The sequence below is a fragment of the Salmo trutta genome, chromosome 40 (assembly GCF_901001165.1).
Source record: "Salmo trutta chromosome 40, fSalTru1.1, whole genome shotgun sequence".
In the NCBI taxonomy this organism is placed as follows: Eukaryota; Metazoa; Chordata; class Actinopteri; order Salmoniformes; family Salmonidae; genus Salmo; species Salmo trutta.
Window position 1 is genome coordinate 6,644,112 of NC_042996.1, and position 72,089 is coordinate 6,716,200.

The 72,089-nt window shown below is 43.5% G+C and overlaps 1 protein-coding gene across 1 annotated transcript; it reads left to right on the forward strand.

Annotated features, from left to right (window-relative positions):
- The first annotated feature begins 45,738 nt into the window (after positions 1-45,738).
- LOC115180039 (protein BTG1) lies at positions 45,739-54,106 on the forward strand. The gene is made up of 2 exons (XM_029741929.1): positions 45,739-46,193; positions 50,107-54,106. Exons 1-2 carry the CDS (start codon positions 46,049-46,051, stop codon positions 50,484-50,486), a joined length of 525 nt encoding a protein of 174 aa, XP_029597789.1. The 5' UTR covers positions 45,739-46,048; the 3' UTR covers positions 50,487-54,106.
- The last annotated feature ends 17,983 nt before the right edge of the window (positions 54,107-72,089 follow it).

Here is a 72,089-nt window from a genome sequence, read left to right on the forward strand (position 1 = left end):
TACAGGTAACTGACCCATCCACATACAGGTAACTGCCACATCCACATACAGGTAACTGACCCATCCACATACAGGTAACTGACCCATCCACATACAGGTAACTGACACATCCACATACAGGTAACTGACACATCCACATACAGGTAACTGACACATCCACATACAGGTAACTGACCCATCCACATACAGGTAACTGCCACATCCACATACAGGCAACTGCCACATCCACATACAGGCAACTGCCACATCCACATACAGGTAACTGACCCATCCACATACAGGTAACTGACACATCCACATACAGGTAACTGCCACATCCACATACAGGTAACTGCCACATCCCCATACAGGTAACTGACCCATCCACATACAGGTAACTGACCCATCCACATACAGGTAACTGACACATCCACATACAGGTAACTGACACATCCACATACAGGTAACTGACACATCCCCATACAGGTAACTGACCCATCCACATACAGGTAACTGACCCATCCACATACAGGTAACTGACCCATCCACATACAGGTAACTGACCCATCCACATACAGGTAACTGACCCATCCCCATACAGGTAACTGACACATCCACATACAGGTAACTGAGACATCCACATACAGGTAACTGACACATCCACATACAGGTAACTGACCCATCCACATACAGGTAACTGACACATCCACATACAGGTAACTGACACATCCACATACAGGTAACTGACCCATCCACATACAGGTAACTGCCACATCCACATACAGGTAACTGCCACATCCACATACAGGTAACTGCCACATCCACATACAGGTAACTGCCACATCCACATACAGGTAACTGCCACATCCCCATACAGGTAACTGACCCATCCACATACAGGTAACTGACCCATCCACATACAGGTAACTGACACATCCACATACAGGTAACTGACACATCCACATACAGGTAACTGACACATCCCCATACAGGTAACTGACCCATCCACATACAGGTAACTGACCCATCCACATACAGGTAACTGACACATCCACATACAGGTAACTGACCCATCCACATACAGGTAACTGACACATCCACATACAGGTAACTGACACATCCACATAAATATAACTGCCACAACAAAGGAAACATAAAGTGTCTTAACAGGGCTTTGGGCCTCATATCTCGACATTCTTACGTCTGGTCCCAGATCTGTAGCAGCACAAACAGGACTGGGACAAGGCTTTGTATATTTGCATGGGCAGAACAGTGTTTGTTAACAGCAGAGCAAAAGAGGAAGTTAGAGCTAGGCTTTACTCATGCCAGTTCATCTCCAGTGTTTATGTATCACATGCCTCTCTTGGGTTGGTTAATCAGCGGTCGTGTTGTATTTGCTCTGTTCGGAATACGAGCTGGGCAAGACTGATTCGTTATTCGTTTGGTTTGGATAGGGAGATCAGTATAGACAAATGGTTCTCTCAGAGGAGACTGTTTATGCCAATCAACAGAGTGCAACACACACGTATGTTGTGTGGAGCGAAGGAAGGAGCGAACACATTCTCTTTCGCACGCACGCACGCACGCACACACACACACACACATTATTGGCCTTGAGTGGTGTTACTTCAGGGACCAACAGATAAGACTAAGGGCATGTTTTGGTACCATGAATGGTTTTAAGGATAAACAGTTGAATGCTGTCCATCCCAGGGGAGCGTCAGCCTCAGTCATGCGCCGGCCCGGTTTGTTGTTTTTAAAACATCTCTGAGGTCATCTGAGACATCTGGCTTGTTTTTCCAGCAAACTGCTTAGTCCTGGGGCTGTTTTTCCCATGGTTCCCTTTCCAGGACATGCAAACACAACAGATAGTGTCTCCCATTGAGGCAGTCTCACTGGACCTGCATGGGAGACAGTGATTTGCATGCATGGAGAAAAACTGTCACTTTGCAAGGCGGCCATTTTTTGTCAGTGGCCCAGGGTTCATGCAAAGGTAGGCTTTTTCTTAGCACACCGTTTTTGTGTTACCTGAGTAGCAGAGGTGTATAAAGATGGCTGCCCCATGCACTTAACACAAATTCCTTGTTTTGCGAAGTTAGACGTACTGTACGCTGCTCTCCGTTATTTTTGTAAGGCCATTAGCACAGTATACATGATCCCAAGACCCCGGGCAATTCAAGACCCCGGCAATTTGATAAACCGATTGTGCTGATTTAGTGGCACATTGAACCATATCGCACACCGTAGTTTAAAAACTCATTGGATAGTGCTAAAATAATGAGGTCATATCTGAATTCTGTCATCTTTATGCACGTTCTCCATTGATGTCCCCCTTTGAATGTAAGCAGTTTTGATTGTGTTCTATTTTGGTAAAATGCTCGGTTCTGTTTTGCTCTGAAACTTAATTTAAAGATCTATAAAGGAACTGAGAGCCCTGTGTCGAGTTTCTATGCAAATGTCAGGAATGTTGATATAGACTAGTTCTTGGTACCGCATTTCTTTTTTGAATCTGTTCCCCAATACAAGTGTTTTGTATTTGGTCTCGTGATGATCTGCAGGCACCCACCCGTGTCTTTCTCACGTGCCCACTCTCGCCCCTCTCTGGGCCAGCCCGCCCAGCTCTTCTCTGGTTCAGCCCGGTCTGTTGACTACAGTAGCTGGTACCATCATCACAGGCCCATTGAACTCGTGGAAGCTCAGCAGACAGTTTGGTGGGGGCCGAGGGCGACGCCGAGCCACAGGCCTTCTATTGTGAAGACAGATGTGAGGGGTGAAGAGCTGGAGAGGTTAGTAGTAGTAGTACTACTAGTGGTGGCTGAAGGGGGTGGTTGTTATGGCGTCACATAGAAAGGCCATTGTTGATGATGTCTGCAACATGGGTCAATCGAGTCCTCCGGCCGCCCCTGCATGTTGGACTTTGTGACTCCGTCTTTTGTGAGGGGCCCTTCAGTGCTCGTGACTTGGTGGTTGGGATGTCCTTGTTGATCTGCTGAAGGTTTGAATGATGTCACACTGCTGCCCCAGTGGCACAAGCACCCCCCGTTAACGTCTCGCGCCAGACAGAGGAGAAAGGCCGCATTCATTGTCTCGCTATGCTAAAATGTTATTGACAACAGCCGATGCCATCCACTGCTGCCATACAGACAGCAGTGGATGGCATCTGGGCGGCAGGTGGCCTAGCGCTTAGAGCGTTGGGCCAATAACAGAAATGTTGCCAGTTTGAATCCAAGAGTCGACAGGGTGAAAAATCTGTCAACCTGCCCTTGAGCAAGGCAGGTAACCCCCCCTCAACAACAGCTCCCCGGGCGCCCCAAATGTCACAGCCCACCACACTTCTCCGAGTCAGAGGGGTTAAAAGCGGAAGTCATGTTTTAGTTGGACCATGTGTGCTGTTGATAATGTGGAGGAGGATGTAAGGATGTTTCCACACGTAGTTTTGAGCTGTACTTTGAATCAGAGTTCAACTATTATTTTAGTTTCACATTGCCAAATGTCAAACCAACAAAAATTCCTAAACCAAACATTTATATTTTTTACATTTTAGTAATTTAGCAGATGCTTTTATCCAGAGCAGCTTACAGTTAGTGCCTTCATCTTAAGATAGCTAGGTGGGACAACCACATGTCTCAGTCATAGTAAGTACATTTTTCCTAACAGCAAAGTCATTTGTTTATTGGACAAAAATGTCAAGTTAAATCCATTTATGATTATCATGAAGCATCACTTGTGTGTCCCAATCTTCCAACAATATGCAGGAGGAAAAGACTATTTAACTGCCACGTGGATAGTCTATAGTCAATAGCATGTATCCCAGTATAGCCCCTGTCTCCTTCATCTGCATCGATGTGCTCGTGGATGCCTTGCTACTCACAGAAGGTTTCAGAGCTCTCAAGTCATCAGTCAAACAACCTATAATAATGCTGTGTTTCTTTTCCTGTGTTTGGTCCAGACTGCGTACTCACATACAGTGAACCACACCAGATAATAATTGAATCGGACCGAGACTACCCTTTTAATTAGCCAACCACGGTGCGTTGTTTAGTGCGCCCTGAGTGCGGATAGTGTTCACACCAGTCCAAACAAACCCAACTAAGAGAGTAAAAGCGTCAGAGTTCGGGAAAAAAACTCACCAAACCATTTTGGTGTTAATGCCCCCTAAGTGCCCCTTCAAGGCCAGCTTTCCTTTCCATTCCTCATAACCATTAGGATAACACATAACTGATCTATGAAGCAGACCATATGAGTCCCTTACACCAGCATACACATCAAGTCTTGTGTTTGTGTCTCTGTTTCACACGTGGTTGGTATGGTCATGCCATGTTATTCACCGTGAAGGTGAACAGGCTCCCCCACATGTAATTAACCGTGATCCTATGATCCCCAGAAAGGTCCCCTAAACCCATTCAGAAAACAACACCAACACTCATATGTCATGAATATGTGTTTGTCCTTTTATTCTCACTGGGTTTACAAGCACACACACACACACACACACACACACACACACACACACAATATGTTTTACTATCCTAGTGGGGACCTAAAATTGATTTACATTCCAAATCCTCTTTTCTCTAACCCTAAATCTAACCTTTAACTTTACCCTAACCTTAAACCCTAACTCCTAGCCCTAAAACGAACCCCTAACCCTAATCCTAACCTAAAATAGCCTTTGTCCTTGTGGGGGCCTGGGAAATGTCCCCATGAGGGAGAATTTTCTGTGTTTTACTATCCTTGTGGGAACTTTTGGGGATTTCCAGTACCCAGGGGGTTGTTATTAAAAGCCCCCCCATCACACACACAGTTTTGCCATTTCCAAAAGGATGAATTTGGGTGCTTTTGGATGAGGAAGTGATTTTCTGTTTGGGGTAAGTTTCTATAAAACGTGAAATCACAAAGGTGTATGGACCCTCCTAGAACATGCCATTTACATCAAAAATAAAGATTTGGTTGTCAAAAAACAACAACTTCTCCTTTAAGCCCCTTTTAAGCCCACAAATCTCACACTGTAATCTCTGTGCATATTTTCCCCTTTGCTCTGTCCTAGCTTTACCCTTTTAGTTTCTCCCTACAGATTAACCCCCCCACACATCCCTCAGAAACGGCCAGCGCTCTCTGGCTGTCGTTGGACCCCTCTCTCTCCATTTTGGCAGGCCAGGGTCTTTTACGATTCAGTGTAACCATCATCATAAAATCTCTTATCTTGCTCTCTCTCTCTTTTGCACTTTCTCTCAAGGCCCTTGCCAGTCCATGAAGTATTTATTAAGGTATTTTATTCCGCCAATACAACTGTCTGTGTGTCTGTGTGCTTGTGTTTCTGGAATGCCCTCCCGGACCACCTGAAGGCACCACAGACGCTGGGTTCCTTTTAAACGGGCCTAAAGACTTTTCTCTTTAGGAAGGCCTTCTGTTGACAGCTGTGCTCCTTGGTGTCCTTGTCCCTTGTAGTGTCAGCTGTCTTCTTTGTGTCCGTTGCCTGTCTAGGTGTCTATTTTTGTCAATTTGGTTCTTCAATTTGATTTTATGCACTTTGAGATTAGATTATTCTCTATATTGAAAGCATTTTACACATTTTATAAATGAATATTATTATGATTGTGTGGGTGTTAGGGTAGCTTTGAGTGTGAGTATGCAAGCGATAAATAATGACTCCATGTGAGGGAGAGAGAGTGAGAGAAAGGGAGGGAGAGAGAGTGAGTGAAAGGGAGGGAGTGAGAGAAAGGGAGGGAGAGAGAGTGAGAGAAAGGGAGAGAGGAAGAGTGAGAGAAAGGGAGAGAGTGAGAGAAAGGGAGGGAGAGAGAGTGAGAGAAAGGGAGGGAGAGAGAGTGAGAAAAACAGAGGGAGGGAATGAGAGCATGTTTTCATATGTGCCAAAGGCAATTTTTAATTCTCTAGCACTGTGTGTTTCAAAAACATACACACACAAACCCCTACACACTCCTACACACTGTCACACTGACATATAATACACACAGAACTCACATGCACTAGGTATGTGACAAATATAAAACATTTCTTAACGTTAAACTGCCATTTCTTTAAAAGTTGAAGAAAAAAGAAATCATAAAATGACATGAATTCAACATTCTGTTATGTGACCTCTAGGGGGCGATGCAGTTCAATGTCCCACAGTCCTGGATACCTCCCAGCTAGACTGCTTCTCTGTGCCTCTCCTCCATGTTCTCAGTTGTCAGTACATGGAACTTCATGTCCCATCAATGTGATGGCTCGTTGCAGTGATGTATGACAGCGTGTTCATGGACATCCAACAATCTGTTGTTAACGCCACGTATGGGGTTTGAGAGCTCGCGCTTTGTATTTGCAGAGCAATCATTGTACAATTTCTCCATCGACATGGCATCTGGTAGTCTGGTTGTAGATATGCCATTAGGGTATTGAAGCCGACATCCTCTACCATTGACTATGGCTGCATATCAACTGGAATCATTTTCTGACTCCGTCCCTTATCGCACTGCTGCCAGCAACAGGTTGGGTCTCACGGTGCCTCTTTTTCAGCACCTGTACTGCCACTGGAGCTCAGTTCCACCTTGCAAAGTCAGCATTTCATCACAATACAGGACTTCGCTGCTGTCGCTTCCCTGTCTCACTCTCTGACATTTTCCCAACTGTTAATGGCAAATAATTAGAAAGATTCATATATCCTACTTACAGCATTGTTGTGTTAGGTATTTGTTAAATGTTTATTTTAGCCTTGATGACGATAATCTGGAGTTGTTAGTGGTAGTTTTGTGGTCACTGTACTGTAATTTAAAGAATTTGGTTAGGGATCCCAAATTGGTTTAAACGACACAACCCTAACATGCACGCTGTCAAACATGGTTTAGTATAAAGATGTAGAAACTACATCTCCAATAGAAATCCCCAATAACGCTTGTAGGTGATGTCATGGCGATGGCGGCTAGCTAAGCTCATGCACAGAAACATGCCACCGGGTCTAACAGTCGTCTCGCGCTGAACTGCACATGTGCAGGCAGGGGCGTTGCCAGACTTTTGGGCCCCATGGAGAAAAAAAACCTACCGGGCCCCTAACATAGAAATCAGAATGTTGCAGATTAAAATAACGTATTGAACAATATGTGTTATTAAATGTACTAACTATAAGCTTCTGCTGCTTTATACTACAATTGTGCAGATTCTAGTTTCCACCTTCATCCTTTGACAAATATAAACAATATTGCAAAATGTCTTGGTCCCTAACGTTAACAAAAGCTGTCTGTCTCATGAGATTTTTATGACGCTTTATTATAAATAACTACACAATTGGTGACTTATTTTTTTATATATGGTATTGTAGTCAGTTTTAATGAAGAAATTACCAATGATCCATGTTTCAGATTAAATAATTTATTACCCATTCTTATAAACAAGGCTAACCCTCTTCTGCCCTATGCATGATTCCTAAATATATGCCTAAATAACATACCCCAAATGTTAAATGTTCCTGAACTATGTGGACTGCAGGCATAAATGTGGTACCTACAGAGAACAAGCATCTGTGAAACTGCAACTGTAGTGTCAAGTCATTATGTGGGCATTCCTGAGTAAGTTCAACAGGAGATAAACCATAGCAGGAAATACTCTGAAACAGTATTTTGCCCATCCCCGGGCAGGCTTGGCTAGAACAGGTTGAGGCAGTTGTCTTTGAGTTTGTTCCCTGTAAACAAAACTCAGAGGTTACACTGCACCAAGAACCCAGCATCGAGCCTTCTTGTGAGCAAACTCATTTATAATGTCTTTAAAGTTACATTTTCTAGCTAACTGGTTTTCAACGGAAAGGATGGCAAGGCTGTTGAACCTGTCTTGGCACATTGTAGATCTTAGATAGTTCTTCATAAGTTTCAGCTTACTGAAGGCATATTCACCTCCAGTAACTGTTACAGGCATTGTACAGAAGATTCGCAGTGCAACGCACACCTCTCCAAAAATGTTCTGTAGCTGCATCTTGTGGATGGCATTTAGGATCTCTACAGGAGAAAGACCATCTGAAAAAGTGCCACTATATATCGTCTTTAGATGTCTCATCCAACTGTGAGATCTTTTGTGTACTTACTTCTCAATTTGTGGCAAGATACACAAATGAGGTTTTCAGTGATTTTCCTAAATGTAGGTATTGGTGAAAACTCCTCGCATATTGCTGCAACCGTGTGGAACCGCATGTCCAAATGACTGATTATTCTATCCAGAGCCATGTAAAACACCGTGTTGAACCCCACGTCCAAATGACTGATTATTCTATCCAGAGCCATGTAAAACACCGTGTTGAACCCCACGTCCAAATTACTGATTATTCTATCCAGAGCCATGTAAAACACCGTGTTGAACCGCATGTCCAAATGACTGATTATTCTATCCAGAGCCATGGAAAACACCGTGTTGAACCCCACGTCCAAATGACTGATTATACTATCCAGAGCCATGTAAAACACCGTGTTGAACCCCACGTCCAAATGACTGATTATTCTATCCAGAGCCATGTAAAACACCGTGTTGAACCCCACGTCCAAATGACTGATTATTCTATCCAGAGCCATGTAAAACACCGTGTTGAACCCCACGTCCAAATGACTGATTATTCTATCCAGAGCCATGTAAAACACCGTGTTGAACCCCACGTCCAAATGACTGATTATTCTATCCAGAGCCATGTAAAACACCGTGTTGAACCCCACGTCCAAATGACTGATTATTCTATCCAGAGCCATGTAAAACACCGTGTTGAACCCCACGTCCAAATTACTGATTATTCTATCCAGAGCCATGTAAAACACCGTGTTGAACCGCATGTCCAAATGACTGATTATTCTATCCAGAGCCATGGAAAACACCGTGTTGAACCCCACGTCCAAATGACTGATTATACTATCCAGAGCCATGTAAAACACCGTGTTGAACCCCACGTCCAAATGACTGATTATTCTATCCAGAGCCATGTAAAACACCGTGTTGAACCCCACGTCCAAATGACTGATTATTCTATCCAGAGCCATGTAAAACACCGTGTTGAACCCCACGTCCAAATGACTGATTATTCTATCCAGAGCCATGTAAAACACCGTGTTGAACCCCACGTCCAAATGACTGATTATTCTATCCAGAGCCATGTAAAACACCGTGTTGAACCCCACGTCCAAATGACTGATTATTCTATCCAGAGCCATGTAAAACACTGTGTTGAACCCCACGTCCAAATGACTGAAGAATTCTTTCTCTGGACACTGACAATTAGGCTTCTATTCTCAATACACTGCAAAACTTTTACCCAGAAAGTGAGCAGGAAGATTGACATGAAAGACATGAAGTAGCTTTTCAGACCTTTTGCTCAGATTTTGCTTCGTTTGTCAGGCTGCAGGTAGAAAGAAGCATGTCTAGGGCATTGATGATAGACGGTAAATGAGTTGCCACTGGTCGGACCGCAGAAATGGAAAAAAACGTGAGTAATTATTTTCCTGAATTTTGCTGTATCTGTCTCTGTTTCCTTTCTTTCCTTTTCTGGAAACCCAATTTCGTTTTTGAGGGGGGCATAGTGGTTATCTCTCGTGAATGCTTATGCTACATGCCGGTGGGGGTACAAACGGGATGGTTAGCTAGAGATGCCTGATCTGATTATGGTTATACGTTTTCATTTTCATCACAGATGTTTTTGTCTAACATTTTTTAAATGATAAACAAATAATTTTCTTAACATTTAGGGGCCCCTACCAGGCTAGGGCCCCATGAATCATTCATGTTTTCCCACCCTTAACGACGCCCTTGTGTGCAGGCTGTCAAATCAAAGGCGCTTCTTCGATATAACGTTTTTTGTTTTTGACAAAAATGAAAAGTTGTCAATTTGTCACTTTCACGAGGTTGGAGTAATAACATGTTCAGCTACTTAAAACATTGTCTCCAATTGAGTTTGTGCCTTTAGAGTTCGAGAAAATAATCAACTAAGGAAGAATTTTTCACTTCTCTCTTTGACTTCTCGTTCTCCAAACACTGGTCTGGTCTGCCTAGTCTGTGTCACAAGCATTCCTGGAAGTCGAGGCGATGTTGGGCCTTTGGGTTATGCTGTTCTCTCACACAGGTCCTTGGTGGTGTTGATAGCTGCCCCTGCTGCTGCCTGCTCTAAAGTGTCTGCTGGATTGATCTCTTATGTATTCGACTGGAGGTCAAACAAAGGGAAGGGGACTGGCTGCAGCCACAAAGAGCATTGCACAATCCCTTTCACATTTCCACTGTGAGAGAAAGAAGAGAAATTGAGAGAAAGTAATAAAGAAGAGGGAAATCACACACATGTTTTCACAGGTTATATATTTTGCAATACCCTCATCTTGTTGCTATCTATCCTCACGCTCTCCTCATTTGAATGCGTTTCAAGTGCATGTGCACAGCACAGCTCTATCCCCACCCACTCTGACCGCTGTACCTCTTCTCATAGTGGTCCCCTGAGGACCCAGAGGGCTTATGATGATTCCAACAGAAATCACATTAACCGTTCTCATCCTATCGATCCTGACGATGACATCACCCACTCTCAGCTCTCCATTTCCCGTGAAGGGGAGCGAAGGAGAGAGGGAGGGAGAGAAATCTTTAACCAAGAGAGATTCTCTTTCAGTCTGGGAGAGTTGCGCCATCGATTTGGGTTTTGCCCTCGGCCCGCCTTTGCCCCTGCGAGAGGCTCGGTGTCCGTTCCTGAATGGAAGTTTCCACATTAGGCTCTCCGGAGGCAGACCCAATCTATGAGGGAATTGCATTAGGCGGAGTACAGCTGGTCAGGGCCCTAACACTGAAGATGAGCTAATGAATGGCTGGGAAGAAACATGCGCCCGTGTTTATTTTAACATGTAAAGAATGTTCCCGTCCTAGATGGGAGTTTTATAACTTTATGGAGATGTGTGGGAAATGTGTGTGTGGGTGGGTGTATGTGTGTGGGTGTATGTGTGTGGGGGTGGGTGTGGGTGTATGTGGGTGTATGTGTGTGGGTATGTGTGTGTGTGTGTGGGTGGGGTATGTGAGTGGGTATGTGGGTGTGTGTGGTGGGTGGGTGTGTATGTGTGTGTGTATGTGTGTGTCTGTGGGTGTGTGTGTGTGGGGGGGGTATGTGAGTGGGTATGTGGGTGTGTGTGGTGGGTGGGTGTGTATGTGTGTGGGTATGTGTGTGTCTGTGGGTGTGGGTGTGTGTGTGTGTGTGGGGGGGGTATGTGAGTGGGTATGTGGGTGTGTGTGGTGGGTGGGTGTGTATGTGTGTGGGTATGTGTATGTCTGTGTGTGTGTGTGGGGGGGGGGGGTATGTGAGTGAAGGATGAGTCATTTTGAATGCGAACACAGTGTTCTATCCTGTCCAACCCTCAATCTATCCTCTCCAGCTCTCATGGGACCCTGAATTCTGCCCAAGCAGAATGGAAGCCTGCATTCAAATGAAAAATATTCACACAATGAATTTAACACACATTCTCCATTTTAGCAGGAGGGAGTGTGTACTGCACACGTGTGTCTGTCTGTCTCTGTCGGTTTGTTTAAGCATGGAGTGTGTGCATTTGAATGGAATGGAATGGTGTGTATAGGGAAGTTTTGGGATGGATGGAATGGTGTGTATAGGGCGGTTTTGGGATGGATGGAATGGTGTGTATAGGGCGGTTTTGGGTTGGATGGAATGGCATGTATAGGGCAGTTTTGGGTTGGATGGAATGGCGTGTATAGGGCAATTTTGGGTTGGATTGAATGGTGTGTATAGGGCGGCTTTGGGATGGATGGAATGGTGTGTATAGGGTGGTTTTGGGTTGGATGGAATGGTGTGTATAGGGCGGTTTTGTGTTGGATGGAATGGCGTGTACAGGGCGGTTTTGGGATGGATGGAATGGTGTGTATAGGGTGGTTTTGGGATGGATGGAATGGCGTGTATAGGGCGGTTTTGGGTTGGATTGAATGGTGTGTATAGGGTGGTTTTGGGTTGGATGGAATGGTGTGTATAGGGTGGTTTTGGGTTGAATGGCTACTGGCATTATCTGTGTGCTTCTAGTTTCACATTTTCAAGTTTTATTTATCACATGCACAAGTAGAGTGAAATGCTTAACTTGTGAGCCCTTCCCAAAAATGCAGTACATTGGTGCATGCAGGGTTGTGTGTACCTGTGCGGTTAGGCTATATTTCTCAGTGTGCATCATAGTTGAATGCATTACTGTGCCTAGTGTGGCGGAGGTGAGTCAGACTCACGCTCACCTGTTCAGCTAGTCTTCCCCCAGTTACACCAGTCTGTGTCTATAATTGACATGCCCTGTTTTGTCATTTCTTAAAGGGAAAACCAAAGCGAGACAAGCGAGCCAGTTGCCGATGTTTGTCCCTCAGGTCAATATTTGTTTCACCGTGTCTTTGTGGCTCATTAATCTCCCGTCCCTTGAAATATGACATTTAATTACACCACTATTAGAAAAATGCATGTTTTGACAGTGTGGTCCAGGAAAGAGAGATTGAACATCCCGTCCAATAGGTTCACTGCCACCGCAGATGAATTACTTTTGTATATAGAGGGTCCATTATGGTGGGAATGCAAACAAATTGGAGGGAAAGATTGAATAGCTGTGCCTGAATTGCCGTCATCTGAAATGTTAGAGCCTTTAATAGAAGCGATTTCTACCAAAGATGAAGGGATTTGAAAAAAGGGCCTAAAGGAATCCCCCAGAATCCTCAATTTACGTTCATATTGAGCCCCTTTATTAAAAATGCGTTAAAAGAACACAGCTGGTTGGAAAACTACTTATATCTTCTCGGCTTTCATATTTCCTCTGAGCTCCGACACTGAATTAGAATTCCCATTAAAAGTAGGTCATCCTCTGTCATGCACGCTTCCCCCTCTAATCCCTACTCAAAACGCCTCTCGGAAAAGACAGAACGACTCCTCAATTCCCTTCTATGCAGACATTGTTATCTATGTGGCTTGCTTGGGAGTTCTGCAAGGCTATGGCTACCGAGAATGCTGAATATACAGGCTACAGAGTTTCAACCCCACCTCACCTGGCAAGCCTCACACAGAGGGTGACCTGGCAACTGACCTGGCAACCCTATAAGCACATCTGGCAGTGATCACCTCATAATGATGACCTTTTTTACAATACTACATTTTGGGGACGTTTAGTGGGTCAAAATGTTGCAGATGGGAATTAAATGCTTAGAATCAGATTGTCATATAGCAGGGTTTCCCAAACCCGGTCCTGGGGCCTTCCATGGGGGCACGTTTTAGTTTTTGTCCTCATCATCAAGTCTTTACACCTAACAATGATATCCCCCCTGGCAACATTCTATCATCTCACCTGACCATTCACCTGGCAGCACTTTTTACACCTAACAATGTTATTCCACCCCCTCCGGCAACATTCAATCATCTCATCTAACAACCCACTTACCTGATGACCTCATTCCAAAACGCTCAGCTCCCGGTGGGGACCCTTGGCTCACCTGACTCACAGAACACTCACCTCGCCTCACTGGTCCTTGTCATTACCTGGCAACCCACTGCACTTGACAATAGTATGTTCATTATTTATCAATGTTTGACATTTTTTTCAAATACCTCTAGCTGGCAATTCAATGTTACACAATGACTTATTATGTCTCTGTTCTCTGATAGTAAATGACTCGGTAAAGCAAGGGGGGGATTTCAAACTCTTGAGGGGTAGTCCTTTACTGTACATAATCCCTCCGGTCTCTCTCAGTTCCCTTACTTGGTTCTGATCAAAGCCCACTGACAGGCACTATCAAAAGAAAACAAGAGAGTGGGCATAATTGCGTCGCCGGAGAAAAACAGATAATCCCCTTTTAATTACTGAGAACAAAAGGTAAACTGCAGCGTACTTCAAGGCAACGACGTCCCCCTTGATGGGTTGTCACCATGGCAATAGATCTGTCAGGTCCAGTCCTGGCACGTCTCTGTGTGTGTGTGTGTGTGTGTGTGTGTGTGTGTTTGCCGTACATAGTTCTGTTCCATGCCTGTCTCAGGAATACTTAGCTGGCCCAAGGACGCCATCAAACGGAGCTTCCATAGAGAAGGCCACATTAAGACGGCAGCATTCCTGTGTCTTTTATCTTCAGCAAACAGATGGCTTGTTGTTTCTTCAGGTCCTACAGGCTGTGTGGGTTGATGTCTTGCCTGCTATCATGGTGGATTGGATGATGTCATGGAAGTCTGTCGGGATGTGTGTGTGTGGTGTAGATGTATAGGCCTACATGGTGTGAGACAGATTTCAATACAGTATATAGGCTTGTTGAATGTATACAACCAAGGGATTTTGTTTGTGTTGTGGCATCTTTGTGATGTTTTTGGCGTTTTCGTCCAACCATAAGGTCTCTTAATAACCACAGTAGCACTTTAAAGCTGCAATATGTAACGTTTTGGGCGACCTAACCAAATTCACATAGAAGTGTTAGTTATAAATCTGTCATTCTCATTGAAAGCAGGTCTAAGAAGCGGTAAATCTGTTCTATGTGCGCTATTTCTATGCTTCCCATTCTTAAGTTTAGTTTTTGCCTCTTTTACTTTTGGTTTTGTACACCAGCTTCCAACAGCTGAAAATACAATGTTTTTGGTTGTGGAAAATATATTTCACAGTGTTTTAGATGGTACAATGATTCTCTACACTATACTTGCTTGTTTTGTCGCGTAAACTGAAATTAGGCAAACTATTAGAATTTTAGCAACCAGGAAATGGCGGAGCGATTTCTGCATAATTCATCTTTAACAGTGGTAGTCTCCCTTATGTCTCATCACATTAGAATGGAACATTTAACACATTTGTCCGACATCAAGATTTATCAGATGCCTCCTTTAGTAATTAATGGTTTATAGTTGACCCTAAAGCTCCATGGAAGACCTGGCAATAATCCAGATAAATCCTGCGTAGGTGCGAACCCACAGACCTTTTCTCAAAAAGCCACTCATCTTGTAATGCTCCATCTTATCTGTGACTTCAGGCTACTATGTCTCTCAACGCCCAGTCGTATAGTCTAACCTAAGTTTGCAACATTATACAATTCACTGCACAACTCAGTTTATGTATTATTGAGTTTCAATCGTATTAGTGGTGTGTGTGTGTGTGGGGGGGGGGGGGGGGGGGGGAATGATTAGCCTAGTTGTTGAATAACATATTGTGTAATGGCGCTTAAGTTCAGAATCATTGTTAGGAAATACTTGATTTCCACAGCATATTTTTTCTTCAGTAAACTAGCACGGAACTGGAAACAAACCTTTCAGCGATAGACTTAGGCTAGGTTCTGTTTTTTAAATATTTTAATATTTTAACACAGTTGATTTCACACAAAGGGCTTCCCTTGAGTAATGGAACCAGAATGCTAATGCCTGAACCAATTAGAATAATTTTATTACAGCCAGACTACCCTGCCCCTCCCTACACACACACACACACACACACACACACGCTGTCACGACTTCCGCCGAAGTCGGTTCCTCTCCTTGTTCGGGCGATGTTCGGCGGTCGACGTCACCGGTCTTCTAGCCATCGCCGATCCACCTTTCATTTTCCATTTGTCTTGTTTCCCCACACACCTGGTTTACATTCCCTCATCACTTGACATGTATTTAACCCTCTGTTCCCCCCATGTCTGTGTGTGGAATTGTTTGTTGTAAGTGTATGTGCACTTCAGACTGGTTGGCGACGGGTGATTTCAACCCGTATTTTGCTGTTCTGGGTGCAGTTTGTTTTTGCATCATTAAAGTGCTCCGGCTGTTACCCATTTCTGCTCTCCTGCGCCTGACTTCCCTGCAGCCAGTTACGCACCGCTTACACACACACACACACACACACACACACGTCAACAATGACAAATACCAAAGCAGAATCCAACAGTAAACACTTTTTCAAATCTTCAAAGTCCAGCACTGTTACATTTAAAGAGAACATTTTCATAGCCCACTAACCAAAGGCTTCTGTTTTGCCTACGCTAATCATGTGGTGCCAGGCCAGCCTCAGAAGTGACCTCATAAAATACAGAAAACTGAAGTCTGGCCAGACGAGACAGATAAGGAGCCTTGTTCTGCTGTGTGCTGGGTACACTGGGAGATTTGGCCTAGAGCTGTGTGTCTGTCTAGCCCTCCTGGGGGGTGTGGCTTGTATCTGGCCCTCGTGGTTTGTGTGCGTGCAGCCATGCACGTATGCTTGAACTTAGAGATGAAGAGTCCTGGAAAGCTAGCATTTGAAGGAGCACTTTTAAACAATCACACTATCAGTCTTAGCGTTGTCTAAGCCACACATCACGGCATCACTGACAGCCCCCGCCACCCCCCCTCCCAGGCATGTCCATGAACACTCTGTGTGTGAACACACACTATCTCTCATTATCTATAACAGAGACTTGCACAGGAGGCTGGTGAGTGGAGGACGGCTCATAAAAATGTCTGGAATGGAATCAATGGAATGGTATTAAAACACACGAACACCATTTGTTTGACATCATTCAATGAATTCCGTTCCAGCTGTTACTATGAGCCTGTCCTTCCCAATTAAGGTGCCACCAGCCACCTGTGGTAGAGAGGCATGCTCTCTCACAACACTTGTTCCGAGGAGAAGTGTCATTGAAGAAGTTGTGGAATGCGTCACACCAACGTGCTCTTTGCAGAGTAAGGCGGATGTGTGTGTGTGACATGCATGGTAGAGTGTGGGGTTATGGAGGTTAGTGTTGATAAACATGCTGAGTAGGAGCAGGGTGGTGGTGTGTGGGATAGACATGGATTATGTGACGGGATGAGTGTGTTTTGGGGTGTAGACAGTATGAGACTGTTTGAATGGTATACAGGAAAAGGGTGTTTGCGCGTGTGTGTGCATGTGCGTGTGCGTGTGCGTGTGTGTGTGTGTGTGTGTGTGTGTGTGTGTGTGTGTGTGTGTGTGTGTGTGTGTGGACCAGAAGTCCCCACAAGAATAGTAAACAAACAAAAATTTGACCAACTGTGAACAGTTGACCTACGAGGTCAAATGCTATTTCTAGGGGTTTAGGGTTAAGGTTAGAAATAGTGTTAGAATTATGCTAAGGGTTAGGGTTAGGAGCTGGGGTTAGTTTTAGGATTAGGAGCTGGGGTTAGTTTTAGAATTAGGAGCTGGGGTTAGTTTTAGGATTAGGAGCTAGGGTTAGTTTTAGGGTTAGAAGCTAGGGTTAGTTTTAGGGTTAGAAGCTAGGGTTAGTTTTAGGGTTAGGAGCTGGGGTTAGTTTTAGGATTAGGAGCTGGGGTTAGTTTTAGGGTTAGGAGCTGGGGTTAGTTTTAGGATTAGGAGCTGGGGTTAGTTTTAGGATTAGGAGCTGGGGTTAGTTTTAGGATTAGGAGCTGGGGTTAGTTTTAGGGTTAGGAGCTGGGGTTAGTTTTAGGATTAGGAGCTGGGGTTAGTTTTAGGGTTAGGACCTGGGGTTAGTTTTAGGATTAGGAGCTGGGGTTAGTTTTAGGATTAGGAGCTGGGGTTAGTTTTAGGGTTAGGACCTGGGGTTAATTTTAGGATTAGGAGCTGGGGTTAGTTTTAGGGTTAGGAGCTGGGGTTAGTTTTAGGATTAGGAGCTGGGGTTAATTTTAGGATTACGAGCTGGGGTTAGTTTTAGGGTTAGGAGCTGGGGTTAGTTTTAGGATTAGGAGCTGGGGTTAGTTTTAGGGTTAGGACCTGGGGTTAGTTTTAGGGTTAGGAGCTGGGGTTAGTTTTAGGATTAGGAGCTGGGGTTAATTTTAGGATTACGAGCTGGGGTTAGTTTTAGGATTAGGAGCTGGGGTTAGTTTTAGGATTTGGAGCTGGGGTTAGTTTTAGGATTAGGAGCTGGGGTTAGTTTTAGGGTTAGGAGCTGGGGTTAGTTTTAGGGTTAGGAGCTGGGGTTAGTTTTAGGATTAGGAGCTAGGGTTAGTTTTAGGGTTAGGAGCTAGGGTTAGTTTTAGGATTAGGAGCTGGGGTTAGTTTTAGGATTAGGAGCTGGGGTTAGTTTTAGGGTTAGGAGCTGGGGTTAGTTTTAGGGTTAGGAGCTAGGGTTAGTTTTAGGATTAGGAGCTAGGGTTAGTTTTAGGGTTAGGAGCTAGGGTTAGTTTTAGGGTTAGGAGCTAGGGTTAGTTTTAGGGTTAGGAGCTAGGGTTAGTTTTAGGGTTATGGTTAAGGTTAAGGTTAGGTTTTTGGGTTAGGGTTAAGGTTAGGGTTAGGGTAAGGGGTTAGGGAAAATAGGATTTTGAATGGGACTGAATTATGTGTCCCAACAAGGTTAGTTATACAAGACTGTGTGTGTGTGTGTGTGTGACATTTCCTCAGGCCCTTACCTCACAGGGGTGGGCAACTCCAGTCCTCAAAGGCCTGATTGGTGTCACACCTTTTTTACATCCCTAGCAAACACAGGAGATTATTCAAATTGCATTTTAAACTGAAGATCATGATTAGGTGATTATTGGAGTCAGGTGTGTTAGCTGGGGCAAAACTGTGACACCAATCAGGCCCTCAAGGACTGGAACCCCATTCGCTTTGCAGCAATGCTGTGTTGAGCTTAAGGACTTTGTGCTTGGTCGTCAATGAGAGGCTTTGCCTATATGTGTCTGTCTGGCACAACTTATTTTTGTGGGCAATGTTTGTCTAGATTGTCTGTCTGTCTGTCTGTCTGTCTGTCTGTCTGTCTGTCTGTCTGTCTGTCTGTCTGTCTGTCTGTCTGTCTGTCTAGGTTGTGTTTCTGTCTAGGTTGTGTTTCTGTCTAGGTTGTGTTTCTGTCTAGGTTGTGTTTCTGTCTAGGTTGTATGTGTAAGTGTGTGTGTCTCTAGGACTAGGTTGTGCGTCAGTCTAGTGTGTCTGTTTGGCTTCCCCTGGTTTCCCCTGATCAAGGCTGGCCTGATTCTCCTGACAGCCCCTGCAGGTAAATCCCCCCAACAGCCTGCTCAGAGTCTGGGCCCAAGGCTGCCCCACACACACACACACACACACACACACACACACACACACACTCACACACACACACACTCACACTCACACTTAGACACACACACAGACACACACATACACATTCACATACTCACACAGGCCAGACCAAAACACCTGGGGGGAGACCTAGCCTTGACACCACACATCCAGAGACCAGACAGACCAAGCCAGACACACCTCCATAAAGAAACACCTGGGGGCAGACCTAGCCTTGACATCACACATCCAGAGGTCAGACAGACCAAGCCAGACACACACCACACTACTCACTATTCAGAACTGGTCCAAAGCAGAGTCAAATAAGCTCTCAAACACATTCTATCTATTTCTCTATTTATCTGTGTGTGCGCACGTGCTTGCGTGCGTGTGTGTGACATTTCCTCAGTCCCTTACCTCCCCGTAACAGCTGTGCTGTGTTGAGCTTAAGGGCTTTCTGCTTGGTCGTCAATGATAGGCTTTGCCTATCTGCGTCTGTCTGGCAAGACTGTTTTTTTGCGGCAATGTGTGTCTAGGTTGTGTGTGTGTCTGTCTGTCTATCTAGGTTGTTTCTGTCTAGGTTGTGTGTGTCAAATCAAATCACATTGTATTTGTCACATGCGGCGAATACAACAGGTGTAGACCTTACCGTGAAATGCTTACTTACAAGCCCTTAACCAACAATTAAGATTTTTTTTTTAAGTAAGAAAAATATTTGCTAAAAATAACGCAAAAAAAAATATATAACACAATAAAATAACAATAGCGAGGCTATAAACAGGGTGCCGAGTCAATGTACAGGGTTACAGGTTAGTCAAGGTAATTGAGGTAATATGTACATATAGTTAGGGGTAAAGTGACTATGCATAGATAATAAACAACGAGTAACTGCAGCTTAAAAAGGGGGTCAATGTAAATAGTCCGGGTGGCCATTTTATTAACTGTTCAGCAGTCTTATAGTTTGGGGGGTAGAAGCTGTTAAGGAGCCTTTTGGACCTAGACTTGGCGCTCCGGTACCGCTTGCCGTGCGGTAGCAGAGAATGTGTGTTTCAGTGGAAGCTCTTCAGAGGAAGAAAGGGAGGACCATCCTCCTCAGTGAATTTCATAAAAATAAAAATGATAAAACTATCCTAAACATAATCACATCACCAAATAATTTATTAAAACACACTATTTTGCAAAGAATGTCTACAATAGCCTCAACAGCACTCTGTAGGGTAGCACCACGGTGTAGCTGGAGGACAGTTAGCTTCCGTCCTCCTCTGGGTACAAAACCTAGGAGGCTTATGGTTCTCACCCCCTTCCATAGACTAATTATGACAACTTCCGGAGGATGTCCTCCAACCTATCAGAGTTCTTGCAGCATGAACTGACATGTTGTCCACCCAATCAAAGGAACAGATAATTAATCTATTATTGAAAGCATAAGCTACAGCTAGCTAGCACTGCAGTGCATAACATGTGTTGTGTAGTTGACTCAAAAGAAAGAGAAAGACAATAGTTCAACAGTTTTGAACAAATTCATTTCTTCCAAAATGAAGGAGAAGAAATAGAAAAATGTGTATAGAGAGAGTGTCATTTTTTCCCCCCAGTTTTACTTACTTAGCAAACACAGATAGTTAGTTTAGTCTACTGAAACACCGAGCTCAAACAGGGGGATGCTATGTTAGCTAGCTGGTTATGGCTATCCAACACTGGAACTCTTCCAAGTCAAGGTAAGCTTTTGGTTTGATTAATTTATTGCCACCGGGGCCCGCCGGTGTAACTGCTTACTGATTTTACTTTAGCTAATATAGTGACAATGATGTAGGCTGTATGTAGCGGTTATGATATGGTTTGGCTTGGAAAAGGTTTTTCCCTGGTCACATACAGCTGAAGTGTTGTGCATTGAAGTCCACAAGCGAAGGGAAGAGGTGAGAGGAGGAGAGCGCTTGGATGCGAGAAGGAATGCAACGTGGCTACTATGGACTGTGTTTACACATGATCAGGGGTGTATTCTGTTGAAAAACGCTTCTTAAACGGAAGCAAACGGAACAAAACGGGGATAAACTTACTTGAATTTGTCCAATAGAAACTCCCATTTGCAACTGTTGGACTAATGATTACATCAGCTAGACACAGGCAAGAGTGTGCAAGGCGATATTGAATGTCACTGTCTGTGTGCACCTACTTTGTAAACTTTCATTCATAGGCTAGGTTGTAGCAACCTCATGATGGGTAAAGGGAAAATTAGAGTATAATTTAGTAGCCTAAACTTATCGCTGTTACATTGAACTGGGTGAATGGAATATGAATGACAGTCATCCAATATGCTGTAATAGAAATAAGGCCAATCTCATGAAAAAAAATCATCCTCCCTCATCTTAAACTGCACTGACCACCGCTCATGCGTTTGTCTAGCTGCCCCTGGTTTCCCCTGATCAAGGCTGGCCTGATTCTCCTGATGACCCCTGCAGGTAAATCCCCCCCAACAGCCTGCTCAGAGTCTGGGCCCACTGCTGTCAGTGACACACACAGACACATATACCGCACCGCCACTGCTAAGTCGTGGCCGCCACTGCAAATAAATATATATATGTACAGTAAATGTTTTTGGAGAAAATGTCAAGATGGTGAAACGTTTTCAGTGTAAACTTAATCACCGAAAACCAGATATAAAGTACAAAAGATAATGGTTATACAGTATACACAGTGCATTCCTAAAGTATTCAGACTTTTTACACATTTTGTTACGTTAATTACAGCCTTATTCTAAAATGGATTACATAGTTTTTTCCCCTCATCAATCTACACACAATACCCCACAATGACAAAGCAAAAACAGGATTTTAGAAAAAAAATCTAATTTATAAAAAATAAAACCTGAAATATTACATTTACATAAGTATTCATACCCTTTACTCACTACTTTCTTGAAGCACCTTCAGCAGCGATTACAGCCTCGAGTCTTCTTGGGTATGACGCTACAAGCTTGGCACACCTGTATTTGGGGATTTTCTCCCATTCTTCTCTGCAGATCCTGTCAAGCTCTGTCAGGTTGGATGGGGAGCGTCGCCGCACAGCAATTTTTTTCGGGCTCTGAACGGGCCACTCAAGGACATTCAGAGACTTGTCCCAAAGCCACTCCTGCGTTGTCTTGGCTATGTGCTTAGGGTAGTTGTCCTGTTGGAAGGTAAACCTTCACCCCAGTCTGAGGTCCTGAGCGCTCTGGAGCAGGTTTTCATCAAGGATCTCACTGTACTTTGCTCCATTCATCTTTCCCTCGATCCTGACTAGTCTCCCAGTCCCTGCTGCTGAAAAACATTTGCACAGCATGATGCTACCACCACCATGCTTCACCGTAAGGATGGTGCCAGGATTCCTCCAGACATGATGCTTGGCATTCAGGCTAAAGAGTTCAATCTTGTTTTCATCAGACCAGAGGATCTTGTTTCTCATGGTCTGAGAGTACTTTTGGTGCCTTTTGGCAAACTCCAAGCAGGCTGTCATTTGCCTTTTACTGAGGAGTGGCTTCTGCCTGGCAACTCTACCATAAAGGCCTGATTGTTGGAGTGCTGCAGAGATGGTTGTCCTCCTGAAAGGTTCTCCCATCTCCACAGAGGAACTCTGGAGCTCTGTCAGAGTGACCATATGGTTCTTGGTCACCTCCCTGACCAAGGCCCTTCTCCCCCGATTGCTCAGTTTGGCCAGGCGGCCAGCTCTAGGAAGAGTTTTGGTGGTTCCAAACTTCTTCTATTTAAGAATGATGGAGACCACTGTGTTCTTAGGGACCTTCAATGCTGCGGAAATGTTTTGGTACCCTACCCCAGATCTGTGCCTCGACACAATCCTGTCTCGGAGCTCTACGGACAATTCCTTCAACCTCATGGCTTGGTTTTTGCTCTGACGTGCACTGTCATCTGTGGGATGTTATATAGACAGGTATGTGTGCCTTTCCAAATCATGTTGAATTTACCACGGGAGGACTCCAATCAAGTTGTAGAAACATCTCAAGGAAGATCAATGGAAACAGGATGCAGCTGAGCTCAATTTCTAGTCTCATAGCAAAGGGTCTGAATACTTATGTAAATAGCATTTCTAAAAACCTTTTTTCGCTTTGTCATTATGGGGTATTGTGTGTAGATTGATGACGAAAACAATTAATTTAATCCATTTTAGAATAAGGCTGTAAAGTAACAAAATGTAAAAAAAGTCAGGGAGAATTTGAAATTCCCAAAATGTCAGGGTTCCCCATAGATTTCGTTATCATGTTTGAGTCACTCAGTTAGCATAAGAACAAGGCATAAGCCATGGCAAAATGTGTATAATTGCAGGAAGTTAGCTTTAAAACAGCTAAATGATGTCTCTGCGGCCAAGAGGAGGGCCTCTAAAATGTGCTGTTGGCCACGCCCGCTATCGCTCCCACCCCCGCTAACTTTGTCACTGCTGCTTAAAATATCCTAGGGGAAACCCTGCACACACACACACACACACACACACACACACACACACACACACTCTCAAAATCAGACAGGCCAGACCAAGACCAGACACACCTCCATAAAAAAACACCTGGGGGGAGACCTAGCCTTGACACCACACATCCAGAAACCAGACAGACCAAGACCAGACACACCTCCATAAATAAACACCTGGGGGGAGACCTAGCCTTGACACCACACCTCCAGAGACCAGACATACCAAGCCAGACACACCTCCATAAATAAACACCTGGGGGGAGACCTAGCCTTGACACCACACCTCCAGAGACCAGACAGACCAAGCCAGACACACACCATACTACTCACTATCCAGAACTGGTCCAAGCAGAGTCAAATAAGCTCTCAAACACATCTAAACTCAGCAAAAAAGAAACTTCCCTTTTTCAGGACCCTGTCTTTCAAAGATAATTCGTAAAAATCCAAATAACTTCACAGATCTTCAATTAAAGGGTTTAAACACTGTTTCCCATGCTTGTTCAATGAACCATAAACAATTAATGAACATGCACCTGTGGAACGGTCGTTAAGGCACTAACAGCTTACAGACGGTAGGCAATTAAGGTCACAGTTATGAAAACTTAGGACACTAAAGAGGCCTTTCTACTGATTCTGAAAAACACCAAAAGAAAGATGCCCAGGGTCCCTGCTCATCTGCGTCAACATGCCTTAGGCATGCTGCAAGGAGGCATGAGGACTGCAGATGTGGCCAGGGCAATAAATTGCAATGTCCGTACTGTGAGACACCTAAGACAGCGCTACAGGGAGACAGGACGGACAGCTGATCGTCCTCGCAGTGGCAGACCATGTGTAACAACACCTGCACAGGATCGGTACATCTGAACATCACACTTGCTGGACAGGTACAGGATGGCAACAACTGCCCGATTTACACCAGGAACGCACAATCCCTCCATCAGTGCTCAGACTGTCCGCAATAGGCTGAGAGAGGCTGGACTGAGGGCTTGTAGGCCTGTTGTGAGGCAGGTCCTCACCAGACATCACCGGCAACAACGTCGCCTATGGGCACAAACCCACCGTCGCTGGACCAGACATTCTGTTATATTTATACACTACTATAACATTCTGTTATATTTATACACCACTATAACATTCTGTTATATTTATACACAACTATAACATTCTGTTATATTTATACACCACTATAACATTCTGTTATATTTATACACCAGTTATTCCACAACTGCTGTACCTTTACATTAGAGTTATTTAGCAGACACTCTTATCCAGAGCGACATACAGGAGCAATTCCAACCAGCGACCTTTCGGTTACTGGCCCAACGCTCTCAACCCCTACCTGCCACCCCTCACCGCTCTCCAATCTGGTAACCACAGTGGTAACCACTGACTGGGGAGCTGGCATCTTGACCACACATGTCACCAGCCTCAACGGTGGACAGAACAGGATTTGCTATCTATGGTTGTTTAGCAACAAAACCAACACGTGCACAACTATGGGGCAAAACAGACGGGGTTGGCTTAGATTGTTGACAACATGTAAACTAGATTTAGTGTCCGGGGTGGCAGCATAGCCTAGTGGTTAGAGCGTTGGACTAGTAACCGAAAGGTTGCAAGATCAAATCTGTTGTTCTGCCCCTGAACAAGGCAGTTAACCCACTGTTCCTAGGCTTTCATTGAAAATAAGAATTTGTTCTTAACTGACTTGCCTAGTTAAATAAAGGTAAAATGTTTAGTTGTTGATTAGCTAGCTTGCAAATTTGAGCCATATTAGCACAGACATGAAATCAGTTAAAATACCTCAAATCAAGACATGGTGTCAATAACGAGCTGAAACGAGCCACTTAAAATTCCCCACATGGCTGTTTTCTTGTCATTGTTGCTAGCAATCTGGCCATCCAGAATCACAACAACACACTGATTTCTGCCCCATGGAAACACGTACATTATTTTCTTGACGTTGTCAGCTATCCCATCTATATCCATCTATCATGCAGTCACGGACACTTTACTCATGCTTCGTGACTTGGAGATATGCCTCTTGGGTGCCTCTGAAGGGAAGCAACAGACTTCCATCTATTAAAGAAGACACTTGCTACACCACACTGTATTTGATATGAATGATTATTATGGGGTTGTACTGCCCTGTCTCTCTATTGGTGTCTCTTATACAAGTTCTCTGAAGAGCACATTGGATAAGTTGTACTGTTTTCAGTCTCTGTTACATTTCACTGTTGACATTTTTCTTTCTCTCTTTTTAAATGCGGAAGACACATTTCAGTTGAATGCATTCAGTTGTACAACTGACTAGGTATCCCCCTTTCCTTTCTTGGTTCCTCTCTCCTTAAGTCACACTCCCTCTTCCTCTCTTTCTTGGTTCCTCTCTCCTTAAGTCCCACTCCCTCTTCCTCTCTTTCTTGGTTCCTCTCTCCTTGAGTCACACTCCCTCTTCCTCTCTTTCTTGGTTCCTCTCTCCTTGAGTCACACTCCCTCTTCCTCTCTTTCTTGGTTCCTCTCTCCTTAAGTCCCACTCCCTCTTCCTCTCTTTCTTGCTTCCTCTCTCCTTGAGTCACACTCCCTTTTGTCTCTTTTCGTCCATTCCTTTGTCATTTCAGCCCCTGAAAGGCTTTCCTTGGCACAGCTAAGACCACAGAGATTACATCTCGTCCTTCTGACCACTCTGTTCTAGTCCCCCTCTCCATTTCCACACGAGCAGTCTAAACAAAGGGTGGCCATATCGAAGAAGCCAATGTCCTTTGACCCTTTAAGAGAACCGCGTTGGTCTCCCGTGGGATAAGAGAGAGAGAGGGAGAGACTGGAGAGAGAAACAATGGTACAGCCAGGGACTAGCCAGGGAGCAGACTTAACAGTGAATAATAAGGCTTTAGGGATCTCACCTGCAATACAATTGGAGGGTGCAGGGGGTTACAGTAGGCTCTAGGGCTAGTCATTGTTTATTGGTTGATTTGATTCTGTAACGCGTGTCGTGTGTGGAGGACCAAGACGCAACAGGGAAGTGTACACTCATCTTCTCTTTTTAATATATAAGAAGGAGAAACAAAATAAACACGTATACAACTAACAGAAACGACACTAACAGTTCTGTCATGTGACAAGCACAAAACAGAGTACAACTATCCACAAACCACAATACAAACACACCCCTAATTATAGGACCTTCAATCAGAGGCAACGATAGACAGCTGCCTCCAACTGAAGGCCCCAACACCAATTAACTAAACATAGAAATACAAATGACTAGACAGAACATAGAAATAAACTAACATAGAACAAGAACCAAAACCCTGGACTAATAAATCAAATACCCCTCTCTACATGGACACATACACACAACCACCCTGAACCACATAAAATAAATACCCCCTGCCACGTCCTGACCAAACTAAACACTAACAAATAACACCTTTACAGGTCAGAACGTGGCAGATTCATTAAAATAAATGAATACATTTGATGTTATTTTGTATACAAACGACTATTTGGGAGATTGAATCCAGGCTGGTGGTAGATTTGGGGGATCACAGTACTTGACATGAAGTTGTATCCCGCGACCTAGACACAAAACAATAGCTGAAAGTTGTTGGATAGTCATCTCAAAGTGGGTTTTCTTTTCTCAGAGGGCAAAACACAGCTCGCCAAGACTTGATCAACAGCCCCGGCGTTCCAACTAAAATAGCCAATTAACTTCCTCCGTCACCTTCCCGATAGAGAGAAGGTGTACAATTTGTGGACGGGAATCTAATTTAAACGGAACACACCTCGCACCCTCCAGGACACGGCAAAAAATCCAATCTGGTAAATATGATGACTTGCACTTGCTGCTCAGTATTGGGTCTGGCCATCTGAGCAGCTCCCTGAGCTCAGCTCCGGGACAGGACAGGGGAGGGAGGGTATGTGGAGGTATTCTAGCCAGGATTGAGAATTGGTCTCTGGATATGTTTGGGACATCCCCTGGGTGAGGGGAGAGGCACTTAGAGGTGGGTGGACCTCCAAGGTCATGCAGTAATGCACTAATTAAATTAAATCTCTATCTAAATGTGTTTGTGTGCGTGCGCATCTCAATATGTGTGTGTGTGTCTGTGTGTGCCTGTATGTATGTGTGAGTGGCCTAGTAGATGTGTGTGAACGAAATAGGCTTTAGGTGCTGTCCTGAGTCATTACCCATTTACTCTCTCTCTCTCTCTCTCTCTCTCTCTCTCTCTCTCTCTCTCTCTCTCTCTCTCTCTCTCTCTCTCTCTCTCTCTCTCTCTCACCCTCTTCTTCTGGGACTTACTGCACTGGGCTGTCAATCCACTGATGACTCTGACCCCAACAACATTCTCAGCTCTCACCTCTGCAGCGGCCCACCACAATGCTGTAGCCAATGACACCTGGTCTCCTCAGAGTTACACAATCTTCACACCCATCTTGTTTTCAGAGATGGTTATTAATGGGGCTGTCTTGTGGGAACATTTGGCCCGAGGTGCTCGCAATGTGGCCACGTCACTGTTATATATCCTCTCTAATGTATTCTTCAGGGGAGGGGAGGGGAGGAGATGTCCCACCAGCATCCATCCACACTGCTCCGCTATACCCCCCCCCCCTCTCTCTCTCTCTCTCTCTCTATTTCTCTTTCACACTCAATCCCTCTACCTTTGACTGCCATTTCATTTTTTTCTCCCTTTCTCACACCTTCTCAAGTTTCTCAACTTTCACTCTCTCCCCCTCTTTCTCCTTCCCTCTGTATGTGTGTTTGTCCTCCCTCTCTGTCTCTCTCATACATACAGTATATTGGCAGTGTGCATACACAGGTCATTTCCTGAGTGCTGCAACCGCCGTAACCTCATTTAATTAACAGAACGATGAGGCTTGTCATTGTCAGAGCTCTTCCACAGAACAGAGCAGTCCTCTATGACTTCATGTCATATCCTATAGAAGACAGGTCCGCCTCGCCTTTGTTGTTTTTCATGGAGGATTGACTTCTAGATTATAGGCATATCCTTCAGCCACCAGTTTGCAATACTGTATGTCCTGTCTTCCACTGCGTTGACTTTACATGCATACCCCACCCAGTAGTGTGGATTGAGGAGTCTAATCTGTGTGAAGGTACTCACTACTCTTTCGCTTCTATTGTCGTTAAACAATGTGGCCTTGAACCTTGTTTGTTTACCATTTAGAGGACTGAAGGGCAGTGGTGGAAAAAGTAACCAATTGTCATACTTGAGTAAAAGTAAAGCTACCTTAATAGAAAAGGACTCAAGTAAAATACTACTTGAGTAAAAGCATTTGGTTTTAAATATACTTAAATATCAAAAGTAAATGTAATTGCTCAAATATACTTAAGTATCAAAAGTAAAAGTATAAATCATTCACATTCCTTACATTAAGCAACCCAGACGGCACCATTTTATTGTAATTTGTATTTATTTACTGATACCCAGGGGCACACTCCAACACTCAGACATCATTTGCAAACAAAGTATGTGTGTTTAGTGAGTCCGCCAGCTCAGAGGCAGTAGGGATGACCAAGGATGTTCTCTTGATAAGTGTGTGTACTTAACCATTTTGTCATGCTAAGCATTCAAAATGTAACAAGTACTTTTGGGTTTCAGGGAAAACGTATGGAGTAAAAAGTACATTCTTTTCTTTAGGAATCTATTGAAGTAAAAGTTGTTAAAAAATACAAATAGTAAAGTACAGGAAGAAGAGGAGGAACAGGGGCTCTGACTGGAGTCAATTTGGTATCTCTGAGTGTGTTTTGTCTTCGCCACAAAGGTGTATGTAGTAATGTGTCGTGCAACCACTAGGGAAAAACTGCAGAGTGCACTGTGATATTATAGTGTGATATTATACTTGTCCTGCTGGATTTTGGTAAGTCTGCAGAGGACACACAACGTCCTTTAACTCATTACTTTGGTCTTGTGGAGATAATAATAGAACTCACAAGAGACCAACGTACAGAGTCAAGATCAGCTTCCAATACCCTCACAACAGACTGGATATGTTCCACAAACAGTACCGGAAAGATTGATGATCTGTTATTGATTGGAGTGTAGTTTGTTTGGAAGATGGACCTGGGTACTGTACACTCATCTTCTTTCAGATTCACAAAGCAGGGTCAACGAGGGCAGGGGGAAGGGAGCAGGTTGATGGATTGGAATCCACCCCATTGTCATGACATGAAGATAAATGATCTTCAGTGATGGGACGTGTGTGTGTGTGTGTGTGTGTATTTGTGTTTAAAATAAGTGCACGGCTGGACCTCAAGGTCTCTGTTATGAGTGAGCGAGAAAGTGAACGGGATTTAATCAAACCAATACAAATCATGTCAAAGCAGTCATCACTTCAACAACATGATGTAAAAGCAGTCATCACTGCTCAAACAACATGTGAAAGCAGTCATCACTGCTCAAACAACATGATGTGAAAGCAGTCATCACTGCTCAAACAACATGATGTGAAAGCAGTCATCACTGCTCAAACAACATGATGTGAAAGCAGTCATCACTGCTCCAACAACATGATGTGAAAGCAGTCATCACTGCTCAAACAACATGATGTGAAAGCAGTCATCACTTCTCCAACAACATGATGTGAAAGCAGTCATCACTTCTCCAACAACATGATGTGAAAGCAGTCATCACTTCTCAAACAACATGATGTAAAATCAGTCATCACTTCTCAAACAACATGATGTGAAAGCAGTCATCACTTCTCCAACAACATGATGTGAAAGCAGTCATCACTTCTCCAACAACATGATGTGAAAGCAGTCATCACTTCTCCAACAACATGATGTAAAATCAGTCATCACTTCTCAAACAACATGATGTGAAAGCAGTCATCACTTCTCCAACAACATGATGTGAAAGCAGTCATCACTTCTCCAACATCATGATGTAAAAGCAGTCATCACTTCTCCAACATCATGATGTAAAAGCAGTCATCACTTCTCCAACATCATGATGTAAAAGCAGTCATCACTTCTCCAACATCATGATGTAAAAGCAGTCATCACTTCTCCAACAACATGTACACACACATAGTAAACTCAGTCTCAGAGCAGTTGGAGCCCGCGTGTCTCCAATCTTTAATAAACCTATTTCACTCGAGAAAATCATCAATTTATTGACTTTTTACATGCTCCTATTCAGCTGAAATTTAGGCTGATGTAGATGTTATGGAATCAGGGTATGTGGAGGTATTCTAGCCAACATTCAGTCCCTTATATCTACAGAGAGTAACAAATGTTCTGATGTGTGACATCCTGACCATAGTAAGATGTTATTTTCTATGGTAGAGTAGGTCAGGGAGTGACAGTGGGTGTTTTATGTTTTTCTATGTTTTTTATATCTATGTTTAGTTTTAGTTTTCTATTTCTATTTTGTTGTTTATTTGGGATGAATTCCAATTAGAGGCAGCTGGTCTCTAATTGGAGATCATACTTAAGTAGGTTTTTTTTTCCCACCTGTGTTGTGGGCAGTTATATTCTGTTTAGTCTATGTACCTGACAGAACTAGCTGCGCTTTGATCCCCTCTCTACGACAGCCGTTACATGATGGATGAGTGGACTGGAGAGTTATTGGCCAGGATGATTTAGGACATGTCTCAGCATGCAGTCTGGGCTCTCCCATGCAAAGTAGTGCAGAAACAAAGAGGTGACGTGTACGGCAGGCAGAGTGCTACTGTTGGAGATTAGCCTCAATGTGGTCTAAGATTGCACTGCTTGTGCTTTCATAATCAGTGTTCAGTACTTCACAGTACCACTCATGCTATACTGTGAGAATGTCTCTGGATTTCACTGAAATATAGGCCTACGGCATTGTGTTGCCTTGCACTGCTATTTCATTGCACTGAACTGTACTCTGCTCTCCCTCCCTCCAGTGCAAATGTCCTTGTGCCAGTCAGCCACCCACTGTGAGTGTGGCTCTCATCTGCTTATCCCATCCCATGACTGGCAGCCTGGGCTCAGCCTCACACCAGAACAAGGCTACAGGAGAAAGGGAGGGAGGGAGAGATGGAGGGAAGGAGTTTTGAGAAAAGGGAAAATGTAGAACAGGGAGAGGAGGAAGGAGTGAAGAAGAGGACGAGAGAAAAGAGAACAGAAAGAAGAGATCTGTTGTCATCTCGGTACCAAACCACATGGAGGGATGTACTAGAGTAAGGCCACATTTTCTATATCAATAAATCCATTATTTTATCAACATCACGGGCCTCATGACATACACTGGGACAGGGATGTGAAGGCTATATTCACGCCTACAGTATCGTTTTATTGGTGCTCCCCTGTAGGAATGTGCTTTGAAAACTGCTTCCCTGGTTGCATCCCAAATGGCACCCTATTCCCTACATAGTTCACTACTTTTGACCAGAGCTCTGGTTAATAGTAGTGAGCCCTGGTTAATAGTAGTGAGCCCTGGTCAATAGTAGTGAGCCCTGGTCTAATAGTAGTGAGCCCTGGTCTAATAGTAGTGAGCCCTGGTCTAATAGTAGTGAGCCCTGGTCTAATAGTAGTGAGCCCTGGTCTAATAGTAGTGAGCCCTGGTCTAATAGTAGTGAGCCCTGGTCTAATAGTAGTGAGCCCTGGTCAATAGTAGTGAGCCCTGGTCAATAGTAGTGAGCCCTGGTTTAAAAGTAGTGAGCCCTGGTTTAAAAGTAGTGAGCCCTAATTAAAAGTAGTGAGCCCTGGTTAATAGTAGTGAGCCCTGGTTAATAGTAGTGAGCCCTGGTTTAATAGTAGTGAGCCCTGGTTTAAAAGTAGTGAGCCCTGGTTTAAAAGTAGTGAGCCCTGGTTAATAGTAGTGAGCCCTGGTTAATAGTAGTGAGCCCTGGTCTAATAGTAGTGAGCCCTGGTCTAATAGTAGTGAGCCCTGGTCTAATAGTAGTGAGCCCTGGTCAATAGTAGTGAGCCCTGGTCAATAGTAGTGAGCCCTGGTCAATAGTAGTGAGCCCTGGTTAATAGTAGTGAGCCCTGGTTTAAAAGTAGTGTGCCCTGGTTTAAAAGTAGTGTGCCCTGGTTTAAAAGTAGTGAGCCCTGGTTTAAAAGTAGTGAGCCCTGGTTTAAAAGTAGTGAGCCCTGGTTTAAAAGTAGTGAGCCCTGGTTAATAGTAGTGAGCCCTGGTTTAATAGTAGTGAGCCCTGGTTAATAGTAGTGAGCCCTGGTTAATAGTAGTGAGCCCTGGTTTAATAGTAGTGAGCCCTGGTTTAATAGTAGTGAGCCCTGGTGAATAGTAGTGAGCCCTGGTCTAATAGTAGTGAGCCCTGGTCAATAGTAGTGAGCCCTGGTCAATAGTAGTGAGCCCTGGTCAATAGTAGTGAGCCCTGGTCAATAGTAGTGAGCCCTGGTTAATAGTAGTGTGCCCTGGTTTAAAAGTAGTGTGCCCTGGTTTAAAAGTAGTGAGCCCTGGTTTAAAAGTAGTGAGCCCTGGTTTAAAAGTAGTGAGCCCTGGTTTAAAAGTAGTGAGCCCTGGTTTAATAGTAGTGAGCCCTGGTTTAATAGTAGTGAGCCCTGGTTAATAGTAGTGAGCCCTGGTTAATAGTAGTGAGCCCTGGTTTAATAGTAGTGAGCCCTGGTTTAATAGTAGTGAGCCCTGGTTTAATAGTAGTGAGCCCTGGTTTAAAAGTAGTGAGCCCTGGTCAATAGTAGTGAGCCCTGGTCAAAAGTAGAGTAGTATGTATGGAATAGAGTTCCATTTGGGACGGCAACCCTGCTTTACAGCGAGATGGTGTCTTTTCCGTCTCTCTTGTTTTGATATGCTGATGCCGATTGAACGCGCCCACTCGGCGAACGGTGGTGGGTAGATCTGTTGACATCGCCATGGCAACTGTAAACGCTCCCCGCTCTCGAAACTACAGTTTCTCAGCTCCCAATTAATTTGGTGAAAAATGTTCTCTCTGTGTTTCTGTGATGCTGTCGCTTCGTCCCCAGGTAGTGTTGGCTGGTTGTCACTTTTTATGAGCCGCGATAATGAAAGAAATGGACACGTCATTGTCCTCTACTTTGGTAAATTGGTGTGACTGTTTTTTGGGTTTGACACGTCTTTTGGGTTTGATCCTCCTGTCATTCCTGCCACGTAACACGCCAGTAATGCTTCACACTTATTGCTCTTCTGCCCCCAGGGTTCTGAGAGACTGGAGAAACTACAGCTCATCGCCCTACACACAACCCAGCTCTGTACATGCATGTACACACACACATGTACACGCACAATCTTAACCTCACCCACGCCCTATCCCCATCCCTCACCAGATATTGTTATGCAGCCTTCCATTGAACATGTCTTGACAAATCTCCAATCTACACTATTGAAGCTGATATGCAATGGTTTTGATTAACATTCTCTTGATTTCGACTTTCTCTTGGTTTTGAATAACATTCTCTTGGTTTTGAGTAACATTCTCTTGGTTTTGACTAACATTCTCTTGGTTTTGAATAACATTCTCTTGGTTTTGAATAACATTCTCTTGGTTTTGAAAAACATTCTCTTGGTTTTGAAAAACATTCTCTTGGTTTTGAAAAACATTCTCTTGGTTTTGAATAACATTCTCTTGGTTTTGAATAACATTCTCTTGGTTTTGACTAACATTCTCTTGATTTTGACTAACATTCTTGATTAATGGATAAACCAGGTGTGATATGTTATAGGATGCTAATCAGGTAGATCAGAGGTCAGAAAGGCCTGCATAAGGGACAAGCAGTTAAAATCTCTCTCTGGATCTAGGGCGAAAACAGGCACTGCTACACTAGCCTACTTTACCCGATAAAACTAAAGGGTGAATCCTAACACCAATGGGAGACTGAGTGAAAACTTAGGATTCATCCTTACGTGCAATCATTGCCTCCTGAGGATGATTATAGAGTCGACGTGATCCACAGAGGCACCAACCCCCATAACCTCCCCTTCATCCACCGCCCACCACCCTTCTTATCGACAGCCCTCATCCCAGCCGGCCCTCACCGGTCCTGACTTGGCAGTGGCTCGACATGCCCCGACACGTCCCCAGCCAACCACACTCCCGGTCAACCAGAAATGGACCTCCCTTGACTTGACTATAAATAGGTTATAGAAGAACAGGATATGTTTACAGCCCAGTCTCTTGACTGGGTTCCTCTATCGTTTACAACATAAAAGACCTCACATTACACCACTATACAATGTATGCCTCGTTGGTATGTTGACAGCAAATAAAAGTGTTGCATGTCTGAGTTAGTGGTTATACAGTACAGCACCTGTGTGAAGGTGTCAGTGCTGGGACTGGTTCAAACCAGCCCAAAGCAGACTGAGGGAGGCCAACGCGCTGCAAGCTGAGAGAGCGAGAGAGAGAGAGAGACAGAGAGATTGAATTAAGCATATAGTTGTGGGAGGGAAGGAAAAAGTACCTCTGTAGTATTTTTGATAGTCTTTTACTGCATCTAAAAGCACACTAGTATTTTTGATAGTCTAGTACTGCATCTAAAAGCACACTAGTATTTTTGGTAGTCTAGTACTGCATCTAAAAGCACACTAGTATTTTTGGTAGTCTAGTACTGCATCTAAAAGCACACTAGTATTTTTGGTAGTCTAGTACTGTATCTAAAAGCACACTAGTATTTTTGGTAGTCTAGTACTGCATCTAAAAGCACACTAGTATTTTTGGTAGTCTAGTACTGCATCTAAAAGCACACTAGTATTTTTGGTAGTCTAGTACTGCATCTAAAAGCACACTAGTATTTTTGGTAGTCTAGTACTGCATCTAAAAGCACACTAGTATTTTTGGTAGTCTAGTACTGCATCTAAAATCACACTAGTATTTTTGGTAGTCTAGTACTGCCGCAGGAGCAGGTTTGATTATGAGAGAGGGAGGACCTAGATCAGGTTTTTCCAAACTAGGGGTAGCCTGATTTGAAAATGGGGTAGAGAGAGAAACTCTGAAATAAAATAAATAAAATCGCGCTTGGTTCATAGAACCGGGCGTAGCCGCTAGATGCGGTTGTAATAAACAGAGTAGTTTCTGTTTTCTTCTTAGGAATGTGTGTCTATCTTTTTAAACTACAAAATATTATGACCCCTTCACTGAAAGATGAGACTCTCAGGAACACGTACAGTGCCTTCAGAAAGTATTCACACCCATTGATTTTTACCACATTTGTTTGTGTTACAGGCTGAATTTAATACGGATTAAATTGACAATTTTGGGCACTGGCCTACACACAATACACCATAATGTCAAAGTGGAATTCAGCTCGTCTCTCATTTAAAAAAAACACGTCAATACTTTGCCCCTTGATAACCAGCGCACATCTGTATGTTGTAAAAGCGTTACATGGTCGCTGCCCATATCATTGCATAGTGCAGAAAATACACGAGAGTTCAGGGGCCTTGCTTTAACAAAGTTAACTATTTTCACTGTAGTGTCCAAAACATCTTTCAACCTGTCAGGCATTCCTTTGGCAGCAAGAGCCTCTCGGTGGATGCTGCAGTGTACCCAAGTGGCGTCTGGAGCAACTGCTTGCGTTACCACTCCACTATGTCTCCCTGTCATGGCTTTTACGCCATCAGTACAGATACCAACATGAGCTTTGGCTACATACGGACCGTTACTGGAATTCCCGCAAGAGAGTAATGGTTAATGTGATTGGATGTTAATTATTTGACTAGTCTACCTGTATTTGACATTGTGTTGTTATTTCACTCAACACAAGATGGTTTCATTTTATTTTTGCCAGTGAAACAAGGCTACTAAGGCGAGAAAAAAAACCTCACCCAAATGTATCGCCCTGTTGAAAAATATAAATGGACTGTTTGAAAATGTGAGGATAAAAATGTTTCGTTTGGGAATACCTGATTTAGTAGAATTAGATGCACACGTTTCCACAATGCACTGAAAGAGGTGGGCTGTGAGCCATAGGTCCTTGTTCTGTTCAAGTAGCCAAACAACAAATCTAGGTTACTTATTTGGGAAGATGCCGAATAGCGAAGCTTCTGTGGTGGTGTTCAAATGTAGGCTATGCAGTTTTTGGCATGCTGACTGTGGTTGGCCCAAACTCTATCTGATCACCAGCTGTTTGAGCCTGTTTAAAGCGTGAGTCATGCTCGGGCACAGTCATTGGTTTTGTGATGACTCATGTACGCGCACACGCCCACTCAGCACTTAAAGAGACGGCTGTTCAAGGAGTGGCGTCATCCCCTCCAACTAAAAGCCTACCTGATAAGTGTGTGTGTGTGTGTGTGTGTGTGTGTGTGTACCTAAAAGCAATTTAATGCAAATATAACCATTTTGACATCACTGTAGGCACATGCCACTTTTATTAGTACAGAAATATAATCTTTATACTCACTTAATTGCCAAGATTAACGTTTTTCTCACAAGTTTACCTGGATCACCAACATTACTAGTCCGTACCAGTCTGTAATAAAACTTGGGAACAATATACTATGAATGTGTGCATGGACCTTAGAATATTCAAACCATCTAATACTCTTTTGTTGGATTCGATTTGTCCTGTTTTTTTAATATCCCCATGAACTTAAGACAGCACACCACAGTAGTTTTCCTATGAGGCTGGAGTCATCAGGGATGTGTTCAGTAGGGCACACCGTAGCAAAATGTTTTGACACAGAAAATGATAAATATTGTTTGTTACTGGAAAAGTCCCTGTCTGTTTCAGTATGTTTTAATCCATCTGGTGCCCATTGAATACGACCCAGACCCAGTTTGTCTGTTTCCCACGTCATGTCATCTGCTACATTACATTGTGGTTTCACAAATTATTTGTTTATCCAAATGTTTGGTTATTGTAACAGCATGGAAATAGACAAAATGCAGCCTGTACAAGCTACACTACATGACCAAAAGTATGTGGACACCTGCTTGTCGAACATCTCATTCCAAACTTATGGGAATAAATATGGAGTTGGTCCCCCCTTTACTGCTATAACAGCCTCAACTCTTCTGGGAAGGCTTTCCACTAGATGCTGGAACACTGCTGCGGGGACTTGCATCCATTCAGCCACAAGCATTAGTGAGGTGGGACGCTGATGTTGGGCGAATAGGCCTGGCTCACAGTCGGCGTTCCAATTCATCACAAAGGTGTTCAATGGGCTTGAGGTCAGGGCTTTGTGCAGGCCAGTCAAGTTCTTCCACACCGATCTCAACAAACCATTTCTGAATGGACCTTGCGTGGGGAAGGGGGCATTGTCCTGCTTAAACAGGAAAGGGCATTCCATAAACTTTGCCACAAAGTTGGAAGCACAGAATTGTCTAGAATGTAATTGTATGCTGTAGCGTTAAGATTTCCCTTCACTGGAACTAAGGTGCTAGCCCGAACCATGAAAAACAGCCCCAGAACATTATTCCTCCTCCACCAAACTTTACCACTTCAGCTAACTCTAGGCATTGCGCATGGTGATCTTAGGCTTGTGTACGGCTGCTAGGCCATGGAAACCCATTTCATGAAGCTGCCGACGAACAGTTATTGTGTTGACGGTGCTTCCAGAGGCAGTTTGGAACTCGGTAGTGAGTGTTGTAACCAAGGACAGACGATTTTAAGCTCTACGTGCTTCTGCACTCTGCAGTCCCGTTCTATGAGCTTGTGTGGCCTACCACTTCGCGGCTGAGCCGTTGTTGCCCCTAAACGTTTCCACTTCACAATAACAGCACTTACAGTTGCCCGGGGCAGCTCTAGCAGGGCAGAAATTTGATGAACTGACTTGTTGGAAAGGTGGCATCCTATGACGGTGCCACGTTGAAAGTCACTGAGCTATTCAGTAAGGCCATTCTACTACCAATGTTTGTCTTTGGAGATTGCATGGCTGTTTGCTCGATTTTATATACCTGTGTAAAACGGGTGTGGCTGAATTAGTCGAATCCACAAATTTGAAGGGGTGTCCACGTACTTTTGTATATATAGTGTATCTAGCCAAAATGACATTGCAAACACCAACATAGTTAGCAATGAGCTAACCAAGCTACCAAAAAATTAGCAAGCTAGCTAGCTAGCACAGTTCATGGTGGATAATTTCAGTAGAAACTGGTCAGAGAGAGGTTTGGCAGCACCTCAGGAATTTATTTTGGCATATGCCAAAAAATGACATAATAGCTAAACAGTTATCTAGAGCGAGAACTAGCCAGGCTACAAGAAATATTTTTAAATGGCTACCTAGAACTGTTCCCTATTATATTTTATTGGCCTACCTGCTGCTGCAATGTCCAGCCGTCTCTCTCTCCTTGAGCAACTGCCCACACACACACATGCATTTGATGCCACACACAGATTAGTTATTGTGTCATATTCCGATCCTGGATAAAATTTTGATTTTTATGTTGATTTTGATGTGATTGATAACATATTAAAATACTGTGCCTAAATAAATTAAATGAACAGAAATGATTACATTTATTTCCATGACTTTTAAAAAACTTTTCGGATTTGATTATTTTCTCAAACTTTTCCAGGCCTGGAAAATACAATAAATTCCATGACTTTTCTACGATTTTCATTTTTTTATTTCACCTGTCTTTAACCAGGTAGGCAAGTTGAGAACAATTTCTCATTTACAATTGCAACCTGGCCAAGATAAAGCAAGCAGTTTGACACATACAACAACACAGAGTTACACATGGAGTAAAACAAACATACAGTCAATAATATACAGTGAGGGAAAAAAGTATTTGATCCCCTGCTGATTTTGTACGTTTGCCCACAGACAAAGAAATTATAAGTCTATAACTTTAATGGTAGGTTTATTTGAACAGTGAGAGACAGAATAACAACAAAAAAAACAGAAAAACGCATGTCAAAAATGTTATAAATTGATTTGCATGTTAATGAGAGAAATAAGTATTTGACCCCCTCTCAATCAGAAAGATTTCTGGCTCCCAGGTGTCTTTTATACAGGTAACGAGCTGAGATTAGGAGCACACTCTTAAAGGGAGTGCTCCTAATCTCAGTTTGTTACCTGTATAAAAGACACCTGTCCACAGAAGCAATCAATCAATCAGATTCCAAACTCTCCACCATGGCCAAGACCAAAGAGCTCTCCAAGGATGTCAGGGACAAGATTGTAGACGTACACAAGGCTGGAATGGGCTACAAGACCATGTTGGTGCGATTATTTGCAAATTGAAGAAACACAAAAGAACTGTCAATCTCCCTCGGCCTGGGGCTCCATGCAAGATCTCACCTCGTGGAGTTGCAATGATCATGAGAACGGTGAGGAATCAGCCCAGAACTACATGGGAGGATCTTGTCAATGATCTCAAGGCAGCTGGGACCATAGTCACCAAGAAAACAATTGGTAACACACTACGCCGTGAAGGACTGAAATCCTGCAGCGCCCGCAAGGTCCCCCTGCTCAAGAAAGCACATATACATGCCCGTCTGAAGTTTGCCAATGTACATCTGAATGATTCAGAGGACAACTGGGTGAAAGTGTTGTGGTCAGATGAGACCAAAATGGAGCTGTTTGGCATCAACTCAACTCGCCGTGTTTGGAGGAGGAGGAATGCTGTCTATGACCCCAAGAACACCATCCCCACCGTCAAACATGGAGGTGGAAACATTATGCTTTGGGGGTGTTTTCCTGCTAAGGGGACAGGATAACTTCACCGCATCAAAAGGACGATGGACGGGGCCATGTACCGTCAAATCTTGGGTGAGAACATCCTTCCCTCAGTCAGCGCATTGAAAATGGGTCGTGGATGGGTATTCCAGCATGACAATGACCCAAAACACACGGCCAAGGCGGCCAAGGCAACAAAGGAGTGGCTCAAGAAGAAGCACATTAAGGTCCTGGAGTGGCCTAGCCAGTCTCCAGACCTTAATCCCATAGAAAATCTATGGAGGGAGCTGAAGGATCGAGTTGCCAAACGTCAGCCTCAAAACCTTAATGACTTGGAGAAGATCTGCAAAGAGGAGTGGGACAAAATCCGTCCTGAGATGTGTGCAAACCTGGTGGCCAACTACAAGAAACGTCTGACCTGTGTGATTGCCAACAAGGGTTTTGCCACCAAGTACTAAGTCATGTTTTGCAGAGGGGGTCAAATACTTATTTCCCTCATTAAAATGCAAATCAATTTATAACATTTTTGACATGCGTTTTTCTGGATTTTTTTGTTGTTATTCTGTCTCTCACTGTTCAAATAAACCTACCATTAAAATTATAGACTGATCATTTCTTTGTCATTTTTCCCTCGCTGTAGTAGAAAAATAAGTCTATATACAAAGTGAGCAAATGAGGTGAAATAAGGGGCAAAAAAGGCCATGGTGGCGAAGTAAATACAATATAGCAAGTAAAACACTGGAACGGTAGATCATGACCTTACAAACCCTGCAAAAGTCGTTCACACAGCACTGCCTGATAGCTGTGTTGACATGACAACTGTGTTGCGTCTTGAAATCACGAATGGAGCACGTGACAAACGCATTAGTTTTGGTTGACTGTTGCTTGCAACTTGTTGCACAAAGTTGTGACTAGAGCTAAGGACGAGATTTACCATTGAACTACTGCGAGAGTTTGGACGTTTTTGAAGTCAGACGATGTGTCGGAGACAGATATCAGGTATGACAGCAATGTCCAGTCAACATGTGGTCAATAGGGGGATATAGTTTTAATTTGTTAAGACCACATTTAGGCTGCATCGGCATTTAGCAGGACAAATTGGCTTGTTTATATTGTATCTGTGCATTGGCAATTAGTTGGATACATTGTAGTTTATTTCCCAAATCCGACCTTCACCGGAATGTGGCAAGCGCGATTTACATGATAGGATAAATATGAATAAATACATTGTACACTACTGTTTGTTTACCTAGATATGACGTTAGTTCGCTAGCGTTGTGGAGCAGTGTCTATGCATACAAGCAACAGTACACTGTTTATTTGTGATAAAATATCAATCGCCAGGGAAACCATAGATTTTTACTTTGAGCAAATCTAAGTGATATTCGACTCATCAGGCTTCGAAATGGAAATTCAAACTCTTGCGGTAGTTCAACGGCAAATCTCGTCCGTAGCTGTACTCCATGTTGTACTAGTCACAACCACTGGATGCAACTAAGTTGCAGATGAGTTGCTTATTAGTGCAGGGGGATTCAATCAAGAAGAAACCCATTTGCAAGCAACCAATGTTGTGTCCAAGTTGCTTCGTGTAACTCCAGCCTAACTAAGACTTCATTCACCCTACAACACCTAACCACCACAACACACACTCAAAAGTAGACACACACATACATGCTAAAACCCAGATACTGGACACATTGATCTACATATGTGCATTGACACATATACACAGCTTATACTTGTATAGAATGTACTGTTCATAGAATTGGGCACATGTGGTGTACCTGTTTACAAGCAAACATCTGCCCCATGGATGAACCGCAAAACAGACTGATACTGTAATTGAAGAGATTTCAGCCCACACTTTGGAATGAACTAACATGGCCACAGCATCCTGCTTGATGAAGGGTAGCACCCCCGCACCACTTTAAACAGCTACGTCTGGGGCCCTTGTTTTATTACAAAGAAAGACAAAAACAGGGTCAAGTATCTCTCGTCATCTAGGATGTATCCCAAATGGCACCTATTCCCTATTTAGTGCACTGCTTTTGACCAGGGCCCAAAGTACTACACTATGTAAGGAATAGGGGGCCATTTGGGACACAGCACTACTTTAGTAAGTTCTCCCTGAATCCAGTGTCTTGGAGTATGACTTTATAGCATTATGATGTATTACATGAATTATTATTATTAAAAGTAGTCTACAGTGGCAGGTAGCCTAGTGGTTAGAGTGGTTAGAGCATTGGGCCAGTAACCCCCAAGCTGACAAGGTAAAAATCTGTCGTTCTGCCCCTGAACAAGGCCGTTAACCCACTGTTCCCCGATAGGCCGTCATTGTAAATAAGAATTTGTTCTTAACTGACTCCCAATCATCTAACCAGGGTCTGTAGTGATGCCTCTACCACTGAGATGCTGTGCCACTCTGGGGCCCAAATAGCTGGCCCCACTAGGCTTCAAACGTCCCTCTATTAATATACAGCCAGGCAGGAAGACACACACATACAAACAGGGGGTTAAATGTAGTGGGATACATATGGATTAACATAGACGTATGCACGTAGATAGGCCTATACATGCATGATATGATTCAAGCACAAATACCTGACTGGAATAACAAGGTACTGAGTCAGTAAACTAAGACTACTAGGCGTTACAGGGATAGAGACATTCATGCCAATAAATATGGAGACTTAGCTAAGTATTTATGGATCGGTTATTATACATTACGATGGAAGTCAGCCTTGTACCTTTGAGAATAACAACACACGGAGCCTGTCGTCTCTAGGCCTTTGTTTTGGCCCTCATATTTTCACTTTATCTTTGAAAAAAGACTACTGATACTGCAAATACATGTAGCTGTGAATATAAACAAATCGTGACCAAATACAGAAGTACTGTAAAAACCTAAACTTACTCTCTAAACTTTCTTTCAACATAGACGTGTGTGTGTGTGTGTGTGTGTGTGTGTGTGTGTGTGTGTGTGTGCGTGTGTGTGCAATTTAAAGCCACACAACAAAATAGTCCTATTCCATTCCATTCCCAGAACCACCTCCTGCAGTCAAAGCAAAGCTCCACTGAGCTCGGGGAGAAGACATGGGAGTCGTGGAAAGTTAGTGGTTTGCGGGGATGAGTTACTTCCCTGTATATCTGTAGGTCTGGATCAAAAAGGGGGAGGAGCGTGGAAAGTTCCCCAGCAGTTTTGTTTTCTGTCTTCCATTAACCCTGTCTGTGCCACACCCAAACACTTTACTCTCACGTGAACCAGCGAGTATCATTTTCCATAAACTAGGCCAGGCCTGTGTGGTTGTTATTTTAACCCAGACTTTGAAGATGTCTGTTGTCTGATTGTTGACAGGTTGACTTGTTACTCTACGTCTGAAGTAGTACATGATTAGGGAGCTCTGCCTAATGTTAGGAAAACATGTAGAAATCCTATTTTCTTTTCAGAGCAAAGGGGATATAGACTACAGTAGTCACAAAGCTGTCAGATACCTGTTCAAACCCGCAGAAGCACAGCAATCAATGTTTCCACAACGTTTAGGCAACATAGTGAAATCAGGCTGTTGTGGGTATGAGAATGTATAAGGGCTCTCTCTTCTCTCTGGGTCTGCCCTTGTTGACCAGACACTGTTGGTTTAGCTTTGCAGTGACCCATAGCCGTGTGTATGTGTTTGCGTGTGTGGTTTTTTTTGTGAGTGTGTGTGCTCACAACTGTGTGTGTATCCATGGCCTCTCAGTCAGCACTGTGAGTCAGTGTGTTTGTGGAAAACACACACACACACACACACACACACACACTCCAGTGGGCATCCAGGTCTCTCTACTCACTCTCTCTCTCTCCGCTTGATCCTGAGCTGACATTCTTCCTCTACACTCTTCATGTGTGGTTCAAGATAAACGGCCCCATTCATTGGGTTTGACTGTAGGCAGGCAAAGCATTAGGGCAGGATACCCCACCCTAGTCTGGCAACATCTGGCAACACATTCCTGCCTCCGCCGGTGGCTGGCTACTAGGGCTGGGAATTGCCAGGGACCTCACGATACGATATTATCACCATACTTAGATGCCAAACATATTTCCACTATATGTCCGTGTAACGTTCGTCAAAAGGAGTCGACCAAGGTGCAGCGTGGAATATGTTCATCTTGTGATTAATTTACTCAGAACACAATAAAAAGTAATGAACAAAGAAAATACGACCGCCACGTTCTGTAGGCACACAAAGCAATACAAAAATATGATCCCACAACTACAGGTGGGGAAAGGCTGCCTAAGTATGATTCCCAATCAGAGACAACGATAGACAGCTGCCTCTGATTAGGAACCATACTCGGCTCAAAACAAAGAAATAGACATCATAGAATGCCCACCCCACACCCTCACCTAACCACATAGAGAAACAAACCGAGAGAGCATGAGAACATTACTTTTGATCAGTCATGGAAAACATGTTGGCTCCCTATTTTTTTTTTTAAGATGGAGAACAAGCTATAGGATGAAAAACACCAGAGTTTTGGTGCTGGTACAGCAGGCTAGCGCTAGCTAACGTTACCTAGCTAAATCAATTCTATACTTGGAGTCAAATATCAATATAATATCGTGCAAAAATAATATTGTGATATGTAACGGTATAGACCCCCCCATCATTTCTGGCTGCACCTAAGGATTGTATAAACATGACAGTATGCCACCTGACATTTTCTCTCACTCCTTGACTCCCATCTCCCATCTCCCAATCTTCATTGTCTCTCTTTTAGTTTCTTTATCTCAGCGGGAAAGTCAGGGGAATTCCTCAGCTCTGGGTATCCATTAACATTGTCTCTCACCCTGTTCCAGCCTTCTTTCGCTTAACGTCTCTGTCCCTCGCTCCCTGTTTCTATATGTGTCTTTTCCCCCATGTGGTGTGAGAAGCAATTTCTCACTCTTTTCCTCTGTAATGAATAAAGACTGGTCATTGTGTGAATGATGTCGTTCTCTGAAATGAATTGTGGCACCGTAAGCCATTTAGTGAGTAATACTTGTAAAGAGTTCCATCTTTCTTTTTATCAAGAAGAATTTACCTAAAGGGTGTTGGCCTACTCCCAGTAATAATTGTACATCAATGTTTGTGTAATTTATGTACCTAATTTACAGGCAGTGAAAATGTAGAATACCCAAAGTCATACACAAACGTTAGTGTATGTCAAACTCAGAAAAGTGTGTATTGCTGATGCATCCTGTATGAGGGAATCCCCATTGACTGACCACCAGTGGAGCCTGTCCTCCTATAGCTCCTTTCACCAACCCCCACTGGCACAGAAACCCAAAGCCAGAGTTTAGTGCTGTAAAAGCAGAACCACAAGGGGAGGGAGAATCAACCTGTTTGAAATAGGTCATTTTGTGTCTGACTCTTCAATCATTTGTGTGTGTGTATTAGGGAATTACTGGACGTGATTATGGTAAACCCCTATACTACAGACACTAGTTTCAAACAATGGCCTGCAAGAGCAACTATGACAACAACATGTACAGCATGCCTTGGTACCAACAATCATGAGCATAACTGTATCCAAAATGGTTTGCTTAATTACGCACTAATACACATTGAACCTAACCATAATTATTCTGTCCGTTTTATGAAATAACTGAAAACCCAGTGCAAGATGTTGTTGTTTTCGATGGGAGCACAATATAAGGGGTTAATTTTCATGCTTGTATTTTGCTCTCACGTGGTCTGTTTATTTTCAGAGTGTTGAGGCGAACAGTCCACTCCTCCTATGGGCTCGTCAGCCTGTCGAGCGGACGGGATTGGCGAGCCTTCGTTGTTGTAGCTGCGCGCTGTCGCTTTCTTCGGACGGCGGGGGCGGTATAAAACCCATTTCCTCCAACACATTCGTTCACTCTGGTGGAGTAAAGTGACATTAAAAGGGTGCCTCAACGTGGCATCCTAGAGAGAGACCCCTCTATTTACCAACAGCCGTCACCACACTGTACCGTCCTGGCACACGTAGTACCCTCCGAAACGTCCCTACCTCGACTAATAAATGACCAGCATAGGCGCCAGAGAAATAAAACAAGTGAAAGACACGGATCATTATCCGAACGTGGAGAGAAAAACAACGAATCATTTTCGGAATCTTATGTAGGAAAAGCGCACGAATCGTCGTCGCAGTTGCCTTCTCAATGCATACCCTTTGTGCTCGGGGAACGATGAAACCAGAGATCAGCGCCGCGGTCGGGTTTCTGTCGAGATTTCTGCGGATAAAAGGACACGTAAATGACAGACAGCTTCAATCATTCAGCGCAAGTTTACAGGATATCTTGTCAGGTAAGACATGTGTTTCTCGTTTTGTCCTACGTTTCCAAGGCTACTTTAGATTATGACCTCTGTTGGTGTTGTGTCATTTTGTGTGTTAAGAATAATTTTAACGAATTGTTGTGTTTTAATTCCGAAGGGGATTTTCGCCTCTGTTCACAAAGTAACACAAGCGCCCCTCGATCATTTGCGCACGAGAAAAAGAGACAAAAATAGATGAGGTGAACAACAATCTTCAATCAACAATCTTCAATCGATCGAATCAACCATGTTATATTCAGATACATCGTAGCCTAATTCATGTTTCGAGTTTAGTTACAATGTAATAACGTGAAATAAAGCCGGACTTTATTTGTTCCAACAAGGAAGTGCATCTTTCGCACCAGTACAGTTGGTCGATAAACTCTTAATTAACATAAAGATGGGGAAATCTATACCCAGTGAATTGAATTAGGCTATTGAATTACGTAATGCAGACAAGAAAACGTAGGAGTATATGAATTTGAGCAGGCAAAAATATATATATTGTAACACTTCGATCAGGAAAATAACAGACCCATAGGATTCGGATTATCTTTGTTATTAGAGTATTATAGCCGCCTACATGTTTTACTCGATCCTCTTGAGCGAGCCTCAATCGAATCGAAATTAGAGAACCAAAAGGCAAGTAAAAAATGCAGAATAAATAGCCCGTATAGATTCCCGCCGTTGACGAACATGTATGAGTAAAGAAAAGAAAATATGTTCTAATGTAGACATTCTAGCTAAGTGAATAACGTTAACTCTGTAATAAGGACATATAAATTGATCGACACAGCCACTATACTATGCGTTATTGACAGCCTTTTTTGTTGTTGTACAAACCACTGAAATCATTTTTTATTTATATTTCCTGTTGTAAATATAGACCGTTTTTACAGTCTAAAACTGGCATGCGTCTAAAACAGCAAGTGTCTGTCCCTCTAAACACTGAACACCTACATCATGACCTCAATTTTAACATGTTTTGCAACAGCTGTGTCATCTGCAAAGCCATTCACGTTCAAATTCATATAATTTTAGAGCGTTTTGGATGTGGGCTACACATTTAGCGTATCAGGTTACAGAATTGTTTATTTCTATTCAACAAACTCTTAGTTTACAATGCTATTTTCAACTAAACATTTTCCAAGGAAGTGGCTATGTTTGTGCGGGATTTGCATAGAAAACGAGTGGAAGCTGTAGTCTGAGCATAGCTCTAGGACAGTGCACTGTTTGTAAACAGCCAAAGTTGAAGGCAGACTGAGCAAAATGGCCGCCGTCAGAGGGTAAGTGGGGGGTTGGTAGCGGTGGGGTTGGGGCTGGAAGAGGATATCATCGGGGGAGGAGTGTAGGAAGGACATTATCTAATAAAACAAGTTGCAAAGGGACTTTGAAGTGGCCGTCTTCCTCCTTCAACCCCATTTTTCATTCGTCTTTCCGAGTGAGCATAAACAACTCTGTGAAGCCCCCCCCGCCGCTGCTGAAGTAGGCCAGCCATCTCACTGTTGCTTACAGCTTCATTATCACAGCTTATTGTGTCTGTGTGTTCAATAAACAGGCTTTGTTTGTGTATATGGGGGAGAAGGGGGACTTGCTCTAAATATCCACATTGAAACTGTGCTCATTGTCTAACTGTAGTTAGTTAACCATTTGGACTTCCTGTTTACCAGTGACCCAATCCGAAACTCCCATAATTCGCCCAACCACACCACCACAGACCAGTGGAAATCACCCAACAACGCCCCAAACAAATCCAAATGTGTATTTAATAAAAAGCCTCCATACAATTTATTGCCACATAATATCCTTAGGGCACTTGGCTTTAAAGAAGCACTGGAAAACTACTTTATTTAAAATATATAGTTGAAACTCATCTGTTTTTTTTAGCCTCTCTTCTTCCCCAGTTCCCTGGTTTTAGAATAGGCCCCTCCGCTCTGACCGTTCTCAGCGGCCTCGTTTCTTTTGTGGTGCAAAAGATCAGCCCCATCGTAGCTGCCTGGTGCTTTTTCATGAGTGCCAAGCCCTCCATTAGGGTGCAGTACACAGAGTTCTACTGATAACACAAAGGAGACATTATCTACCAGGGGTGTTGTGCAGGACAGGTGTTCTCCGGGCTCTGGCCTAGTTCAGAGGCTTTTCACAGGCAGACAGGCAGGCAGGCAGCACATTCAGCTTAGCCACTATGCACCACTGGGGTAACTCGATACTGAGGAGTCTAAAGTGGAGAAAACAGGATGATTGGTATCACACGCACACACAGATGCATATTGAACACACATACATACAGTGTATATACAAACACACAAGACACAGTAAATGTGAGTATTGTTAGAGATGTTAGGTTAATTTAGACTTCTGAGGAGCGGTTTTCTAATTTCATTCTTCCCTGTTAGGCTAATATTATACTATGAAAGCAGCAGTCATGCGCGTCTTCTAAAATGAGTTAACGGGGAAGGAATGAGAGCTCTTCTCTTTCTCGTGTTCTCCTTAAAATGAGTAATGTGACCTCTTTTCTCTCTCTCTTCTTCCAACCTATTTTGTCACTTAACGCCCCTTTAAATATACCATACGAATGATATCACAGTGAATCACCAACGGGTATGTGGACACACTCGTCATATTAAAAGGGACGGTGTGGCTTTAAGAGGGGGAGTTCTCCAGCCCAGATTGCTGGCCAGGACTTCACCACCTCAGTGTTGTTGTTCAGCTCCACTCTGTTTGATGGAGGACTTTGTGCTGCTCAGCCAGAAGGGGATTGTGCAATCAAACTTCTCTCTCTCTCTCTCGCTCTCTCTCTCTCTGCTGTGTGTCACGTAGGCTCCGGTTACAGAGCGACAAACGGTTTATTGCTGCTTATCAGCCCCATAAGCAGACTGTTATGGTTTATTACTGCACTACAACAAAGCCTGTCCTTGTCTACAGTCTGTTTTACACACACATACCACACACACACACACACACATTAGTAAGTGGAAAAGTACATTATTGTGCTAAATAGTTGGTCATTATATCATGTAACCCAAATACCAATAGAAATAGTTGATGCTTTATTACATGGTAATAGAAATATCAAATAAAAAAGCAGATAAGATATTCCAATGGAATCATGTATTACCTACAATGGAATAAAAGCTTTATTAAATCAAAAGACAATCTAAAGCAACGCTACTTTTCCATAATCATTATTGGGGGGTGTTTAGTACAGTAAAACTTAAACAATCATTTTCCCTTCCATTTTCAATGGAATCATGTCATTTATTATCTGTAAGTAATCCATGCCACAATCGAAAGATACATCTAAACTAATAACGTTGATAGATTAGTTATGCGTGCTTAGAACATCCTTAACAAGTATTACCTTAGACTCCAACAACTCTATAATTAAATAAAACATGATTATAGTTTGATTTGCGATACAATTACTTAAAATCCAACTATACAGTTATTATCATGCTATTAATCACATTTATGTCCCAATTTATGACCTTATTCAATGTTTATCAAAACACATGCATCCTAATCTCGCATAACACACACACACACACACACACACACACACACACACACACACACTAGGAACTAAGGCTGATCAGGTGCAGACAGCTTTGCACCCCGCTTCTCCCTCAGATAGACGTCTGAAAGTAGCAGAGATTTAGCTTACTGGCTCTCACCTGTAAACACCAGACAGCATCTCTTACATCTCTCCCTCTTTCTTTCTCTCCCTCTCTCTTGTCTCCTCATACAGAACTACACAGGCTCTACTATAGGGTAACCGAAGAACAACAGTTACCCCCTCTGTGCCCTTTTTTGGCAATACAAGCAATACCATGGTAACCTAATAGTGATCCAATGATGATGAAACTCATGGTAACCCGATAATAATCTCCTCTCTCTTTCTCCACAGAGCAATACAAGCACCACTGGTTCCCCGACAGGCCATGCAAGGGCTCGGGCTACCGCTGCATCCGCATCAACCACAAGATGGATCCCCTGGTGGGGCAGGCAGGCCAGCGCATCGGCCTGACCATCAATCAGCTCTACCTGCTGCTGCCTAGTGAGCTCACCCTCTGGGTGGACCCCTTCGAGGTGTCCTACCGCATCGGCGAGGACGGCTCCATCTGCGTGCTCTACGAGTCCCAGCCGGTGGCCCCGGCGCCGTCGGGAGGCAGTGCGGTCACCTCGACCCCCATGGTGGACAGTCACATCAGCTGCAAGGAGGCGGCGGGGATGCTGGGCAGGACCAGCCCTTCCAAAGCCTACAACATGATGACTATGTCCAGCTAAGGGCTGCCACCCGTCACGTCGGGTCGTGGGTTTCGCCCTAGTTGGTCGATGGCGAACCTTTTTAAAGCTAAAAAGAAATGAAATGAAAAAGAGAAAAAAAGGAGAAAAAGCAGAGGATGTGGCCTATCGTCCAGGTGAAACCTTGTGGGTTTGATATTTCTTTTCTCCTTCCTCGCTCCATAGTCTGTTATGTTGTGTTGTGGGATCTACCAGAGGCTTTGTTTTTTTCCCCGCGGAGAGGGCTGTGTGGAGCGTGGAGCTGTTGGGGGCAGCTAAAACAAACCAAGAAACTGAACAGAGAAACAGCGCAGAGAAGGGGCTGCTTTTTGTTTTTGTTTTTTTACACAGGTCTATCAATGTTGACTTTGCACTTTCTTCTCCACGTGGTTACAATGGGTACCATGTCACCACCACCCCCACCACCCTCTCAAAAGCTTCAAGGAACTGCTGTCAAGAACCATACCGTTGAATTTCAGCCTTTTATCTACTTCCTGTTGTTATTGGGTGTACTTCCTGTCTAGGAAGGAAGTTAAGGGGCTGAGGTCCGGACTGTGCCTGTTTCTAGGTCAGTCTCTGAGGAAACGCCCTAAGTAATTTTCTTCTAAATCCCAGTTTTTAGACCATAGGGCATTTTTTTTACCCCCAGAGGCTGCCCCATATACCAGCGTCGAGCTTTAGGAAGCCCCTCCCCCTCCATATGGAAGTGCAGTGGAATGCGCTGTGACACCTGTTGCTAAGGACAGTAGTGTGTCACAGCGCACCCCACCAACACCCCCAACCATGTATGTGTAGCTTTCTGGGGAGGGCTGGGTATCCCCTGGGTCCCCTCCCCTTCGATGAATGTTGGTTTGAAATTCACAATCAAGTTCTCGTTTTGTTTATATCCCTCCATCCCCACCCTGACCTTTGGCCCTCACCAAATTCAAAGTGTAGCATAGGTGGCACTATATTTTCACCGAAATCTGGATCGTTTGTTTTGGTTGTTGTGGCCCTGTCAGAAGAAATGACATTGAATGCACTTTTGACATTTAGATTGTGTGGGATGTGTACTTCTAGAGAAAACCCTCTTCATTCCATTCGCTCCAATGTCGTCTTTCATGAGTTCCCCTCCTTTTCTTTTGTAAATTACTCATAGCTCTTATGTCAGGCTAGACCCCACTCTATAGAATTGGGGAGAGTAACTCTGAAGGTTTTTAAAAGATTTCACACTGTAAGCATTTCATTCAGATCCGTTCAGGTGTTGGTAGGTAGGTGCGGTTTGGTGTCGTGTCAGGTTAGGCGTCTGTTGTCCGTTTGTAAGGCACTTTTCTAGAAAGCCCCCCCCCCCCAATACACACACACATACAGATGGCAATTTGAGACACTTATAGAACTCTGATAGATCTCTCTACAGCTGTCGAGGGGAGCGTGAGTGTAGCCAAAGGGAAGTCTGTACGCCCCTGAATGTTTCTATCCAACTCAATCCCAATGGACTTGTCAGGCTTTCTCATCTGTTTTTGTTAGACTTTATTCTTGTCTTTGTGACTGAAGATGGGTCCAAGGCTTTCAACACCTCCTTTCTTCTGTGTCTCAGTTTGGATGAGGGGTGCGTTGCCAAACGTAGGACTGCAATGTTACACCTATGAGCCATTCTCTGGAGAACCGAGAGAGAACCAGCGTAATGTTAGCCAGCCTGGTTCGAGGTGCTGCTGGACCCTCTCTGGAGGTGTTCCTGTCAGGGCAGACAGACACAAGAAGCCCCTCTGGTGCCACATATCACCCCCAGCCTAGACACCTCCAGCCAGCTAACCAACTAGCCAGCCCCCTCCCCCAATAGCTGTACGGAGATAGCAGTAACACATATCATCTTTCCTCGCCCCAGGGGAGGGAATGGAGGTGGTGCGGGGGCCAGGGCCGGATACTCTCGTCCAGGGCAGCTACAATCCCTCCGGCCCCCTCTAAACTAACCTCCACCCATCCAACCCCCTCTTGGCGGTGGAGAGCAAAGCCAGCACATGCACTCAGCGCACTCCGTCTGCACTGGGAGCCCACATAGAGACAGGCAACAAAGAGGAGTCAAAGGATAGGAAGTGACGGTATACAGTCCAAGTTTCTTTGTTTCTTAGGCTGAGCACTGAAAGAGTTTACATGGGTGCAATAGGACGATGGTGGTGTCAGTCGTCCTATAGCTCACTCCTGGTTGGCCGCGCCGCAGACAGACAGACGTTGTGACAGGCTGTGGGGTTTCGGGGCTTTTAGCCGCTAAGCTGGCCAGGCTGGGCACCAGCCCATCAGACCTACATGTGCTGCTTTAAGCACCCTAAGCACAGAGGATCATGGGCAATGGATCTGTGGTTGTTGATGCACTGCACACCCTATCCTCCCTCATCCACTCCCCTCCTCCTCACTGTCCTCCCTCCATTTCTCCTGGTGCTCGTTCAGCAATCTGTGGAAAAAGCAGTGTCTCCACATGAGCCAGATGGACAGGTCTGAGAGAGTAGCCCAGAGCTTAGTTGTTGTGGTTGAAAACCAGCTTTTTAAAAACCTTGCAGCTCCACTATTGCTTCGATTATGCCAGCTATCGATGTTGTTATGAGATCGGTCTGTGTTTCGGACGTAGCAAGTTGTCCCTCTTTTTGCTAAATGTATTTTAAAGTTACAGAGGTAGCATCTCACCCCCCCTCCCTTTCACCCTAGTCTGATCTATCCCAATTTGAACAGACGTCATTTTTAGACCTACCAAAAAAGGAAACAAAGCCGAAATTGTTTGATCCCCTTCTCAACAGTAACACCACCACCAAAACAATTGGATTTAGTCCACAATATCGGATCTGTAAATGCATCCATTCAGCCTTTGCGCACATAGGTTTCAGAAACGTTGTGAAAAGTGTTTTTGAATAGTCGGAGGTCATAGCACATAAAATGCACTAAATATGTCAAGTTGAAGTTGTGACATTTTTGAGACGCGAGGAGTCTCTTCTGGAATGTATTACCAAACTCAGGCCTCGGACATTCAATAAAATACCCTTCTGGAAAAGTTGTGCATGTTAAGACGTGAAACGGGAAGGGAATAGTCGTCAATGATTCATCAATGATTTTTGAATTATTGCCACTTTCACATTTAGGGTGTTTTATATATTCTAGAATCTATTGCAGTTGTACGACATATGGTAGAATACATACAGAACATTACACAATGGGAAGTGCCAATAATTTGTTTTGAGGTGTTTAGATGTATTTCTTTTGCATTTCATAGTTTTAACACGGTTAACTATGTTCGTAAGTGAAGCCATTTGTGATGGGAGTGTTGGCAAGGACCAATCTGTTTTGGTAAAATAAATATCAGTCTCCACGCCCTGTACTGATAGACTTATCCTTTGTTTTTTTTAAACTTACAAAACAAGAAAAACGTTTAAAAAATCTGAGCGTACCCAAGAAGAAAAGCTGTCTACTTTGTGATTTCTCATGTCAGTACATCTTTATTGTGTTCATTTTCTTTTCCTTGGGTATGTTGTGATGAACTGCTGTAAATTTGTACAGTTCATGTAAATTGATTGTGCGAAAGTTGTACAGATTTCTATATTTTGGAAGAAAAGTTTTTTTTTTCTCTGTAATAAAATATTTCCTATCTTGGCAACATATTCCCCGTGATGCTAGTCTTTCTTTTTACGGGGAATGAGAATCCATAGATGATCGGGAGTCAATATCCAAACAAAATGAATAGCGTAGTCTTCTGTCAAAATGGCCTACTGAAATCTATTAAGATACAACAGAATATGAAACGAAGGCCATTAAAAACCCGAAGCCTTTTACTGTTATTTGTTAGGCTGTTATTTTGAATGTAGAGAAGGGTTCTGTTTCATATCATCTCTTACTGTACACCACAGGCTGCAGAGGGGACGATGGCTCATAACACCGGCCGGAGTGCATGCAATGGCATCAAACAACTGGAAACCACGTGTTTGATGTATTTGATATCATTCCACTTATTCCACTCCAGCCATTACCACGAGCCCATCCTCCCCAATTAAGGCGCCACCAACCTCCTGTGCTGTACATAGAATAGGCTCCAATATGAGACAGCTGTGAAGATGCACAGCCCAGATGGGGATGTGACCTTTGTCCCAGTAGATTGAGTGGGCTGTCTGTGCCAACAATGACATGATATACAGTAGGATTGCACACAACACTTTCAATAATAAGTGTCATAATTTAAATTATAAATAAAAATAGAATGGTATAGGCTGCCTTGTATGGAACAGATAGTAGCCTACATGCAAGGAATTCTGTATTCTTCCTAAGAAATGCATAGCGTGCTTTAACAGATGATAAATGATATGCTGTTTATGTTTTTACTCTGTAGTTGCTGTGGAATAGAGCCACTATACCACAGCAAGTGTGACGAGACTCTCTGGAACAGTAATTCTCTTTGGTTTGCTGGTCCTGGATTATGGAGACTGCTTCTATGAAGTCTTTTCTGTTCTCTCTGAATCAGCCAGAAAACTGATTAGAAGCTTTGTCTCAGGTTAAGACCTTTGTCAACTTGAGGCTCGGCTGCTCAGACTGCACAAATCGGATTCCTCAAAGCCCACATGATATTTTCATCCTAATGGAAAATGCATGTGGCTCCATCATCGGGTCTGTGAGTGGATAAGACAGATAGACAGATGGCGTATACACAAGGATTTTCAGACTCGAAAAGTGCTGTCTACACACTCGCGCACACACACACACACACACACACACACACACACACACACACACACACACACACACACACACACACACATTCACACCCAGCAGTTACACAACAGAAAGAGGTGACTCCACAAAACATTACTTCTGGATTAAGACTGCAATCTCTCCAGCCCTCTGACTGAAAAAGTCAAACATTTTTGCTCCATTTGGACAAAGACAAAATGGGAAGACATGAGAAGAGCGGGTTTGGCAGGAGCCTCGGGGGTGGAAGACGGCCGGCCTCGGGCCCCAGGGCAGGCTTTAGCTCTCCACACATTGGCCAGGGATGAAGCCCAGGAGAGGGGGAACGTGGGTAGTGTTAGTCCAGGGTGGGATTCAGTCAGCGTTATTATTCAGTGTTAAAAATGTCTGATTGAATCGTGATATGTTGAGTGGGGAGGTTTTTGTAGACACATATTAGGTTTAGGAAAAGATTGTTGCAGATAGACATGTTGGTAGAACTTCACTTAAAATAAACTGTTAAATGTTACATGTAGAGTTGAAAGATTGTTGTTGATGGATATATTGTGTAGTGGTGGAAGTCAGCCTACTTATAGAGTAGAGTTGAAAGATTGTTGTTGATGGATATATTGTGTGGTGGTGAAAGTCAGCCTACTTATAGAGTAGAGTTGAAAGATTGTTGTTGATGGATATATTGTGTAGTGGTGGAAGTCAGCCTACTTCTAGAGTAGAGTTGAAAGATTGTTGTTGATGGATATATTGTGTAGTGGTGAAAGTCAGCCTACTTATAGAGTAGAGTTGAAAGATTGTTGTTGATGGATATATTGTGTAGTGGTGAAAGTCAGCCTACTTATAGAGTAGAGTTGAAAGATTGTTGTTGATGGATATATTGTGTAGTGGTGGAAGTCAGCCTACTTATAGAGTAGAGTTGAAAGATTGTTGTTGATGGATATATTGTGTAGTGGTGAAAGTCAGCCTACTTATAGAGTAGAGTTGAAAGATTGTTGTTGATGGATATATTGTGTAGTGGTGAAAGTCAACCTATTTATAGAGTAGAGTTGAAAGATTGTTGTTGATGGATATATTGTGTCATGGTGGAAGTCAGCCTACTTATAGAGTAGAGTTGAAAGATTGTTGTTGATGGATATATTGTGTAGTGGTGGAAGTCAGCCTACTTATAGAGTAGAGTTGAAAGATTGTTGTTGATGGATATATTGTGTAGTGGTGGAAGTCAGCCTACTTATAGAGTAGAGTTGAAAGATTGTTGTTGATGGATATATTGTGTAGTGGTGAAAGTCAGCCTACTTATAGAGTAGAGTTGAAAGATTGTTGTTGATGGATATATTGTGTAGTGGTGAAAGTCAGCCTACTTATAGAGTAGAGTTGAAAGATTGTTGTTGATGGATATATTGTGTAGTGGTGGAAGTCAGCCTACTTATAGAGTAGAGTTGAAAGATTGTTGTTGATGGAAATATTGTGTAGTGGTGAAAGTCAGCCTACTTATAGAGTAGAGTTGAAAGATTGTTGTTGATGGATATATTGTGTAGTGGTGAAAGTCAGCCTACTTATAGAGTAGAGTTGAAAGATTGTTGTTGATGGATATATTGTGTAGTGGTGAAAGTCAACCTACTTATAGAGTAGAGTTGAAAGATTGTTGTTGATGGATATATTGTGTAGTGGTGAAAGTCAGCCTACTTATAGAGTAGAGTTGAAAGATTGTTGTTGATGGATATATTGTGTAGTGGTGAAAGTCAGCCTACTTATAGAGTAGAGTTGAACGATTGTTGTTGATGGATATATTGTGTAGTGGTGAAAGTCAGCCTACTTATAGAGTAGAGTTGAAAGATTGTTGTTGATGGATATATTGCGTCATGGTGGAAGTCAGCCTACTTATAGAGTAGAGTTGAAAGATTGTTGTTGATGGATATATTGTGTAGTGGTGGAAGTCAGCCTACTTATAGAGTAGAGTTGAAAGATTGTTGTTGATGGATATATTGTGTAGTGGTGAAAGTCAGCCTACTTATAGAGTAGAGTTGAAAGATTGTTGTTGATGGATATATTGTGTGGTGGTGGAAGTCAGCCTACTTATAGAGTAGAGTTGAAAGATTGTTGTTGATGGATATATTGTGTCATGGTGGAAGTCAGCCTACTTATAGAGTAGAGTTGAAAGATTGTTGTTGATGGATATATTGTGTAGTGGTGGAAGTCAGCCTACTTATAGAGTAGAGTTGAAAAATTGTTGTTGATGGATATATTGTGTAGTGGTGGAAGTCAGCCTACTTATAGAGTAGAGTTGAAAGATTGTTGTTGATGGATATATTGTGTAGTGGTGAAAGTCAGCCTACTTATAGAGTAGAGTTGAAAGATTGTTGTTGATGGATATATTGTGTAGTGGTGAAAGTCAGCCTACTTATAGAGTAGAGTTGAAAGATTTTTGTTGATGGATATATTGTGTAGTGGTGGAAGTCAGCCTACTTATAGAGTAGAGTTGAAAGATTGTTGTTGATGGATATATTGTGTAGTGGTGGAAGTCAGCCTACTTCTAGAGTAGAGTTGAAAGATTGTTGTTGATGGATATATTGTGTAGTGGTGAAAGTCAGCCTACTTATAGAGTAGAGTTGAAAGATTGTTGTTGATGGATATATTGTGTAGTGGTGAAAGTCAGCCTACTTATAGAGTAGAGTTGAAAGATTGTTGTTGATGGATATATTGTGTAGTGGTGGAAGTCAGCCTACTTATAGAGTAGAGTTGAAAGATTGTTGTTGATGGATATATTGTGTAGTGGTGAAAGTCAGCCTACTTATAGAGTAGAGTTGAAAGATTGTTGTTGATGGATATATTGTGTAGTGGTGAAAGTCAACCTATTTATAGAGTAGAGTTGAAAGATTGTTGTTGATTGATATATTGTGTCATGGTGGAAGTCAGCCTACTTATAGAGTAGAGTTGAAAGATTGTTGTTGATGGATATATTGTGTAGTGGTGGAAGTCAGCCTACTTATAGAGTAGAGTTGAAAGATTGTTGTTGATGGATATATTGTGTAGTGGTGGAAGTCAGCCTACTTATAGAGTAGAGTTGAAAGATTGTTGTTGATGGATATATTGTGTAGTGGTGAAAGTCAGCCTACTTATAGAGTAGAGTTGAAAGATTGTTGTTGATGGATATATTGTGTAGTGGTGAAAGTCAGCCTACTTATAGAGTAGAGTTGAAAGATTGTTGTTGATGGATATATTGTGTAGTGGTGGAAGTCAGCCTACTTATAGAGTAGAGTTGAAAGATTGTTGTTGATGGAAATATTGTGTAGTGGTGAAAGTCAGCCTACTTATAGAGTAGAGTTGAAAGATTGTTGTTGATGGATATATTGTGTAGTGGTGAAAGTCAGCCTACTTATAGAGTAGAGTTGAAAGATTGTTGTTGATGGATATATTGTGTAGTGGTGAAAGTCAACCTACTTATAGAGTAGAGTTGAAAGATTGTTGTTGATGGATATATTGTGTAGTGGTGAAAGTCAGCCTACTTATAGAGTAGAGTTGAAAGATTGTTGTTGATGGATATATTGTGTAGTGGTGAAAGTCAGCCTACTTATAGAGTAGAGTTGAACGATTGTTGTTGATGGATATATTGTGTAGTGGTGAAAGTCAGCCTACTTATAGAGTAGAGTTGAAAGATTGTTGTTGATGGATATATTGTGTCATGGTGGAAGTCAGCCTACTTATAGAGTAGAGTTGAAAGATTGTTGTTGATGGATATATTGTGTAGTGGTGGAAGTCAGCCTACTTATAGAGTAGAGTTGAAAGATTGTTGTTGATGGATATATTGTGTAGTGGTGAAAGTCAGCCTACTTATAGAGTAGAGTTGAAAGATTGTTGTTGATGGATATATTGTGTGGTGGTGGAAGTCAGCCTACTTATAGAGTAGAGTTGAAAGATTGTTGTTGATGGATATATTGTGTCATGGTGGAAGTCAGCCTACTTATAGAGTAGAGTTGAAAGATTGTTGTTGATGGATATATTGTGTAGTGGTGGAAGTCAGCCTACTTATAGAGTAGAGTTGAAAGATTGTTGTTGATGGATATATTGTGTAGTGGTGGAAGTCAGCCTACTTATAGAGTAGAGTTGAAAGATTGTTGTTGATGGATATATTGTGTAGTGGTGAAAGTCAGCCTACTTATAGAGTAGAGTTGAAAGATTGTTGTTGATGGATATATTGTGTAGTGGTGAAAGTCAGCCTACTTATAGAGTAGAGTTGAAAGATTGTTGTTGATGGATATATTGTGTAGTGGTGGAAGTCAGCCTACTTATAGAGTAGAGTTGAAAGATTGTTGTTGATGGATATATTGTGTAGTGGTGAAAGTCAGCCTACTTATAGAGTAGAGTTGAAAGATTGTTGTTGATGGATATATTGTGTAGTGGTGAAAGTCAGCCTACTTATAGAGTAGAGTTGAAAGATTGTTGTTGATGGATATATTGTGTAGTGGTGGAAGTCAGCCTACTTATAGAGTAGAGTTGAAAGAATGTTGTTGATGGATATATTGTGTAGTGGTGAAAGTCAGCCTACTTATAGAGTAGAGTTGAAAGATTGTTGTTGATGGATATATTGTGTAGTGGTGAAAGTCAGCCTACTTATAGAGTAGAGTTGAAAGATTGTTGTTGATGGATATATTGTGTAGTGGTGAAAGTCAGCCTACTTATAGAGTAGAGTTGAAAGATTGTTGTTGATGGATATATTGTGTCATGGTGGAAGTCAGCCTACTTATAGAGTAGAGTTGAAAGATTGTTTTTGATGGATATATTGTGTAGTGGTGGAAGTCAGCCTACTTATAGAGTAGAGTTGAAAGATTGTTGTTGATGGATATATTGTGTAGTGGTGGAAGTCAGCCTACTTATAGAGTAGAGTTGAAAGATTGTTGTTGATGGATATATTGTGTGGTGGTGGAAGTCAGCCTACTTATAGAGTAGAGTTGAAAGATTGTTGTTGATGGATATATTGTGTAGTGGTGAAAGTCAGCCTACTTATAGAGTAGAGTTGAAAGATTGTTGTTGATGGATATATTGTGTCATGGTGAAAGTCAGCCTACTTATAGAGTAGAGTTGAAAGATTGTTGTTGATGGATATATTGTGTAGTGGTCGAAGTCAGCCTACTTATAGAGTAGAGTTGAAAGATTGTTGTTGATGGATATATTGTGTAGTGGTGGAAGTCAGCCTACTTATAGAGTAGAGTTGAAAGATTGTTGTTGATGGATATATTGTGTAGTGGTGAAAGTCAGCCTACTTATAGAGTAGAGTTGAAAGATTGTTGTTGATGGATATATTGTGTGGTGGTGGAAGTCAGCCTACTTATAGAGTAGAGTTGAAAGATTGTTGTTGATGGATATATTGTGTGGTGGTGAAAGTCAGCCTACTTATAGAGTAGAGTTGAAAGATTGTTGTTGATGGATATATTGTGTCATGGTGAAAGTCAGCCTACTTATAGAGTAGAGTTGAAAGATTGTTGTTGATGGATATATTGTGTCATGGTGAAAGTCAGCCTACTTATAGAGTAGAGTTGAAAGATTGTTGTTGATGGATATATTGTGTAGTGGTGGAAGTCAGCCTACTTATAGAGTAGAGTTGAAAGATTGTTGTTGATGGATATATTGTGTCATGGTGGAAGTCAGCCTACTTATGGATATATTGTGTCATGGTGGAAGTCAGCCTACTTATAGATTAGAGTTGAAAGATTGTTGTTGATGGATATATTGTGTAGTGGTTAAAGTCAGCCTACTTATAGAGTAGAGTTGAAAGATTGTTGTTGATGGATATATTGTGTGGTGGTGAAAGTCAGCCTACTTATAGAGTAGAGTTGAAAGACTTGCAGATGGAAATGTTGTTTAGAGGTAAGAGAGCGTTGCAGATGGTGTGTAGATCTGAGCGATTGTTGCAGATAGATATGTATCGTGTTGAGCTGAATTGATTCTCAATTCTACACGACAGAGATTCATGTCTGCTCTCCCCAGGACATTTCTTTCTGAGTGTTCTGTAACGTTACACGGTCCCGAACGCAACCCGAATAGCTTGTCTAAATAGAACCAGGTCAAAGTCTCACTGGGCGTGTCTGCCGTTCAGGCCTGTGGTGTGTTGTATATGAAAATGTTATCTTGGGAAACACAAACAAGCCAACATTAACACGGACGGAGGCCTTGCCAGCCCAACATTGGACTGGATTTCGTAAGAGTTTCGCAACTCCACTTGAGCAAGACGTTTTTCATGGTCATCTCTGCCATCTGTTTAGCACTGTTTGTGGAATATAAATTTTTTGATTAATGTGCATTTACAGGGATAATACGTTAGTATATGAACGATGGTTGCATAACACAGAGAGAGACAATGAAATGAGGCCTACCATGTGTTTTACGCTCACGATGCATTTATTATGCAGTAAGAATGAAACAACTAGGCCTGACAACACTCAGATTTCCCCCGTTCAGAATGTCATCTTCCTGTCATCATGTCTATCTTCCACCGTAATTGCTGATAAAATGAATTGTTAAGTCTCTCCCTTCTTCTCACACAACGACAAAGCAGCCTTTGTGGAGATCAGCCTATTAGCCAGGCTGATGGAAGGTGTGGTTGATTACCGTGTAGAGATACTGTCAATAGAAGGGTTGGTCTCCAGATTTAGAAAGATCAGGACTCGACTGGTTAACCCGGTTATTGTGGGAAAGTAGGTGCATTTCACTTCAGGTAGTCCAGTGTTTGTGCTGAGTAGTTAGGTTGTGTTTGGTAGTGTTATTGGCCGTTCGTCACATCATTTAATGGATGAATGTTGATGGAATGAGAATGTGTGTGTGAGTAGTTAGTGTGTGAATGGTGTGTGTATGTACTCTAGGAGAGTGTGTGTATGGTTGTGCTGCAGGAACAAAGGCAGGATGAGGGAATGTGTGTATGTATCACGGGGCGAGGCAGACATCTGGGGTCCTCTCCGTTGCCAGCCGTGTGTCAGAGATGACAGGACTCTGCCCCTCCTGAGGTTTTGTGTGTGTGTGTGTGTGTGTGTGTATGTGTGTCCCTCATTCAGTGGCCAGTGTTTAGAGGACAAAGGATGTGCTGCAGCTGCTCTAATTACAGTCTGTCTCAAGTGTGCCGACCACAGGGAGAGTGTGTGTGGGCGGGCGTGCACGCGCGCACGTGTGTGTGTGTGTGTGCAATTGCATGAGTTTGCTGATGTTTCTGTGCTTGCGTGTCCCCTGCACAGTGGTTTGTACTGTCTGTATCTGTGAGTACATTACCACTTATACATGTGTTGGAGTCTATTTACTTATGTGTTTATGAGGATATCAATGACAGACAAAGGCCAAACCCAATCCCCTCTGATGCAGGCCAGGCCAGGCCAGGCTAGCTTGGGCTAGTTTGTCTCCAGGGCCTGCCTGTCTGTTTGTCTGCCTGTCTGTCTGTCTGCCTGTCTGTTTGTCTGCCTGTCTGTCTGTCTGCCTATTATCCCCACAGGCACTGTTCACTCCTCTGACATCTGCTTGATGGCATGGCCATTTCATCACCCTACTGAGGTAGATGGAATAACCAGGACAACAGAGAGGTTGGGGAGAACAACAGGTAATAACCAGGACAGCAGAGGTTGGGGAGAACAACAGGGAGTAACCAGGACAACAGAGGTTGTGGAGAACAACAGGGAATAACCAGGATAACAGAGGTTGGGGAGAACAACAGGGAATAACAAGGACAACAGAGGTTGTGGAGAACAACAGGGAATAACCAGGATAACAGAGGTTGTGGAGAACAACAGGGAATAACCAGGATAACAGAGGTTGTGGAGAACAACAGGTAATAACCAGGATAACAGAGGTTGTGGAGAACAACAGGTAATAACCAGGACAACAGAGGTTGTGGAGAACAACAGGGAATAACCAGGATAACAGAGGTTGTGGAGAACAACAGGTAATAACCAGGACAACAGAGGTTGGGGAGAACAACAGGTAATAACCAGGACAGCAGAGGTTGGGGAGAACAACAGGGAGTAACCAGGACAACAGAGGTTGTGGAGAACAACAGGGAATAACCAGGATAACAGAGGTTGGGGAGAACAACAGGTAATAACCAGGACAACAGAGGTTGGGGAGAACAACAGGGAATAACAAGGACAACAGAGGTTGTGGAGAACAACAGGGAATAACCAGGATAACAGAGGTTGTGGAGAACAACAGGGAATAACCAGGATAACAGAGGTTGTGGAGAACAACAGGTAATAACCAGGATAACAGAGGTTGTGGAGAACAACAGGTAATAACCAGGACAACAGAGGTTGTGGAGAACAACAGGGAATAACCAGGATAACAGAGGTTGTGGAGAACAACAGGTAATAACCAGGATAACAGAGGTTGTGGAGAACAACAGGGAATAATCAGGACAACAGAGGTTGGGGAGAACAACAGGTAATAATCAGGACAACAGAGGTTGGGGAGAACAACAGGTAATAATCAGGACAACAGAGGCTGTGGAGAACAGCAGGTAATAATCAGGACAACAGAGGTTGTGGAGAACAACAGGTAATAATCAGGACAACAGAGGCTGTGGAGAACAACAGAGAATAACCAGGACAACAGAGGTTGTGGAGAACAACAGGTAATAATCAGGACAACAGAGGTTGTGGAGAACAACAGGTAATAATCAGGACAACAGAGGTTGTGGAGAACAACAGGTAATAATCAGGACAACAGAGGTTGTGGAGAACAACAGGTAATAACCAGGACAACAGAGGTTGGGGAGAACAACAGGTAATAATCAGGACAACAGAGGTTGTGGAGAACAACAGGTAATAACCAGGACAACAGAGGTTGGGGAGAACAACAGGGAATAACCAGGACAACAGAGGTTGTGGAGAACAACAGGGAATAACCAGGACAACAGAGGTTGGGGAGAAAAACCGGGAATAAAGAAAAGGGGGGTAATTATGCTTCAGCGTCGCCACGTAGCTTCAGCCACTAGCTCGAGTCTTGTGTGATGGACTTGTGTTACACCAGGCTGTTTGAATAGCTGAGAACGTATGTCACCTCTCTCTTTAATCAACCTGACTGGAGGCTGTGTGTCTGAGAGAGAGAGAGAGAGAGAGAGAGAGAGAGAGGCAGTGTGTGCCTGCCTTCTACCTGTATAGTATATGTATGTCTGCCTGTAACTGTGTCTTTGTATTTGTGTGTCTGTGACTTCGGTGACTTGTCTGCAATGGCTCATAGGTGCAGGAGCCTGTTTCCTGTTTCTGTAGCATGAGATAGAAGTACAACACCTGGACAGGACATTAGTCTATTGTAGGGCCCTCACCCATAATCTGTCTCTTTAATGCTGAGTGTCAGGTAGAGATGTACCAGGTCCCATTTTAAAAGTCTTAGATATAACTGACAGGGTCGAACTCCCAACCTTCTAGTCTCAAGGTGGACAATCAAACCACGAGGCCACTGAGTTGGTCTAGGTAAGGTACCCTAGATAAACTCATATCACGTTTTCCTCCAGCGCATTGCTACAGTATAGACTTAGACTGGGGTCAGAGGTCAGGCCAGCACAGGGTCAGACAGGCTGCAGCAGCTCTATTTCAGGAACATGTGTGGTGAGTCTATCAATAGGATCTGAAGATGGTGTTATAAGGAGAGGTTGACTTGACAAGGTTTCTCAACTCCAGTAGGATCCGGTCCTGGCTGGGGGTTCACTGTGTATGCAGACTTGTGTTACAACTAGGTCCTCTCATAACTAAGACTTGGTTTAAAGGTCAAAATCAAACTATACTGCTCAAAAAAATAAAGGGAACACTTAAACAACACAATGTAACTCCAAGTCAATCACACTTCTGTGAAATCAAACTGTTCACTTTGGAAGCAACACTGATTGACAATAAATTTCACATGCTGTTGTGCAAATGGAATAGACAACAGGTAGAAATTATAGGCAATAAGCAAGACACCCCCAATAAAGGAGTGGTTCTGCAGGTGGAGACCACAGACCACTTCTCAGTTCCTATGCTTCCTGGCTGATGTTTTGCTCACTTTTGAATGCTGGCGGTGCTTTCACTCTAGTGGTAGCATGAGACGGAGTCTACAACCCACACAAGTGGCTCAGGTAGTGCAGCTCATCCAGGATGGCACATCAATGCGAGCTGTGGCAAGAAGGTTTGCTGTGTCTGTCAGCGTAGTGTCCAGAGCATGGAGGCGCTACCAGGAGACAGGCCGGTACATCAGGAGACGTGGAGGAGGCCGTAGGAGGGCAACAACCCAGCAGCAGGACCGCTACCTCCGCCTTTGTGCAAGGAGGAGCAGGAGGAGCACTGCCAGAGCCCTGCAAAATGACCTCCAGCAGGCCACAAATGTGTATGTGTCTGCTCAAACAGTCAGAAACAGACTCCATGAGGGTGGTATGAGGGCCCGACGTCCACAGGTGGGGGTTGTGCTTACAGCCCAACACCGTGCAGGACGTTTGGCATTTGCCAGAGAACACCAAGATTGGCAAATTCGCCACTGGCGCCCTGTGCTCTTCACAGATGAAAGCAGGTTCACACTGAGCACGTGACAGACGTGACAGAGTCTGGAGACGCCGTGGAGAACGTTCTGCTGCCTGCAACATCCTCCAGCATGACCGGTTTGGTGGTGGGTCAGTCATGGTGTGGGGTGGCATTTCTTTGGGGGGCCGCACAGCCCTCCATGTGCTCGCCAGAGGTAGCCTGACTGCCATTAGGTACCGAGATGAGATCCTCAGACCCCTTGTGAGACCATATGCTGGTGCGGTTGGCCCTGGGTTCCTCCTAATGCAAGACAATGCTAGACCTCATGTGGCTGGAGTGTGTCAGCAGTTCCTGCAAGAGGAAGGCATTGATGTTATGGACTGGCCCGCCCGTTCCCCAGACCTGAATCCAATTGAGCACATCTGGGACATCATGTCTCGCTCCATCCACCAACGCCACGTTGCACCACAGACTGTCCAGGAGTTGGCGGATGCTTTAGTCCAGATCTGGGAGGAGGTCCCTCAGGAGACCATCCGCCACCTCATCAGGAGCATGCCCAGGCGTTGTAGGGAGGTCATACAGGCACGTGGAGGCCACACACACTACTGAGCCTCATTTTGACTTGTTTTAAGGACATTACATCAAAGTTGGATCAGCCTGTAGTGTGGTTTTCCACTTTCATTTTGAGTGTGACTCCAAATCCAGACCTCCATGGGTTGATAAATTGGATTTCCATTGATTATTTTTGTGTGGTTTTGTTGTCAGCACATTCAACTATGTAAAGAAAAAAGTATTTAATAAGATTATTTATTTCATTCAGATCTAGGATGTGTTATTTTAGTGTTCCCTTTATTTTTTTGAGCAGTGTATTTCAACTATTACAGGTACCTATTTCAAAATATGACACGTCTGGCGAGGGTGAGAGAGGGAGAAAGAGAGAAGAGAGAGAGGGAGAAAGAGGGTGTGTGAGAGAAGAGAAGAGAAAGGGAGAAAGAAAGAGAGGGAGAGAGAGAGAGAGAGAAGAGAAGAGAGAGAGTTAGAGAGAGAAGGGTCATGGGTCATAGTGAAAACACAGGAAGGCCTGAAATGTAATTTTTTCTCACGGACCCTTTTAAATATATTGACTGTTTTCTTTGTGAATGATGACATGGAGACATAAATCCTGCAGTGTGTGTGTGCGTACATGAGTGTGCGTGTACGAGTTTGTGTGTGTCTTAGCAGCTGCCCTTGGGTGGGTTGGAATTGCAGCCAGCGCCTTTCTGAAATCCTACCATGAGGAATCCTATCTGTGTCTTTTCCCAGCGTTTGTCTTTTTATGGCAGCTGTGGATGGGGTTATGTTTAGGTTGCCTGTCCCTCTCTTTGTTTCACCATATCTCATTCTAGCTCCATCATTTGGTCTCTTTTGTCCTACCCATACCTCCCTTCTCTTTCTCCACCCCCTCTCTACCCATCTCTTTTCACCCTACAGTATCTATTTCAATATCCTGCTAAATCTTCCTCTCGATTTCTCATCCTCTATCCCCCCACCCCCCAATCCCTCTCTCGTTCTTTCTCCATCCCCTCTCCAACCGCTCCCTCCTTAACTCTGCCAGACAGGAGATGATTGCAGTGTGTTGGCTCACTGTGTCTCTCGCTGGGTTTTCTCTCCCTCTGTGTCAGTCAGCTCATACCTCACAGGGGAATTCATGCTATATAGCCTTATTGGGTTAAAGCTATAGGTCTTTGTGGCGGCAGGTAGCCTAGTGGTTAGAGAATTGGGCCCGTAACCGAAAGGTTGCTGGATTGAATCCCCGAGCTGACATGGTTAAAAAAAATAAAACATTTGCCCAAGAACAAGGCCGTTAACCCACTGTTCCCCGGTAGGCCGTCATTGCAAATAAGAATTTGTTCTTAACTGACTTGCCTAGATAACATTTTTAAAAAGTACTGTGAGACAGTCTGTCTGTCTGTCCTTTGTGTTTTTATTCTGTTGAAGTTCAGCTTGATTGTGTGTGTGTGCGTGTGCGTGTGTGCGTGTGTGTAGACGCTGGGTATTCCATATGTACATTGTATCTGTACATTTGTAGGGCTCACTGCTATTGGGGTCTGAAGTTAGAGTACTTACAGATAAGCCCATCTCTGACTCATAGTCAGAGATTGTTACAGCCTGTGGTCTGCCTCTATCTACTCTGTAGAATCAGTTAGCCCCACTAACCCCACACCACCCACAGAGACAGCCCTAAATATAGACCCCCCTGGGCTCAGCAAGAGGCCTGGCCACGTACACACACACACACACACACACACACACACACACACACACACACACACACACACACACACACACACACACACACACACACACGCGCATACACACGCGCACACACACGCGCACACACACGCGCACACACACGCGCACACACACGCGCACACACACACACACACACACACACACACACACACACACACACACACACACACACACACACACACACACACACACACACACACACACACACTGACACTCATTCACAGCAGGACTGGAGGTCATTTTCCTCTGTGGACTGTGACTTTCTGCTGACGGGGGAAAAAAACCCAAAGAGGAGGAAAACCAACCAGCCATTTCACAAAGATTACGTCAATAGAAAGAACTAGAGGTTTAGTTCCTCAAACTCTCCCATGCTTTTCTTTCTTCGCTGTCATATGATACCCATATTGCACCAATGTGGAAAGTGGATTTATCCTAGGAGTGTGTTGAGTTGAAATGATGCACAGTTAGTACAGTAACTCTACTCAGATTCTCAAGTGTTGTAGAGGTAGATGTTGCTGGTTTTGTTAATACTGAATACATGGAACTGACAGATTAAGGAAAAATAGGCCTATTTAAATATCTATAAGTCATTCAAGTGTTATATTACATATACGAGTATTAGCCTAGCAACCACGTTAGTTACTGTCATCTCTGAGTTGTGACATGCAGGGTTGACGGAGTGCAGAGAAGAAAGGCCCCCATCTTACAGCACGTGTTTAAAGCCCCATTGCTGCTAAACAACAGTCATGCCCACAATCACACCTGCTTGTGGGACACATGCTTGTTAGTTATTGTGAGGTATGGGGACGTTTTCAGAGAACTGAGAGGAAACTCACGAACAAGACTCTTCAGCTGTTTCCTGTTGTTGTACCTCAGAAGACACCACAAGACAGAGAAAGAGAGAGAGAGTGAGAGAGACACAGAGAGAGAGAGAGAGACACACACACAGAGAAAGAGAGAGAAAGAGAGAGAGAGAGAGAGAGAGAGAGAGAGAGAGAGACACAGAGAGAGAGAGAGACACAGAAAGAGAGAGAGAGAGAGAGAGAGAGAGAGAGAGAGAGAGAGAGAGCGAGAGAGAGAGAGAGAGAGAGAGATGGTGAAAAGATGGTAAGAGATGGAGAGAGGGATGGTATATTAGACATGGAGATAGAGGCAGAGAGAGATGGAGGTGGAAACAGAGAGAGAGGTGTGTGTGTAGGGGGTTACTGATACTGTACTGAACCCAGCTGACAGAGAGAAAGAGAGAGATGTGATACTGTACTGAACACAGCTGACAGGAAGTGGACATAGCCACTGACTCGTCTTGCTGTACTGAACAACTGCAGATAAGACAAGATACTACACACACACACATACACACACACGCTTGTATCACACAAAACACACAGATTATACAGCACATAGAGTACCACACGGTGCAGAACAAAGCACACCCAGATCTTACAGAGCTCTCATAACAGAGAGATAGACTAAAGAACAACGTGACCTTACAGAGCTCTCATAACAGAAAGATAGACTGAAGAACAGCGTGACCTTACAGAGCTCTCATAACAGAGAGATAGACTGAAGAACAGCGTGACCTTACAGAGCTCTCATAACAGAGAGATAGACTGAAGAACAGCGTGACCTTACAGAGCTCTCATAACAGAGAGATAGACTGAAGAACAGCGTGACCTTACAGAGCTCTCATAACAGAGCGATAGACTGAAGAACAGCGTGACCTTACAGAGCTCTCATAACAGAGAGATAGACTGAAGAACAGCGTGACCTTACAGAGCTCTCATAACAGAGCGATAGACTGAAGAACAGCGTGACCTTACAGAGCTCTCATAACAGAGAGATAGTCTAAACAACAGCGTGACCTTACAGAGCTCTCATAACAGAGAGATAGACTGAAGAACAACGTGACCTTACAGAGCTCTCATAACAGAGATAGACTGAAGAACAGCGTGACGTTACAGAGCTCTCATAACAGAGATAGACTGAAGAACAGCGTGACCTTACAGAGCTCTCATAACAGAGATAGACTGAAGAACAGCCAGACCTTACAGAGCTCTCATAACAGAGATAGACTAAACAACAGCCTGACCTTACAGAGCTCTCATAACAGAGCGATAGACTAAACAACAGCCTGACCTTACAGAGATCTCATAACAGAGATATAGACTAAACAACAGCGTGACCTTACAGAGCTCTCATAACAGAGAGATAGACTAAAGAACAACGTGACCTTACAGAACTCTCATAACAGAGAGATAGTCTAAACAACAGCCTGACCTACAGAGCTCTCATAACAGAGAGATAGACTAAACAACAACCTGACTTTACAGAGCTCTCATAACAGAGAGATAGACTAAACAACAGCCTGACCTTACAGAGCTCTCATAACAGAGATAGACTAAACAACAGCCTGACCTTACAGAGCTCTCATAACAGAGAGATAGTCTAACGAACAGCCTGACCTTACAGAGCTCTCATAACAGAGAGATAGACTAAACAACAGCCTGACCTTACAGAGCTCTCATAACAGAGATATAGACTAAACAACAGCCTGACCTTACAGAGCTCTCATAACAGAGAGATAGTCTAAACAACAGCCTGACCTTACAGAGCTCTCATAACAGAGAGATAGTCTAAACCACAGCCTGACCTTACAGAGCTCTCATAACAGACACCCCTGAATTGGTTTACAAGCTATATTATTATACACCGTTAACAGTATTATTTACGGTTCTTATCAACTTTTCTCTTTAATGATGCGTTGTCTAGAGATGACAGTTGTGTATTATGATGGTAGACCAGATATCAGACTGTATTGGACTGCACTAGTCCTATTTTCATTGTGGTGTGGTCATAAAATACATATGATATGATTTACAACGGGAATAGTTCTTTCTTATCTAACCTGTGGTGTTTCTGAGATCCTGTCAGGTAGTGCAGTGCCAATTCTGCCAAAACATTTGCATTGAAAACAGCGGTGACCTAAATAAAGGCAAGCAGCTGGATGTACGAGTAACTGTAGCTAGCTCAGTCCTCTATGGGAGCTGGTGGTAACTCATTAACTTAGAGACTGTCATACCATGGGAGAAACAGCCCGTTAAATCCTGATACAACTACACAATAGACTTGTTTTGAAGTGTGTGTGTGTGTGTGTGTGTGTGTGTGCGTACATGTGTGTGTTTGTTTGTGTACAGGATTGTGTGTGTCTGTGTCTGTGTGTGTGTACGTACGCATGCCTGGTGCTTGTGTGCTGGTACGTCATTGAAAGATTATGCCAAAAATGTAATGCACTGAGTGAACAAATTCAACAACAGTTTTTGTTATTAAAACGCTAGACCGATGGATATCAACCTTACAAACTCCAATATGCACAGCATCTGCAAACATTCACATTTCAACAACTCTAAATCAATAGGTGTTCTTCGTTGGGTGTGCCACTGTTTTAATAGTGATATCCAACGATTGCCATGTTTCAGAGGTGCTAATAAGAGCTTAATCTATACAGAGAGAGAGAGGAGACAGAGGACAGAGAGAGAGAGAGAGACAGAGAGAGAGAGACAGAGAGAGAGAGAGAGAAAGAAAGAGAGAGAGAGAGAGAGAGAGAGAGACAGAGAGAGAGAGACAGAGAGAGAGAGAGAGAGACAGAGACAGAGACAGAGAGAGAGAGAGAGAGAGAGAGAGAGAGAGAGAGAGAGAGAGAGAGAGCCAGGAGAGGTATTGGAGGGATAAGAGGGCTGAGCCCTGATGATATTGGTGTCCTCCCCTCTAGCAGCTGCTCCTGGGCCTGTGCTTACCAGCCAGGTCGCTCAAGATTCACTTAAAAATGTCTCGAGGACGTCGGGAAATGCCTTTGAAACCCACCACTAGGGCCAGTGGTGAGCGTTACTACCATCAAGTAGGATTGGGTAAGCCGCGTGCTCCGGCTCAAACGTCCCGTGTTCAATCCCTGTTTTTTTCTTCTTTTTTTTCTATCCCGACTTGAGGAGAAGGAGCAACTCAGGATGTCCAAAACACCTCGAAATGTTATGTTTGGAATAAAGTGGATAAACATCAGAATCTGAAGTCAAATTGGTCAAACCGTGAAATCTGGTTGGTGCTTACAGACATGCACCACTGCATTCCCTAGTCAGGCCCAGGCAGCGTCTGCTTCCCATTGACC

Bases quoted from the DNA above. Each gene is read 5' to 3' on its own strand.
- LOC115180039 (XM_029741929.1), top strand. From the start codon at position 46,049: ATGCATACCCTTTGTGCTCGGGGAACGATGAAACCAGAGATCAGCGCC. The intron at 46,194-50,106 runs GTAAGACATGTG...CTTTCTCCACAG, and splicing joins TTTACAGGATATCTTGTCAG to AGCAATACAAGCACCACTGG.